Source organism: Dryas octopetala, chromosome 2 (genome assembly GCF_963921425.1).
Source record: "Dryas octopetala chromosome 2, drDryOcto1.1, whole genome shotgun sequence".
Classification (NCBI taxonomy): Eukaryota; Viridiplantae; Streptophyta; class Magnoliopsida; order Rosales; family Rosaceae; genus Dryas; species Dryas octopetala.
The window spans coordinates 12,913,367-12,985,455 of record NC_141367.1 but is presented as its reverse complement, the minus strand read 5'-3'; the positions used below and the strand labels follow the sequence as shown (position 1 = coordinate 12,985,455).

Sequence of the window (72,089 nt, the reverse complement as noted above, 5' to 3'; positions counted from 1 at the left end):
TTTGAAACCCCAGGAGGTGTATGTGAAAAGACAATAAACCTCATGAGGTGTAAGTATAAATAACTCTTTTTTTCATGCATAAAAGGTGTTGAGCACTCGGCTGCCATTTCATATCGAGTATTTAACAGTGCATTTTTTCTTCTTCTTCAAGCCCTTGGTACTAGTTCGTCGATGAACCCCATTATAACCTTTGTAGGGTATGGGGTGACCCTTACCCTATAACCTAAAATACAAGTAGAGGAAACAGCGGCAAGTGATTCTTGCAGCACTCGACTATTATAAAGAAAAACATTGTCAAATGCTCAGCACTTGTCCGTTATAAAAACAAAAGTGCTCAACGCTAGGGATATCCAATAAAAAAAAGAGCAAACACATCCGTGAAAAGCTGCTTTCTTAATGTGTTAAAAAATTAAAAAATAATGACATATTTCTTATTGTTTAACCTAACAGTGGTCAAAGGGCTTTATTTATAAAAAAACAAACCCATAAAGTTTCAGTCAAAAAAAAGATACGTAATAAGGATTAAACTCTAATTTTGTAGTTTTTTGTTGGTCTGAAATAATTCAGTCAAACACTCAAGATTATTATACTGGAAGAATGATATATATATATATATATATATAACTGCATTCATTTATGGCAATGAGAAAGCATTTTGGGTTTTTTAATGTTTTTTAATCCACTAATCTCCTAACAAATCTAAGCTTTGAACTACAAAGTGACAAGTGTCCTATATTGATATCTAAGGCCTACACTAATTTTGTGTTTTTAAATGTTAAATGGAAATAGAAAAGGCTAGGGATAAGTAATAAGAGCATTTGCAAGTTTTATTCTGTCATATTTGCTAGTACGACACCTATCGTGGTCATCGACTAGACCTAGCTTTCTACAACTAAAGTTGTTTCACTCTTCCTAGAAATATGGTGGGATTCAAATAACCCATTTAATTCCTTGTCACTGACTTTGTAGCATATGCATCTTATAGCTAGATTTAATACTTGGTTTCTAGGTTTTAACTGAGTTTTGGCTTCTTTATATTTTTAAGATTATTCGTTCTTTTCATTGTACTTCAGTTTTCCCCATCAATAAAGTTGCCTTTGAATTTTATGCAAAGACAGGAAAATCTTTGTCTACCAACAAAACATGAAATTAAAGATCTAGAGTGTATGATAGCTATACCTGAATGTGACATTAATCATATCCAAATTCTCATAATTAACATGAGTTGAGCCAGAAAATTAGGATTAATTAATTTCATCACAACTAAACTTTTATATAGTTTGAAACAAAACCACGTACTTTGGAAAAGAAAATTTGACAGTATCTGTATTGATATATATAAAGAAAAGCTATTCACAGGGAAATAGTTCAACAAGATCATCCATCCATATATTAAAATAAAATGTGTTAAAGAGATCTATATACCAATACATTTTCGGATTTTCCAGATCTACCAAATTACAAGGCACATATATATATATATATATATATATATATACATGAATTGAGAAAACAAAGCCCATTTCGAAGATGCCAGCCTCCGCTCTTGTGGCAATATTTTAACTGATTAATTTGCTTTCAGGACTTGCTGTATGAAACTAAGGAACAAGAAACTCTAATTGGCATATTCTCCATCATATCACAACTAGAGGTACCCAAAAAGTCACGTATTGGCCAAAGGATACAAACTAATATCTACATCATATGATTCATATCACAAAGAATTAACTGATTAATTAAGCCATTTTTGAGGCTTAATTTGGAATGCTGCAGGTAGTGGTGGCTGTGGTGTTAGGTCTTTTAGAAACTAATTTTGTTGAACTGAATGATTAATTGCAGGAACAAGAAACTCTAATGGGCATATTATTCAAGACAATAAAGGGAGCAATTTCAGAAAGAAGCTCTAATTTCCATTCATGAATTTTTTGAAGTACAAACAAAGAGCTTGTAAGTGAGGAAATGCTGCTAGGAAGTAACTCGCTAATTAAGTCTGCCCCAACGTACAGCATGGTAGAGTCCAGAAGCCGCACCGATAGTGCCCGTTGATTCATATCCACATCCAGATCTCTGATGGGCTTCAAGTGTGTATGCAAGCCCTGGTCCTCTCTCCCTTGTGACCCTTTCTTCTAACACTTCCCTATCAGCCCCATTCACTTGGCCACACTACAAACCACCCTTGAGCCTATTTGCCACAATGCCAATGACATCTATCTACACCGTCCTAAACCTAACCATGATCATCCTAATTCTAACCATGATCACCACTCATCCGTTCGTATATTTAACCCCTGCACTCGAGAGTCTATTACTTTTTTATTTAACCCCTGCACTCGAGAGTCTATTACTTTTTCCATTCCAAATTCACACAATGTTACTGCCTGGAGGCACATAGACGTTGACTTCCCTTTTGATCCTCGAAACTTCCAGTTCCATAACGAAAGCGCACGTGTGTCTCCATGGGGCCATACATTGGGTGTGTAGGAGTCAGAATATGATAGTAGCTTTTGACGTTGGAGAGGACATCGAGATTCAAAACAACAGTACATAATGCGGCTATGGAAGATCACCTCTCTGCAGTCACCCGACACCCACCTTCTATCACTTCCGGATCTGCCCCATTGAGACTTGGCTACACGATATCAGAACATAAAAATGTGGTCAGTTAAATAAACAAGTTCAAAATAATAAATTAAAATAAATTATAGATTGTAAAACATGAGAAAATTGCTTTGCAAGCAGAAATACACCAGATCTGATTTTCCAAAACAAAAAAAGAAAACAGGACATACTGATTTTCCAGATCTGAATCAAACAGGATGCAGTGGGTGAATTTAATTAAACAAAAAAAAAAACAATAAATTAAATATGTGTGTGTGAAAAGAAAAAGAATGCCAGTGGGATTGGATCTCATGAGTATTCACCCACAGTTTTATAAAATAAAGAAGATTTAAAGAGTTAATGTAATAGATATATACCTCTGGTAAATCATTGAACCGATTGGTTAGAACCCGTTGTCAGGCTCTCTGGTAGAATCATCTTCCTCTTCATCATCTTGATATTGAGATGCTTTAAGAGAAACATTCACCATTCTCACGCTTCTCTCTACATATCTAGATCTATGAAAGCCAAAACTTTATTCTGATTGACAAGGGAAGATGGCTGCCAGATTTTGGAACATGATACAACCAGTTTTCAGCGTTTAGACCATATTTAAAGATCACGTGAAGGGTTCTAGAAGGGTGGTTTTCTAAAAACCAATGGGCTACCTTCCCATATATGGCCTGGAAGGGTGGTTTTTTATAAAACTAATGGGCTATCTTTTCATATCTAGTCTATAAGGTTGGTTTTTAAAAACAATGGGCAATATTTACATTTATTGTCTAGAAGGGTGATTTTTTGTGATTATTAAAAACCAAAGAAACAAAAGAAACAAATATGGGATTTCAACCAATTAATAAGGACATGACAATTTATTCTAGAGAGCAAATTTCCTCACTACCTAACCATAGTAAGAATAATAAGAATAATATGTTTAAATATCATTATGATGACAAAGAAAATTAATGTAGGAATAAAATAATATTTTCTTCCAATTTAACTCAGATGAATAGTTTTTTCATTTGTTGTTCTTAATCAACAATTATTTTACCCATAAATAACACTAAGGAAATTATTTTACCAATAAGGACATTACAATTTATTCTAGAGAGCAAATTTCCTCACCACCTAACCATAGTAAGAGCTTGTCATGTGTCATGTGTAGTAATTATAATTAACCAGTATAAGTGTTTAAAATAATATGTTTTAATATCCTTATGATGAGAGAGCTTCGAGAAATTTAATGTAGAAATAAAATAATATATATGGGTGCCGCTATTTAGCCCTAACTAATTCATTTATAGCCCCACCAATTTAATAAACATGTAATTCCTTATTTTACCCTAATGAAAATTGACCGAAAAAGACATACCAGTTATTACAAAAAAAAAAAAAAAAAAAAAAAAAATTCACCCAACATCATTTCTATACCCAACCATGCAGTACCATTTTTTTCTAATTAATACCCAACCATGCTCAGTCGTAGCGCTTTGCAAGCAGAAAATACACTAGATCTGGTTTTCCAAAAAAAAAAAAAAAAGAAAACATGACATATTGATTTTCCATATCTAAATCAAACAGGATGCAGTCAGTAAATTTAATTAAAAAAAAAACAATAAATTAAATATGTGTGAAAAGAAAAAAAAAACTCCAATGGGATGGGATCTCGATCATGAGTATTTCACCCACAGTTTTATAAAATGAAGAATATTTAAAGGGTTAATGAAATAGATATATACGTCTGGTAAATCATTAAATTAACCGATTAGTTTGAACTCGTTGTCAAGCTCTCCAATAGCATCATCTTCCTCTTCATCATCTTGACATTGAGATGCTTTCAAAGAAACATTCACCATTCTCTCTACAGATCTAGATCTATGAAAGTCAAAACCTAATTTTGATTGACAAGGGAAGATGGCCGCCAGATTTCGGCACATGATACCAATTCTCAGCATTTAGATCATATTTAAAAATGACGTGAAGGGTTCTAGAAGGGTGGTTTTCTAAAAACTAATGGGCTACCTTCCCAATATGGTCTGGTGGTTTTCTATAAAACAATGGGCTATCTTTCCATATATAGTTTGTAAGGGTGGTTTTTAAAAAATAATGGGCTATTTTTTCATATCTAGTCTATAAGCTGGTTTTTAAAGAGTGCTGCTATTTGCACACTCCTTTTTTTTCTTTTTGCACACCCCTATTACTTAATTAGTGAATTTATAAAATTATCATAATGTGAAAAGACCTAAAGGACAATTCACACACCACATCTCTCTCTCTTTCCCTCTCTCTCCTTGCCTCTCTCCTCTCTCCCTTTCTTTGTCTGTTTGGCCCGATCACAACCCAGCCATGCACCTCCAACAGAAGCTCCTAGCCTCCCACCCCCAACAGAAGCTCCCTTTCTCCTCTATCTCTATTTTTCATTTTTCAAACTTCTCTCTGCTCACTCTCTTTCTCTCTCCTGAACCGATTCTCTCTCGCGACTCCACCTTGTCGCAGCCAGCCTTGGCCAAGCCAGCCATCGTCGGCTACCTCTTGCTCAATAGCCATGCATCTCTCTCTCTCTCTCTCTCTCTCTCTCTCCTTCCATCTCGCCGGCTACCCCAGCCCCGCCCCGTCAAGAATTGTAGCTAGTTTGGCGGATACTAGCCCAACTTCATCCCCGTCGTGCTCCACCCTTCTCACCGGCCTCAGCCCCGTTGCACCCAGCCCCGAACTCGGTAGAGAGAAAGAGAGGAGAGGCAGAGAGAAATAAGAGAGAAAAAGATGAGAGATAAAGAGATGAGAGGCAGAGAGAAATGAGAAAAAGAGGCAGAGAGGAAAGGGCCAGCGCTAGGTTGATGGGGGAAGAGGGAGGGCCAGGGCTGGGTGGTGGGGGGAGAAGGGAGGCCGGGGCAGGGGGTCGGCATGGTGCAGGGATTGTTTAAAAAAAAAATTCAATTTATTTAGTTTTATTTTTTTATAATTTTGTTAGGAGAAAAGACGTTTTTGCCTTTGCAAACAGGTCATGTGCAAGTTACATGATCAGTTTTTAACAAAAATGCTAACGGAAGTGACAAAATATCCTTGATTGAAATACTTGGTTAATACTAGTCCTTAATTGAATCAAAGTAAAATATAAGTTCTCAACTGAAAAATGGGGTATAGTATTAGTCCTTTAGATATAATTTTTCCCTTTTAAAAACAATGGAAAATCTTTACATATATATATATATTTTCTAGAAGGGTGATTTTGGTGATTATTAAAAAAGAAATAGAGGGTCTTCGATAAAAAATAAAAAATAGAGGATTCCATAAGGCCATTTTTGAAAAACAAGGGGCGTATGGGATAAGATTTTGACATGAAATCATATGTACTTTAGGTTTTTTCCAATTTTGCAAGGATGTCCTTAATTGGTGTTACCAAGATTAGCTCTATCCTTATCTGAATACGTTGGAGTTAGTCGAAGGAATCCAACTAAAATGTCTTAGGCGAGTTGTTTGACAGACTCAATAATTAATGATGTTGCCTTATTATTATTATTATTCTTATTTATATTGCTCCATTATAATATTATCAATTATGGCTTAAGTGCAACCATATCACATACTGCTGAGCGTACTGGTTAGCTCGGCCTAGTGATTATGTGCTCACTCAAAAATCCTGGATATTTAATTTCCTTGGGAAAAGATTTTGTGCCCTATTAGAGCACGGAATCCATGTGTCCTAATCCTTTGTGGCAAATTTATATAATACACATTATTATTATTTTTTTTTTGCGATTATACACATCACCCTCTATTTTTAATAAAAAATTAATATCATTTTTAATTATGAAAGACCATCTTACGCAACCCAAATGGTCTTAATTTTTACTTAATTTGTTACCTTCTCCATATTCAATATCTGCAACCTACATTCAGATCACACAAAAATACCTCAACACTCGATCGTTGTTTTCCCACATCAATCTCCTACTCATAGTGTCGGTGCTATAATGCAAACAATGACTAAGCATCTTTTAAAATTAAAATTTCATAAATTCGAAGTCACACTCACAAGGATAACAATATAAAGGAAACATAACAATTAGCATTATTGTAAACGAAAATGCATGAAATATAATAAAGATAAACCTAATATACGTTAATACAGACAACATTGATCATTCATGCTTCCCGGACTCAACCATGTGGTGCATTTCCTTCTCCAGATGTGCTCAATCAAATTCTCTTTAAGGGATGCATTCGCATTTCTTGACATAATCAAATGACGACGAGCATTCCTTCGGGTAATGATAATGGAGGTTGGCCTCGGGTACATGGTTTGTACACTATATCATATTCTTCTTTTGCCGAATAAAGGTGCATATTCAATTATTTGATAAAAATCCAATGCTGGGTGGGATATGCTAATTTTAATTGCCTCAAAATGTGACTTAATATAATATTTATGAAATAAAAAAAGATTAACATATATACATTGCATATTGAAATACAAACTTAGTTCAATTAAAAAACATAACTTAAAATGCAAACATAATTTAAATCTATTAACTTAATATTAGAGTGCAAACATAATTCAAACAGAATTCTAATTGTTAGGCAGGTACCCCATGTATGATTGATTGAGGTTGGAAAGATCATGGTACATATATTATCTAGATAGAGTGTACTCGGAGCTTGAATTAGAACACATATGCCTCCGGTGCATTACTTCAGCTTGTTTATCATCCCAATAACTCGTTGCATGCATTTTACTCTTCTTGGAGACGTCTTTGCCCATAATCTCCATTTCTTCCCATTCTAGATGCTGCCTCTCAATCCTCACCCTATCGCTTGTTGTCTTTGTTGCATCTCATTCTTTCCTTGCCCGCTCTCTTTCAAGTGTCCTTTCTTCGAAAATTCTTGATCTTTCATTAAATTCATCAACTGCCCAAACCATATGAATTTGGTGGGTTTCAACTGCCTTGGCCCGTTTTAAATTGTTTCTCCTGGTGGCCTTAACCATGCAAGACCTATTGGTTGAAATGTTGGTGGGTTGTTGTTTGCATCAAGTGTTATGCTTGGACCGACATTGTCACTCTCATGAATGTCGAAATCATCAGTGGGGGGTCTCTGTGTCACTCAACTGGATCAGTGTAATTGTTGTAGCATACTTAGAACTTTTCTGAAAATCGTCCCAAACATGGGTCAATTGAAACATTTTTCTAGTCTTGCCCTAAAAAATTATAAGTGCTTGCACAAACTACAAATATAATATTATATAAATTTTCTTGATCAATAAACAACGTACCGTATAAACATAGCTCCTCACAATTAAATATCAACCACGTACCAATAAAATGAAACTTACCACATTGGTGTCATTGGTGCTGCTAAGCTGCATTTGTTCGGCCTCTAACAACAAACTATAAAATTTGTTGCAAGCCCGCACTATCTCCCTCCACAAAGATTTCAAGCCACCAAACTCACGCACGGTTGGAGTCCCCAAGTTACACTTGAAAATTTCGTAAAGTTCAGTCCAAACAATTCTTTTCTTAGATTGGCACCAAGTGCCGCATTGGGACACTTCTCTAGCCAAGCCTTCACGTACTAGGGCGTCATCAAATTTGATGTAAAATTAAGATAGAAGTTTGTGAAGAAAAACTATGAATGGATGAGGTAATATAGAAATTTGGGGTTTATAGTCGATGGAAATTTAGTGGATTTAAAAAAAATTAAATTAAATTTGTTTTGGAATTTTCTAGTATTTTTTTGAATTTTAAATAAATTTTTATGATTTAAAGAAAAAAACAAAGTGATCAAATTAAAAAATAAAGTGATCGTTTGCTTCCCATCTAGGTCATTGATCTACCAACGGTCCAATAATCTTGGACGTCAAAGTGATACACGTGCGCCATCAAAGGGTTTCAGAACCAGTAGTAACCGATATGTGGGGCCCACGAAGCAGGTGTGTTGGTGCATCTGATTCCCTTTCTCTCCCTTCCGTTTGCTTCTCACGTGGGTGGGCCTGAGTTTTATAGGTTTGGGTTTGGTGATGACCCAATTATCAGTTCCAGTTTGGGTTTCACACCAAAATGGGTCATCATTTCCGGCCCATTTGTGTTGTGTGTGACCCACAAATGATACCCAAAATGAGTTTTGGGTCACCAAAACCGACACCATAGTAGTAGGCCTTACAATGGATGTACACTGTATTGTTCTCACAATAACTGGTAACGTGAGAAGGTGAATGTAAAAGAGGCATTGTATACACTAGTATGCAAAAAAATTTCATATAGAAGACTACCTAACATTCATGGTAGCAATGGATGAATCATGATTTTGGGACATGAGTTTGTGTAATGATTGAAATGAGGCTGTGTTGTAGTTTTTTTTTGGTCGTGTGTTGTAGTTTTCACAATTATCATGATTTTGGGACATGAGTTTGTGTAATGAGTGAAATGAGGCTGTGTTGTAGTTTTCACAACATTTGACCAGGGATCTTAGTGGGAACCATACTCTGCATATCTTCACGAGGAGTGTAGATCCCTTAGCTTATCATTACTGTTTGTTGGTTGTATGCTGCGCAGATTTAGCTTCTGATTTTGATGGAATTCTCTAGGGAATTTGCAAGGTACGTCTAACATTTCTCATTATAATTTGCTGGAATTACTTTTGCTCCTATAAGAAACTAGTTGCAATGAACTCTGCTAATTTGTATTATATAGACAAAGATAAAGAGTAATACTTCGACCTTTAAGATTATAATCAATCATCTTAACTCAGGATCCCAGTTGCTAATCTGCTTAATTGTCAGTGTTGCAGCAGAGAAGCAGCTGCGTCAAAAACTTGGTATAGTACCCAAGCTTCAAGAGCCCACCTTAAAATTTTCAAATTAATTAAACATGCATTAAAGTATCTAAGCCTACATTGTTAACACTTATCTTACTGTACTGTACCTTGAAAATGTATAATGGTGATTAGTTATAAGTTGGGTAAGGAAATTTGTAATTCAACTTGCAAAGGTTTATTGTTTGCTTCAATATCTGTTTATTGGTATATTACAAGATGCACACAAATGCTCTGTACTTACTCATCCTTGAACTTCTGAATCTTTTCCGAATCTGTCTCATGCATATGTTTTTTGAACTGCTGCCGCACCATAACAACAACAAGTTCTGTATTGTTTTGCTGCATCATTAACAAAACAAATCCTACAATTAAATTCTTACATATTTTTCAATAAGTATGGACAAATTTAATAGACTTGTTGGAATGTGCACTAATACTGCATTTGTTTCATTGCAAAAACCATGGAAAATAATAAATTTCAGGAAAGCCCAATTTTCCAGGTGTTTAATCAATTTTCCCGGTACATTAAATCATTAAAACACAAAAAAAAAGTCAAGAAAAATGATTATTTGTTTGACATAAATGCAAAGGAATAGAAGAAATTCCCGGTACTAACTCTAATCGCATTGTTCGCGAGTTCAGGAGGCAGAGCGGTTTGCAGAGACAGCACCTTCTTCTTTTCCTAAACAAAAATCCCAATTTCAATCCACACACTCAAATGAAGTAATTCAGGGAGGCAATTTGCCAAACAGCATACAGCAAATAATCGTTCAAATGGAAGGTATAAATAAAATAAAACGGAAGAACTAAATAATTATGTAACAGAATCAGTTGGCGGTAGCTGCAGAGTTTTTGTTACTTCTGAATGTGTGACTAATTTAAAGGGCTGCCCATCGGTCAGTTGAGTTTGGTAAATGGGCTTACTGATCCGAAAACTGAAAATTTCGGTAATCAACTTTCAATGCCGATTACCGAATCGATGTATTAGGTAAATTTCAGTTGTTTTGGTTATTCGGTATTTTCCATCCTTTGGGTTTTCTGTAAATTTTCGGTCATTTTCAGTTTTTTGGTAAAAATTGTTGATTAAAGCAGTAAACAAAATAAAGTTATTAAAAAAAAAAAAAAAACCTAAGCCTTTTCCCAGGACATATATATATATATATATATATATATATATATGATAATATGGCATTAGAGTTGCTGGCATATACCATATGAATTGTAAAATGAACCCAAACATACTAAAACATATATAAGTCCAAAATCCAAAAGTTCACATCCAGGAAATAACTAGAAGAACTGCGGAAACATATATAAGTACAATGAACCCAAATTAACTAGAACAAAAAATTATAAAATCCAGAAAATAAGCTAGTACATAACATAATGAAGATCACTCTTTTTCATGCAAGTCTTCAAGAACTGTAGCTTATCTCGAATTCCATATGAGCTTCCACAATGTAAAAAGAATAGAAAATGTATAAAATGAAAGTAAATTAATGAACCTATAGACTAAACATGTGGGCTTTATTTCACAAAATCACCTTCCATGCAGAGAATCAATTTCCTGCTGTTTTTTTTTCAATGATACATGCATAGCTAATTTAGCTACAACCAGCATATAGACATACAGTATGCCTTGTGCATATACACAATCAATCCCCTGCTGTCGTTAGCTAATTTAGCTAAAACCAGCAGATACACAATCAAGATCCTGCTGTCTTTTTCATGTTTACAGCATATACACATGCATCAGCTAATTCTGCAGGAATTACATGCAAGACCAGTTTCGTTCAACAAGAAAAGTGAGCTACACATACAAGAAAAGTCTAGCTATATAAACCAAGATTGAATATTCCCCCTTTCTCTTATAATGAAGTTGGGCTTGAGGTCAGGCGTAATATGTGGCGAGACTAATCAAAACGATACCACATTAAATAAGTAACAAAAAAAATCCAAACAATCAACTTAAGTCGTTACTCGTTAGGTGGAGTGGTCTATATAGTATTTGTTCTCATATTTTGGATTGCTTGTAAACAATTGGGATTTTGATTCTACAGTATTTGGATAGTCAAGAAGAGTATGGTTTACGGGTGTGAGAACTGCTTTATAAGCTTAAATTACTTTCCATTCAGAGTTGTTTTCTGGGGAGTTTATCATTTTCTTACTTCTAATTTGCCAAATACATGGGGTTGAGGTGCTTAGTGTTCCAACATTCTGAAATGTCGACCGAAATATCAGTTTCTGGACTAGGCGATATCGATAGGGGGTGAAGCAAAATCTTCACCTGATATTTTCTACAAATTTCGGATATCCCGACATTCTACAGATGATGATGCCCATCTACTATGATGATGCCCATATCGTGGAGTCTGTGAATACACAGTCTACAGACAACCCAAAGCAATCCCATCAATCATTCTACCCAAAACTTAATCCATGAATTTCTTCAATTTATGAGAGTCGGCACCCAAACTTTGAGCAGCAACGGCAACCCCTTCAATCACCGAAACCTCTCTCTCGCGCGCGCGGGCTTGTGGTCTTTGTGCGAAATAGCAGAGACGATGCCCTCTGTTTGTTATGGGCAAAACGTCTATTTTGGGAGGCAGGGCATTGGGTTTGGATTTCTGTTGCGCCTTTTTAATTGATTATTGGGGGCTAGGCTAGGTTTTTGATTAGTGGGTTTGGGCTCATATTTAAAGGAATTATTTGGGTTTACACAATATTAATCATCTATTAATAGTAATAAATGTGTATTGAAATGGTTTTTTTTATGTGATAATAATTTTATTTATCTAGTTTACTTTTCATGCTTGTCACTAACGTGTATTATATTCTTTACATATCATATACTTATCATATAAATCCTAATTTATGACACTAATTTGTTTACTACATGTATTGATTAATAATTGTTTTAACATTTTCTAAAATTTCATTCAAAAAGTATGTGTTTAGAAGCCAATATCTATTATATTTGTGGATGGTGGCCGATATTGATATTTCTGTTGATAATTCCTTATTTTGGAGTCTCGATAATCTCCCCAGCACGGTCGATATTTTGAGTCCTTGAGTCCTGGATACTTGCTATGGGCCGTATTTTCTAAAATTTGGACGGATCAGATCAAAAATAGGATGTTCCAATTCCAATCCAAAAAATTTCGGAATGAAATTTCTATTCCAATTTTCATTTCAAAAAATTGGAATTTCAACATCTCATTCCAATTCGGAATTTTCGAATTTCTCGAAATTTTAAGATTTTTTCGAAATATGACATTTTCGAAACTTTCAAATAAAAATTCAAAATTTTTAGATAAAAAATCGGAATCTTCATGTTACTTTTTGTTATTATTAAAAATAACCAAAAAAAAAATTAGTTATTACACGTACAAAAAATGTAGGTGTTTTTGTTAACATTTATGTTATTATGATACACATATATTTATAATATACATATGTTTATATTAATAGTATTAGTTATTTTTTTTTTTAATATATATGTATGTGTATGTTTGAAACAAATAACAAATTAATGAAACATATAGTAAAAGACTAAATAAATGATATAATATTAATATAAATACGGAATAAATTGGCATAATTTCGGAGATATCAAATTGGAATGCCATTGGAAAATTTGGAATTTTTTGGATCGGAATTTGGATTGGATGGGAATTTACAGATACATTCAAATTCCAATCAAATTTTTTTCGCAATTCGGCATTTTCAGATTTCGGATTTGATTCGGACGTTTCAAAGTTAGAAATTTTTTTATTGGAATCGGTCGGATTCGGATTTTTCAATTCAAATCACACCCTTTATTACTACCACATGAGTTTATAAACTAAATTTTATAACAGTTTGAGTATACAAAATAACAGAACGGTGAGGTAGTATGATATAATTTGGGGTAGGGCTCACCAAATAGCCCAAGGCCCGAAGCCCACCCGAAGCCCGATGTGGCCTGACATTTGGGCCGGGGCGGCCCGGCCCGAAAATTTTTTGGGTTGGGCTTGGGCCATCCCCTTGAAGCCCATGGCCCGCCCAAAGCCCGGCCCGCTTAGGCCCGCTCAAAGCCCGCCCAAAGCCCGGCCCGAAGCCCAAAGCCCAAAGCCCAAAGCCCGAAGCCCATAGCCCAAAGCCCGTTTAATATCTTCAATAAAAAAAAATATAGGATTTTGGCTATGTTCTAAATCCAACTTGAGACCTCATAGAATAAATTTCAACTCTCAACCAACTGAGCTAACTAGTTTATTTGTCTAATTGGTGAATCATAACATATTTAATAGGTTTTTCGTTTGTTTATTCTAATAAATTATTAATATGTTTATTAAGTTATTATATAATTCTATAATGTTAGTAAATACTAAATAGTAATAGTGTAAACTATACTATGTAAGTATGTAATACCATAAATAATAAACTTTTAAAATTATATACAACATTACAAATTTACAATTATAATAAAACATAAATGTATATGTGCATATACAATTTTTATAATACAACTATAATTGAAGTTATTAAACCATGATGGCATGATTGTTCATTAATTTAACAATTTGAACCGTTCATTTTATATGTTGATAGTCAAATATCATCCTTACAAAAAATCGGTCGAATCGGAATTCATTTACTCATTCGATTATCATTAAAAAAACCATGATCGTTAATTAATTCGACCATCATTACGTCATTTTTACATCACTGATTGAGCTAATTTTTTGCAAGGATTCTCTTTGAGTGGGGAACTAAAACTTGAACGGTTCGGATCGTTGAAAACACGATCGATATATGAGCTTCTACATATAAATACACTTGAAGAGTATAATTCTAATAACTTTCTCGTTGAAACCTTATTGTTTTCATAATTGTGAAGACCACAACGTGATTTCAACAATCTGAACCGTTCATTTTCTATATTCATAGTCAAAGATCATCCTTACAAAAAATCAGCAACATCGGAATTCATCTACCCATTCGATTATCATTAGAAAAACAACGATCGTTCATTAATTCGACCACCGTTACGTCATTTTTACATCTCTGATTGAGCTAATTTTTTGCAAGGATTTTCTTTGAGTGGGGAACTAAAACTTGAACGGTTCGGATCGTTGAAAACACGATCGATATATGAGCTTCTACATATAAATACACTTGAAGAGTTGAAGAGTATAATTCTAATAACTTTCTCGTTGAAACCTTATTGTTTTCATAATTGTGAAGACCACAACGTGATTTCAACAATCTGAACCGTTCATTTTATATATTCATAGTCAAAGATCATCCTTACAAAAAATCAGCAAAATCGGAATTCATCTACCCATTCGATTATCATTAGAAAAACAACGATCGTTCATTAATTCGACCACCGTTACGTCATTTTTACATCTCCGATCGAGCTAATTTTTTGCATGAATTATTTTTGAGTGAGAAATTAAAATTTGAACGGTTCAGATCGTTAAAAACACAATTGCATCATTTGTTTATAAAACATATGTAATAAAATATATAATAAAGCATATATTACACATGTAATAAAATTAAAAAATCCAAACCCCATCCAAACCCCATCCAAACCCTGAAACCCCATCCAAACGGACCAAACCCCATCCAAACCCCTAAGCCCAAACCCCAAAATACCCTAAACTAATAAAATATTAAAGTATCAAACCCTAAAGATAAGTCATAAGTATATAAAGCTAAGTCTCACACTCTCACACTTTCACTGTAACCCTAACTCTCAACATTCGCCGCCTCCTTCAACAGTTCAACATCAGTGATCTCGCCAAACTTCACACTCTCAAACTTCTCACTTCTCAAACCCTCTCGGCCTCTCCATCATCACCATCATCACTCTCTCAGACTCTCAGACCCTCTCCATCATCACCATCATCACCGATTCACCATCTCACCACCTCAGACCCCATCGCATTCGCCGCCTCGTGACTCTCGAGGTGAGGTTTTTCTAGGGTTCACTCTCGGCCTCTCAGACACCCTAACCCCTAACCTCATCTCGCCATCTCGCCATCTCGCCACCCTAACCCCGATTCACCATCTCGCCACCCTAACCCCTTCAACATCAGACTCTCAGACCCTCTCGGCCTCTCCTAGGGTTCACTCAGTCTCAGCCTCTCTCCATCATCACCATCATCACCGATTCACCATCTCGCCACCCCCAACTCCGATCGAACCCAGGCTACCCAGCAACCCAGCCTCTCTCCAGAAAGCAAGCCCAACCCACCAAACTCCGATCGATCGGACTCGATCCGATCAATTAATGATCAGATCGAGATCTGAACTGCGATCGGATAGTTGATAGCACTATCACTCAGACAGTCCGAGCACCACCGCAACGCCACCTTCGCACCAGCGACTCCGCCGCAAGCTCCCTGCCAGTTTGCCTCCCTTTGCGTGTAACTGTGTAAGTGTAAGTCATTTTCCCTTTGTGATTTCAGTTAAGTCATTTTCCTGCCAGTTTGCCTCCCTTTGTCATTTTTGTGATTTCAGCAAAAAATTCATCACTGTTTCACTAATTGTGTTTTTTTTTTTTTGTGTGTGTAGCTGTGGTGAAGATTAATAGCTTGTGGTGAAGCTGTCCTGTGTAGGAGTTGGCCTCTTGTGTTGGTGCTGGTGCTGCTGCTGTGTGAGTGGCAAATGGCAATTTGCTGAATTTCAGTTTATTTGCAGTTTGCTGGTATTTTTTTTATGATAAGATCTGGTGTTTATGATAAGATCTGGTGTTTATTTGCAGTTTGCTGGTATTTTTTTTGGCTGGTAGTGTTATTTGCAGTTTGCTGGTATTTTTTTGCTGGTAGTGTTATTTGCTGGTTATTTGTTGGTAGTTTTTTTAGGATGTCTACTCACCCAGAGTCTAGTGTAATTGGAATCCATGAATCCATTGGTTCCCCCCCATCCACACCCCAATCTAATTCTATTCCTAAATCCAGTAGAAGTGAAGTGTGGAACTGGTTTGAAAAAGTTGTTGAAATTGAAAATGGTAAATCTGTTACAAAAGCAAAATGTGCAATATGTGGAAAAAAATTAGATGGCAGTTCTTCAAATGGTACTACTCATTTAGCTCGTCATTATAGGAAACATCTTGAAAGCCAAAATGTTAATATTGGTAATCAAATGCTTTTACAATCAAATGCTGCTGGTAATTTGTCAAATTTTGTTTATAAAGAGGAAAATGCTCGAAAAGAAGTTGTTGATTTTATAGTTAGGGCAGAATTACCTTTTAGTGCAGGTGGTAGAGTGGTATCGGAGAAGAGGGCTAGCTTGAGTCCGAACACTATAGAAGCTCTAATCTGCGTCAAAGATTGGCGCTTAGCTGAGGCAAGAATGCAAGAGGCTGCTCAAGAGGAGGATTGGGCAGAGGATCTAATGAATATCAAGCTATCAAGACCTGAATTTGTTGAAGAAGAGACCATTTCCCCTGCTGAATCAGCCACCTGATTAACTGATTTTATTTTTTCAGTTTCACTATTGGTTTGTAATTTGTAAACTCCATAAGGAGTTAAGCACCATAACTCATAACTGCATATTGTTACTTTTAGTATAATTAAATCAATAAATTTCAGTTTTGAGGGTTGTGTATGTGCTAACCTAGTTGGGATGTACATGTGAAATGCAAATGATAGATAGGTTGTGTAGGTGCCAACCTAGTTGGGATGTACACATTCTATAGTGATGCATTTCCCCCTCTATTTATAATTAAATTATATGTTGTTAACTTGTTAAATTGTGACTTTGGGAGCTGACATTGCAAAATTTTGGCAAGTTAAAACCAATGAATTAGTCATCTGCTAAGTTTTATAGTTATAATTGACATAAATTAGGCAATAAATTAAGCAATTTGAGAAGCCAAAAAAGCCTAATTTGGGCTGCCCGTTCGGGCCTAGTCCGGCCCGGCTCTAAAGCCCGTTAGTCTCAAGCCCGATGGGTGGGCTTCGGATTTGTGTATTCAGGCCCAAGCCCAGCCCGGCCCGGCCCGAAAGTTCTGTTGGGCTCTTGTAATTCAAGCCCGAGCCCGAAAGATTGGGCCTGGGCCAGCCCGGCCCGGCCCATTGCCGACCCCTAATTTGGGGTTTGGCTGTTGCTTAGTTGTCTTATGGACTGCTTGTCCACTGATAGCTTACTTGGTCGGGGTTTGGCTATTGTTTAGATGTCTTATGGACTGCTCGTCCATTTTCCTTGTATGGAGTGAAGTATGTTTTCCTTATAAAATTTGTGTTTCTTATCAAAAAGAAAAGAAAAGTGAGGTAGAATGATACATGTGACATATGCCTGAGTTTGTGACCTAAATTTTTACAGTACATTTAGCATGTTTCTTCAATTATCATTATGTGTTTTCTTTTGGTTTTATTAAAAATTTTGGATTCTTGATCTTTCTTTGAACTTTCTCTTGCATACTTTTGATGTAGTCAGTTTGCCACTTGTTTTATTGGTATAATTTTCATTGTTTATTAAGTTAAATAGGTAGTGTAATGGTTTCATTCCCATTGTTTGGGACGGTTCAGTTGACAGCGCTGTCTAATTAGCAATATAAGATATGAGGATTCAGTCAGGTTGGTAAAAATGTGCTGCCTAATTAGTTTCTTTCAAAGTCTTATCTTTATTGATTTTGTTTACTCTCAATTTATTTCTACTTCAGATGAATTGTGCTAAGGGTTACAAATTGGGCTAAGACTCAATAGTTTGGACTAACTAATTATTATTTGATTGGGCTATACATATAATTGTGCTAAGGGTTACCATCTTGAATCTTGATCCAGAGACAATAATTTTAAGGACTAATTAAGCTGTTTATAATTAATAATTAGTAAGGACTACTATTACTATATATATATATATATATATATATATATATATACAAAAATGCTCTAAAGCTAACTAGTTAGTAAGATAATACAATACTAACCATCATTTTGGGCCCACTACACAATGTAATCTTATAATCCAAACCATTCATATTTTAGGTCTCTATTCAAAGATTAACCTTGCAAAAAATCAACCAAATCAGAAATCATTTAGCCATTCGATTATCATTACAATCATTTCATGTTTTATTGAAAAACTTGTGTTCGTTCATTTACATGAGCACAATTAGCTTACTAATAGTTGGCTAAATGATTTCCGATTTTGTTACTTTTTTTTAAGGATGATCTTTAAATGAGAACCTACAAAATAAACGGTTCAGATCATGAAATTACATTGTCTAGTGGGCTCAAAATGATAGTTAGCGTTATATTATCTTACTAACTGGTTAGCTCTAGAGCACTCCTCATATATATATATATATATATAAGGATCGAGCAGGCGAGGGGAGGTTAAAGCTACTACTACAGTAAGTAAAAGTTGCAGGTGCAGGATATGCTTCTCCTGGCCAACTCTTCCTCTTATATATAGCAAGTAGAAGAAGGCAGGCACGTGCGGACGTCTATGTATGCACGTGTGCGTACATACATGCAGTGTATACACACATGTGAAAAGTGGTTGTGGTTCCTTTTCCAAAGTCTGTGCATGTCATGAATCATGATCAATGTTAATTCATTATTGAAGTAGCTGGTAGATATAATATATACATTAATTAAACTAAAATTGTACATACTAATCACATAGCTGGCCTACCAATGGGTAAAAATATATGCTCTAACTAGAGCACCACATATGAATTTCCCTATATATGCATGCAATGGAAAGCTTAACCTCAATTAATTTTTTTTCCAAAATAACCTTGATTAATTAGCTGCTGACAGATGAAAATGAAAATTTTTCTAGCTTTTAACTAACGTACATGTGGAATTAATTAATTAACATCTTCCCCATGAATCATAATTAATACTATGTCATTAAAAAATAGGAGCCACAAGGGATATCTTGAAAGTGGAGGGCTCTATCTTCCTCTCTTCTTTCTTCACTACAAGAAAAACTTTAATATATATCAGTGAAAAACCAATATTTATTTAAGTTTCCTACCGATATATTGAGTGATGATATCTATTCCCCCATATTAGATATCGGTTATCCACTGATGTTTATAATATATTAGATATCCTATTTGTTTATAATCTGATATCATATACAACCAACGTTATCGGATATTAACTATTTCTGATATCTTAAAAACTGCATTCCGATATGTAAAATACTTATGATATCGTTAATTTTTTTTCAAACTGATATAAACAATGTATTCAATATCGTCTTGGTAATGAAAATCTGATATAAAAAAATATATAACATATCTGTTTTGTACTATATAACATATCGTTTTTGTACGTAAAATCGGATATAAAAATATGATTTAGATATCGGTATTTTGTTTTTAAATGATGTGGAAACTTCATTCCTTATCATTGCATTTTTTCATAATCTGATATGTAATAGGCTTCTGATATGGATAGTAATTGATTGACATATATGCATCCACGCAACAATTAGTAAGCTTCTAAAGTAATCCAACTCCAATTCTTACATTCATATAAATTAATCCAACATCCAAACACATAAATCAAGTTAACAAAAATAGATTACAATCCATCTAAATATATGGATAGCCCTCATCAATGTATACCCCAAAATCACTATTCTATTTCCATAACTTTCACAAAATCCATCTCTAGCTAGATCCTAAACACTGCCAACATGTACAAAATAATTAAGGCATGGCAGTGCGATTCAGCTAGGCCTAAATTCTGCCTATACAAAATATTGGAATGTCAACTAGCTAGTATATATCTTCATATCCACAGAAAAATGCTCCAAAAGGTACCAAATTAACATGCATGTCAGTCTAAATAAAATTCATGGAAACAAAATCTCCCCATTCAATCCGGACTTCATCTATTTGTTCATGTGTGTAACTACTCCGCTTATTCTTCAGGTGACTCCACTAAAAACAAGAAAGAAAAGTGCATTAATAAGATTGCAGCAAGGGCAACAAGGATCCCAAAGGGCATTAAGTGCATTAATAACATGAAACATATACTGAAACCAAATTTGTATCAGTTGGCAGCAAGGGCTTTAGTTTGTTTTAATCGAGATTCCATTTCTAGAGTCCCAAAAGGCAACGAAATGTAGGCCATGCCAGCAAGGGCTTTAGTTTGAATTTAATTGAGATTGCATTTCTAGAATCCCAAAAGGCAACGAAATGTTGGCCATGCCAGCAAGGGCTTTCAGATGGCAGCACATATATATGATTGAGAAAATGGATCATGCAAGTATCATCCACAGTCAAGGGCATAACAATGAGTACATACTCAGGTTTAAAAAATTATACAAATATAACTCTATTAATAGGCTTCAATGACTATCTAGGTAAAATTTAGAAAGTTACCATCTAAACTACACGCATGAGTCAAGCAATTTGAGCAAGCAAAACTGAAAAATATACTAGTTTGAAGAAGTATAATATGGCTTATTCTGTACTTCTTATCCATGGTGCCTCCTACAAAATGGGACCTTGAAGTAGACCAATTTAACATTCCAGTCTCCAAAATCAATGATAGAGGGATCCTTTCCCAGTAAAATTTATGCAGATACAGTCATATGTATATATATATGTATATATATATATATATACTCATGAATGGTTCAAAAATAACTATATTGATATGAAAGAGCAAGATACTGTGTGTGACATTAAAGAGCAAGATACCTTTATCTAGTTTATCCCACAAATAACAATATAGGAAACGAGTAATTTGTGCCACTTACACTTTTTTAAACCCATAAGGGCTTTAATTTCCAGCAAAAAAGAACTCATAAATGCACCAATGTTCCACATATACTCCTCTGTAAAGCTTACCTGAAAAGAAAGAATAGTGATGAGAATAGATAGGACTCTATTTGTAATATTGTCTAACATTTGTCTCTCTACACGCCCAATATAGGTATATACATGCACGTGGTCCAATGGTTGTGTAGCACAATATGGATGAAAAATTTGGTTTACTACTTCCAAATGAGGTATAAGTTCACTAGAGGTGGTGCATGCATGATTGGTACTTTTCTCTTCATTCATATCCGACATACCAATACAGTTGAAGTGGTTAGTTTCATTGGAGAGCTATTAATTAGTCCAAAGGTTCTGTTGTAACATCAATCTAATCTAATATAACATATAATGCGTGACTTTAGAAAAATCTCACTCACCAATGTATGGATAACAACAATTTTTGAGTATCTTATTTACTAAAAGAAATAAGTAAAAAATAGGGTCCATAGAAAAGGTAAATAAGATTTACTTATTGTTCATATATCTCTGAACTCTTGCAGTTTTGATATTTCAAATCCTACGTACCAAGTCATTAATTTCAAACATCAAATTCAATATTTTTTAAAGATTTCAATTCCAACCTTATGAGAAACAATTGTTAATTAGCTAGCAAGATGATATATATTTTTGTATATATATATATACACAATGTCACTTTCATTTTCTGATAGTTCTAATATTAATTTTAAGCATGCAAAATGGTATTTTTCTTTTCTTTTTGCTTAGTAACCAATCCAACAATTTCAGTAAAACCCAAATGGTTGTATCATATTAGAATTGGAGAATCACAACCTATTGAAAAGGCTAGGAATCAAAAGTTTATAGTTATCCTAAATATTAAGCCTACACTAAGATTTAAAAGTAAATGAGTAATGAAAAAGATAATTCTGCACCCAATAACAAACAAATAAACCAAATTATTGACCACAACATAGTCCTCACAGTACAACATATTCACCAAACAAAACAAATTAAAAGAAAACACACAGACAGAGATAGGCACAGAGTCTAATGCAAGATTCCTGTGTTGAAGTTTCGCAATTAGCACAATTTCATTTCTAAATTGGGACTTTACCTTACAAACCAAGCCAAAACCACCTTCTCCAAGTTTGTTAGCTAGAGAGAAGTTGTCTGTTGCAGCTATTATTGCACTCAGATGGAAAAATTGCAAATCTGGGTATCCACTAGTGTCCTCTAGCTCATCTGCCACAATAGACTAAATGCAATCAATTAAATGAAAGTATTGTCTGCACCATTTTCTTCTCACTCACTTAAGAAAATTGACAATATAATGATAAAAATTAATTACAAACACTAATGGACCAAATAAATTGTCTCTCCTTCATGGAATTTATTTTCACTAGCAATGAAACTCTCATACCTTTTGTCTTTCTCTGTTTCATAAGCCACCAATAGGCAAACATGATGATCAAAAATAGTGCTAGCAAACCAGACAGAAGTAGAATAGCAAGCATTCCCCTCCTTCTGAAGAAGCCTCTTGATTTTTTGTTATTCTCAGCTGCAAGTGAGAGTGAAAAAAGGAAAAAGGAACACCATGACAAGGAGAACTTACATGTAAACCAGAACCAGTAAATTTCACCAATTCTACAAATGTTGTGAGTGAGCCTCTGAAATTTGAAGGGGAATTAAAAGGAAACCAAGTGTGTCTCCATCAATCTCTTGGTGTCCAAACAAATCTGCAATCAACCACGATCATCAACACCAAAAAAATTTCTCAAAAAAAAAATATAAAAATAAAACATAAAGCATTGAAAAGCGTAAGAAAAATAAAACATAATGTTTGAAAAAGCTTTGACACTCTTATCTTAATTTCCTCATGTTAATTAACTCACGCATATTGAAGAAATTACTTACACAACTCCCATGTCTTTAATTACAATCTCATTATTGAGGCAACAAGTACTAAGGCATCCAAAGTGAGTTTCATACACAATTACACATGCATTTATAAGAAATTATTAATAGAGTACATTCTCATGCTAATAGCTTGTGTGATTATTTTTTCCTTAAAAGTAAAATTGCTGATAGACCATAGACCCATTCAACCATTAGGTATTATTAGTTGCCTATATGCTTGCTTATATCGGCATATATTAACCTCCTATCACAAGAGTAAATTCCCAAAATTCATATATATATATATATATATATATACAAGAATGCTCTAAAACTAACTAGTTAGTAAGTTAATACAAAACTAACCATCATATTGGGCTCACCGCACAATGTAATCTCAAAATTCGAACCGTCTATTTTTTAGGCCATACTTCAAAGATTATCCCTGTAAAAAATCTCCAAATTCGAAAATCATTTAGTCATTTGATTATAACAACAACTATTTATAAGCTTTTACCGAAAACACTGATCGTCTATTTATTTGATCTCAATTAGATAACTAAATGATTTCCGATTTAGTTGATTTTTTGTAATGATGATCTTTGAAGTACAACATAAATAATTGACGGTTCGGATTATGAGATTAGTTATGTGGTGGTTTCAAAAGCAAGTTTAACTTCGTATTAACTTGCTAATTAGTTAGTTTTAGAGCACTACTCTATATATATATACATATTCAATTAAATCATCGTTCTTTTGTATTCCGTCTTCAAGTTAACTTTGGTCTCATATTGAAGTAGGTGCTACAATGCTAGCTATAGGATTACTTCTCCACAGCCACCTCTGCTCTATCACCCATATATAATGTGTAATTTCTACATAATGTCAAACTATAGTAATCAGAATATTCTCTTCATTACAATGTAACATTATTAATTAATCTAGCTAGTTAATTACCATCTATATACCAAACACAAAGGAATTACCTTAATTCTTTTGGATTTATATTTTCTCTATTTAATTTCCCCCTCAAGAAAAAGAATACAATTACCTTAACATTCGAACGCTAGCTAGCTAAAGCCACACCGACAAAACTATGCATTAAACTTTTTTTTTTTTGGCCATGAACTATGCATTAAACTTTAATCATTCAGTTACATCGATCATGATGTAAGGAAAAATTGAAAAATAAAGCCAGACATGAACCTCTATATAATTAAACCATAGTTACAACCTGATCGATGTCCTTCAATTCATATTTTTGTAATGTCAAAGTAAATCATAGTTTCACCCATTTTAATTGCTTTAAAGAAATTGGTTTATTAGGTTGTACGATAAGCCTTTGGTTTTAATTGTGTTTTTGTTGTTGGAATATGTACCAGACATATATAATTCTCACTTTTCTCTTCCAAGAGAAAATATCTGTACTATTGTGATTTGATAAAGGTGTAAATATTTGTTGAGTGATGTTATTTAACTTTTAATTAAATTTTCACTTTAAGATCTTTCAAGTATGTTGATTCTCTCTCTCTCTCTCTCTCTCTCTCTCTCTCTCTCTCTCTTTTCCTTCCTATTTGATTTTCCTTTGTTAATATGGGAAGTGAGGGGGATGAAATAAGACGGTTGTCTCAATCTCAGATATTTATGTGGAAAGTGAGATCGATAATGAACCAATGTCTACAACCACCATGTATTAGGTTAATTAATTGATTATTGACTTCACCCGTTTAAATGAACCATGACTAGCTAGCTATGGGTCTTCCTATATGGTAGTATATGTTTCCATCTCTTAATAAGGAGGAGGTGTTGAGTTTAACTCATAATGGTAATATTCCTTTTAGACTTTCTCTTAATGAGGAGGTACTGGATTTAATTGGGATAAATAATTTGAACTCCAAAGTGTAAATACGTTATTAGTCCTATTGTGTATGATTTTTTCATATATATATATATATATATAAGAATGCCCACAAAACTGATACCAATAAACACCAAATTTAATAAATACTTTTGCAACCAATAGTGGAGAATGAAGAGATTATAGATGGAGCCTAAAGGGGGACAAATGATAAGTACGTGGTAACACATTGAGGTGTGGAGTGTGCATGGATCCCTGCTTCCATGATTAATTCATTAGATTCATGTGATTTGGATGGGTAACATATTGAGCTGCATGATGTGGGCTGCCATGAATCTTCCTTTTAAATGTGCATGATATATGTGTATGTGTGTAACATACAGGAAGTTAATTAAGGGTGAGAATAGAAAGCATTGAGTATATATAGGGAGAATAGTGATAGGTTCAACTAGGAGATGAAAATGATAGACTTAATTATAAAAAACAATAGTTAGTGAATAAAGGTTACGAAGCCTACTGTGTACTGGTGTTGCTAGACTTAGGATTATATGGAAGGTTGCAATCAATTAATGATCACAAGTGAAGAATGGACATGATAGAGGAACAAATAGGGCATTAATTTTTAATAGATGGAAAGGAAGAACGTAATTAGCAAGGAAAAGTATATGAAAGACATAGAGGTCTATAAATAGAAGAATTAAAGAAAAGGAAGAAGCTGCCAATCTCGAAAAAAGAAGAGAAAGAGTTGATGAAACTACCAAAGCACAAAATAACCTTGCAACTACTTAAAAGGAGAAAACGTACATATAGAAAAGAAGGGGTGAGCAACCTCCGAAAAGTTGTTGAGCAGGGTTGGCAGTACATGGTTTTTGAACCAGAAAGAACAAATGCTGGATCTTGGGACCCAATTTAATTCTACTCTAAAAAACAAAGAGTTCATATTCATATGGAACAAAAATGACTGGATTTATGGATTTGCTTGTAATTTGCTCTGTCACTAAACTAGTGTATTTATGTAATGAGAATTGAATTGGCAAATTAAAGTTAGTGTGCTAATTCCTAGCTGTACCCAGAAAAATTGTGGAGGAGTTTCATACGTACATATATCCCATTAGGCAAAACATTTTGTGATTTTTGTCTTTCACAGTTGGCACACAAATGTCAAAAACTATGGGTTTGTAAATTAAAATCTAAAATCTGAAATCTAAATATTAATAGCACATGCACGTACATTCAACTTCAAATTAACCTTATCTGTCAAAATTTAAAAAAATATATATACATATATATATATATAGGTAAGTAATTTGAAACTAATTAATGATTTAATGATGAAAATATTTACTGCAGGGTAACTAAGTAATATATAATTAATTTTATTGGAGAGTCCACTGAGTACGTAACATACATATGAGTGATGAGTCTCATACAAATACCACCTACACAGTAACACAGGCAGTAATAACTAAGTACTAAATTAACAGAATGCAACAAGGTTTCAAGGACCCATGACCCATCAATTGACTGTGCTACAGAGCTTCCTGATCTCCCCATCCGCACCAGTCTTGACCCCAACTTGGCCCATTTTGACGATGGCCTTCACAAAGTCCTGATCAAAGGACTCTTCACGACCCGCATCCAGGTAGCCTTCGACGACCCGCTTTGTTGCCGGGTCATCCATCAGGCGGGCGTCCGAGTTGAGCACCGCGAACCCGTCTCGGAGGTTGGAGAAGGGCTGGTCGTCGAAGGTGTTGTTGGTGATCGGATCCAGTGGGATCCGAACGCCGGCATCACCTCCAAAAGGGCACTGTTTTTGCAGTTTGTGGAGGAACTCGGGGTTGATTGCTGGATCGGAAGGGGAGCTTTGACTAAAATTGAAGAGACGGTTTTCCATGAAAAAGCACGCAGTGGTTCCCATTGTGTGGGCACCTGCATATAATTAATTAATATTAACATTATATATAAATTACTAATTAATTACATATATATAAATATATGAGGATATATAATATTATAATATACCGGCAGTGAGAAGGACGAGATCGTGGTCGGACAGCCCCTTGTCGGCAAACTTGGACTTGAGAATGTTAATCGGATCCTCCACATCAGGCATGTTGGCTGCAAGCTCAATGTTGGACAGCCGACCATCCCGCCGGCCAGTCGGAACTTCATACGCAGGCCCGTTACTCTGCACGCATGCATCGATCACATATCAAAATTAATAATTAATTAATTAATTAATTATTACTTTAATCAATAATTACCAAAGCTATGGCGTCTCTTGCAGCCAGCGCCACAATGTCTGCGCAGGACACCACCCCCTGGCAGACACTTTCCAGCTTCGACTTGATACTGTCAATCACCTCAAACCCATCCACCCCAAGGTGGCCAAATGCGTTGCTCTCGGAGTTTTCGCCATTGTCCAGTAGAATCGAGCCATCGCAGCCCTGTAAAGTACGTATAACATATCAATAATTTCCATCTTAATTTCCAATTATATATTAATAAATTAATTAATTAATTAATTAACCATTACCTCCACAAAGCAATCATGAAAATGCAGCCTCAACAGGATGGGAGCATTGCGGGGGTTTTTCGCCACTGCATCAGAAATCATGGATCGAATGGTGGTTTCAGCTTCTGGACATGAGGCATTGTAAAAGCCAACCCGAAGGTCAGCTTTCACAAACCCAAAGGTAAGTAGTAGGGGAATTATGATGCTGATGATGGGCATTATATATTAAGATCGATCAATTATAGTAAAGGAAAGGGGAGGTTAAAGATCGAAACCAAGCAAGCTGCTAGTACACTAGTACTTCAAGACTTCAAGTGCATGTGTAATTGTGGAGTTATGCTTAGTCTTCGATCCTCATATATATAGTAGAATACACACGTTTTCCAGCTTCCTCACCAATTAACATCCATTTACAATACACACGTTTTCCAGCTTCGAGTCTAGCTAATTAAGTACGTGGGTGCATTTTGGCCAAAAAAAAGAAACAAAAAGTACGTGGGTGCATTTCATACTCATCATGACCAAATTTTAATTAACTATCCTTAAAATGGTATTTATGATTGTGTCAATGATATTTATGTATATTCCTAGCTAGCAAAAAAAGAAAACCGCGTTTGATCGACCTAATTTGCTCAATCCTCATATTGAATTTACGTGCACTCATCATGCTATAAGACTAATATATAGAAACCCGCGTATATAGACTTTCTAATTTTATTATGGTTTTATTTGTAGTTTCATGAGTATTTGTAAAAATGTTGTAATGATATGATATATCCCAATCTCAAAATGTACTAGAAGTTCACTACCTCACCAGCAGCATCATGCTTCCAAGTTGTCCAGCTAACTCAGTAGACATATATTGTGCAGACAACAAACTAGAACGAATAATGAGGCTACATTAATTAAATGTATGCATGGACAAAGTCAATTTAGTTTGCATTAATGTTATGAAGGAATTGCAATGTTACAGCACCAAAGGATTACTCCTTTGATTTATCGAAAGCTGATCAAATTTTTGACTGTCTGTATGCAGTAGGGAAGATACAAGAGTGCCTACAAAACTGATACCAATAAACACCAAATTTGCAGTTGTTGGGTAGCCTAGTTAGAAGAGCTTTAGAATTACCTACAATGCACCCAAGTTTGATCGATCCCCCCTCCCCCAACTCAAAAATAAATAAATAAACACCAAATTTAATAAACACTTTTGCAACCAATAGTGGAGAATGAAGAGATTATAGATGGAGCCTAAATGAGCACAAATGATAAGTACCTGATAACACATTGAGGTGTGGAGTGTGGATCCCTGCTTCCATGATTGATTAGATTCATGTGATTTGGATGGGTAACATATTGAGCTGCATGATGTGGGCTGCCATTAATCTCCCTTTTAAATGTGCATGATATGTGTATGTGTGTAACATACAGGAAGTTAAGGGTGAGAATAGAAAGCATTGAGTATAGGGAGAATAGTGATAGGTTCAACTAGGAGATGAAAATGATAGACTTAATTATAAAAAACAATAGTTAGTGAATAAAGGTTACGAAGCCTACTGTGTACTGATGTTGCTAGACTTAGGATTATATGGAAGGTTGCAATTAATGATCACAAGTGAAGAATGGACATGATAGAGGAACAAATAGGGCATTAATTTAAACTAATATAATATATACATAAATTAAACTAAAATTGTACATACTAATCACATAGCTGGCCAACCAATGGGTGAAAATATATGCTCTAAATGAGCACCACATATGAATTTGCCTATATATGCTCTAACTAGAGCATCACATATGAATTTGACTATATATGCATGCAATGGAAAGCTTAACCTCAATTAAATTTTTTTCCAAAATAACCTTGATTAATTAGCTGCTGACAGATGAGAATGAAAATTTTACTAGCTTTTAACTAACGTACATGTAGAATTAATTAATTAATATCTCGCGCATGAATCATAATTAATACTATGTCATTAAAAAATAGGAGCCACAAGGGATATCTTGAAGTTGGAGGAATCTATCTTCCTCTCTTCTTTCTTTGACACTCTTATCTTAATTTTCTCATGTTAATTAACTCACTCATATTGAAGAAATTACTTACACAACTCCCATGTCTTTAATTACAATCTCATTATTGAGGCAACAAGTACTCAGGCATCCAAAGTGAGTTTCATACACAATTACACATGCATTTATAAGAAATTATTAATAGAGTACATTCTCATGCTGATAGCTTGGGTGGTTATTTTTTCCTTAAAAGTAAAATTGCTGATAGGCCATAGACCTATTCAACCATTAGGTATTATTAGTTGCCTATATGCTTGCTTATATCGGCATATATTAACCCCCTATCACAAGAGTAAATTCCCAAAATTCCTATATATATATATATTCAATTAAATCATCGTTCCTTTGTATTCCGTCTTCAAGTTAATTTTGGTCTCATATTGAAGTAGGTGCTACAATGCTAGCTATAGGATTACTTCTCCACAGCCACCTCTGCTCTATCACCCATATATAATGTGTAATTTCTACATAATGTCAAACTATAGTAATCAGAATATTCTCTTCATTACAATGTAACATTAGTAATCTAGCTAGTTAATTACCATCTATATACCAAACACAAAGGAATTACCTTAATTCTTTTGGATTTATATTTTCTCTATTTTCCCCCTCAAGAAAAAGAATACAATTACCTTAACATTAGAACGCTAGCTAGCTAAAGCCACACCGACAAAACTATGCATTAAACTTTTTCTTTTTTTTTGGCCATGAACTATGCATTAAACTTTAATCATTCAGTTACATTATGATGTAAGGAAAAATTGAAATATAAAGCCAGACATGAACCTCTATATAATTAAACCATAGTTACAACCTGATCGATGTCCTTCAATTCATATTTTTGTACTGTCAAAGTAAATCATAGTTTCACCCATTTTAATTGCTTTAAAGAAATTGGTTTATTAGGTTGTACGATAAGCCTTTGATTTTAATTGTGTTTTTGTTGTTGGAATATGTACCAGACATATATAATTCTCACTTCTCTTCCAAGAGAAAATATCTGTACTATTGTGATTTGATAAAGGTGTAAATATTTGTTGAGTGATGTTATTTAACTTTTAATTAAATTTTCACTTTAAGATCTTTCAAGTATGTTGATTCTCTCTCTCTCTCTCTCTCTCTCTCTCTCTCTCTCTCTCTCTCTCTCTCTCTCTCTCTCTTCCTTTCTATTTGATTTTCCTTTGTTAATATGGGAAGTGAGGTGGATGAAATAAGACGGTTGTCTCAATCTCAGATATTTATGTGGAAAGTGAGATCGATAAAGAACCAATGTCTACAACCACCATGTATTAGGTTAATTAATTGATTATTGACTTCACCCGTTTAAATGAACCATGACTAGCTAGCTATGGGTCTTCCTATATGGTAGTATATGTTTCCATCTCTTAATAAGGAGGAGGTGTTGAGTTTAACTCATAATGGTAATATTCCTTTTAGACTTTCTCTTAATGAGGAGGTACTGGATTTAATTGGGATAAATAATTTGAACTCCAAAGTGTAAATACGTTATTAGTCCTATTGTGTATGATTTTTTCATATATATATATATATATATATATAAGAATGCCCACAAAACTGATACCAATAAACACCAAATTTAATAAATACTTTTGCAACCAATAGTGGAGAATGAAGAGATTATAGATGGAGCCTAAAGGGGGACAAATGATAAGTACGTGGTAACACATTGAGGTGTGGAGTGTGCATGGATCCCTGCTTCCATGATTAATTCATTAGATTCATGTGATTTGGATGGGTAACATATTGAGCTGCATGATGTGGGCTGCCATGAATCTTCCTTTTAAATGTGCATGATATATGTGTATGTGTGTAACATACAAGAAGTTAATTAAGGGTGAGAATAGAAAGCATTGAGTATATATAGGGAGAATAGTGATAGGTTCAACTAGGAGATGAAAATGATAGACTTAATTATAAAAAACAATAGTTAGTGAATAAAGGTTACGAAGCCTACTGTGTACTGGTGTTGCTAGACTTAGGATTATATGGAAGGTTGCAATTAATGATCACAAGTGAAGAACGGACATGATAGAGGAACAAATAGGGCATTAATTTTTAAGAGATGGAAAGGAAGAACGTAATTAACAAGGAAAAGTATATGCAAGACATAGAGGTCTATAAATAGAAGAAAGAAAAGGAAGCTGCCAATCTCGAAAAAAGAAGAGAAAGAGTTGATGAAACTACCAAAGCACAAAATAACCTTGCAACTACTTAAAAGGAGAAAACGTACATATAGAAAAAAGGGTGAGCAACCTCCGAAGTTGTTGAGCAGGGTTGGCCGTACATGGTTTTTGAACCAGAAAGAACAAATGCGAATTAGAATTGGCTGGATCTTGGGACCCAATTTAATTCTACTCTAAAAAACAAAGAGTTCATATTCATATGGAACGAAAATGACTGGATTTATGGATTTGCTTGTAATTTGCTCTGTCACTAAACTAGTGTATTTATGTAATGAGAATTGAATTGGCAAATTAAAGTTAGCGTGCTAATTCCCAGCTGTACCCAGCAAAATTGTGGACTAGTTTCATACATACACATATCCCATTAGGAAAAGCATTTTGTGATTTTTGTCTTTCACATTGGCACGTTCACAAATGTCAAAAACTATGGGTTGGTGCCACTGTAAATCAAAATCTAAAATCTGAAATCTAAATATTAATAGCACATGCAGGTCCATTCAACTTCAAATTAACCTTGTCTGTCAAAAGTAAAAAAAAAAATACATATATATATATATATATATATATATGTATAGGTAAGTAATTTGAAACTAATTAATGATTTAATGATGAAAAATTTTACTGCAGGGTAACTAAGTAATATATAATTAATTTTATTGGAGAGTCCAGTAACGTACATGCATATGAGTCACATACATATACCACCTACACAGTAACACAAGCTTCTAATAACTAAGTACTTAACATAATGCAACAAGGACCCATGACCCATCAATTGTCTGAGCTACAGAGCTTCCTGATCTCCCCATCCGCACCAGTCTTGACCCCAACTTGACCCATTTTGACAATGGCCTTGACAAAGTCCTGATCAAAGGATATTGGAATATTGGAATGCCTTCACTATTCAATTCATTGCTTCGGCTAGCAAGAAGCCGAAGGCAATAAATTGGGGGCAATGTTTGGACTTAATTTCTTAAATTGGGCCAGGACGGATTCTTAGATTTACAAGCAGAAGAATCAAAGATGTATCAAAGAAGGCCTAAATGGGCCCAGAGTCGAAGAAGCCTTCGGTTAGTAATCAACTGAAGAGGAACAAGAGTGAATAACGTTGGTTGATGATCAAGTAAAGGAATATGGTATAGATTGTCATGACAAGGACAAAAGGGTGGCTGGCAACAAATTGGCAAGAATGACGTAATAGGGCTGATGTCATGACAGACACAGGGTCAGAATAGTAAAGTCATGCCTTACCTGTTGGCCTATATAAAGCAAACTTCCAGCAGAAAGAAAGCTCTCCAGAATTATACCAGACAAAATAAACACTGAAATCACAAATCATAGTTCTTTTTGCAACTATCATTGCAGAATTCATGCCCAGTTTTTTCGAGATATTCCTTTCTTTTCTTGTTTTTAGCTCTACCAAGAGGTCAAAATTATTCTCTTGGTATCGATTTGGGAATTTGTGTATCTCTTTTTGTTTATTTTGAGCCACAATATTTATGAGATGAATTATTACTAAAGTTATTTTTAGATCTATCCCTAAATGATTGTTCAAGTTGAGATATGTGTTCTCATTAACATGATGAAACTTTTATTGCCATGCTTTGTATGATTGTTATTCCCATTTATACCCATTTAGCTAACAGAAGTCCTAGAGAATCTAGGCAGAAAAAAATTTTGGTTGAGTTAAAGTTCTTACTTAGTCAACACAGTCATTTCAAAGAAGTCATTGTTAGGCCACCAAGTATTATTCAAAATTCCGGTGTTGGCCCATTAGTGGCCCAAACCGGTGGCACGCTCGCAAAAACCCAGACTAAAAAGGTCCAAAATTATAGCATAAAATTAGCCCATAGTGTGTCGAAGGTTTTGTGCTATAACAGTGGGTGCATGTCATACTCATCATGATCAATCCTAATTAATTAATGTATTTAAAAGGTTATTTATAATTCACATAATCATTATTAGTATTCTTGATTCTTACTAAGTCTATATATATATATATATATGTGTGTGAGTGTGTGAATGATATTTATGTAAATTTTTAGCAAGAAAAGAAACCCTCGTATGAACTAATAGAAATCCGCGTATACCATACTCATCATGATCAATATACGTGCATGTCATACTCATTATGACCAATGCTAAATGCTAATTATGTAGATTCCTAGCAAAAAAAGAAAAAAAAAAATCATACTAATAGAAACCCGCGTAAGAACTAATTTGGTCAGTATATAATATCCTAAGGTTAATTACATATATATACCTCAACTATACATTACTTATCAACTTGGTACCTCAGGTTCAAAAACTTTCATTCGGGAACATTAACTTCAATATCTCGTCAACTTAGTCCCTCTGTTACTTTGACCGTTAGAAAGACCATTAACTGCCTACATGGCGTTGACGTGGCACACGCGGACCCACCACTAAATGTTGACTTGTATTTTAGAAACAGCCACATGTACAAAAATTAATAAAAAAATCAACAAAACCATTAAAATTATATAAAATAGAAAGGAATTGAAAAAAAAAAAGACAAAAAAAGAAACCAGCCCCCTCCCTCCCCCTTCCTCCCCCACCCATCCCCACCACTCCCCCCCAACCCACCCAGCCATGTCGCTCCTCCCACCCACCTAGTCCAGTTGCACCTCCCACCCACCCAGCCCCGTCTCGATCTCGTCCCACCCACCCAGCCTAGTCCCTTCTCCTTCACCCATCCCCGCCACTTCCCCCACCCTGACAGAACCACCCCCAGATTCCAAGCTGGAACCCGAAGTGATCTTGTGAGGTCCAACACCAATCGGGTGTTAGGCCCGCTAATCTCCATTGTAATCCAAAATTTATATCTGAATTTAAATAGAGCATAACTAAATAGAATTTTTTGCAACATCAAATACATAAAATCAAATAGGACAAGAATATTATGCCAACATTGTTGATGGACAAAAGGTGGGAAAAACTGATGCATCGACGTGGTGCGGTTCGACCTCAACGATCTCTAAAACCTGGGGAAAACGTAAAAAAAAATAAAAAATGAGAATAATCTCTGTGAGTGGACAAAAATAGACTTTAAAACAAAAACCCTTGAAAACCATTTGTAAAACTGCTTGTTTACTTAGAACTCATTTCTTAAAGATTCCCCAGTTTTAAAACCATTTTTCAACTCCATTTTTAAATCATCTCAAAACTGTAATTCGAACTCTGAAAAACGAATAGTACTCTCAAGCTGTAAAACTATCAAAAATATCTTTATTCAAACGCAATGCTCTACTGAAACTGTCATTTAAAATATATTTGAAGTAAATTCATTTTTCAAAATACTCCACAAACTGAAACCTCACGCTACTCTAGTACCTGGAGAACTGTTGGTCATACACTGCCGAGTCATCTCTAGGCAAGTACAGAGCAATATGTGATGTTGGTCATACACCGCCGACTAAGCAAGTGCAGAGCAATATGTCATACTGGTCATACACCGCCAACTAGGCAAGTGCAGAGTAAATGCTGGTCATACACCACCAAGTTATCTTAAGGTGAGTGCAGAGCAATATATAATGCTGGTCATACACCGCCAACTGGGCAAGTGCAGAGCAAATGCTGGTCATACACCGCCGAGTCATCTCTAGGCGAGTACAGAGCAATTATATACCTGCTGAGGAGGGGTACGAATATGGCAGTTTCAAATTGCTTTTGGATATCTCAATAAACCACATCTCAGGAATACTCATCCAGATAAAACTGAAAATATAATTCTTTCAATAAATTTGTTAAAATAAAATCATTCTCAAATCATGAAAGCTACTAGATCCAAATTATTTCCAAAGGACGGAAATTCAATATTAAAACTTCCCTAAAATAATGCCAAAAAACCACTTCTAGAAACTATCCATATGAAAACCATGTAATGCAACCCTGAACTCATCATTTACCCATATCAAAATATTTAATTTGATTTTCAAACTTATACAATCCAACGAATCTCAAAACATCTCATAAATCTTTGATCAAAAATATCAAGCTAGTTAATCATAAATTTAAGTTTTCAAACAATAATAGTAAATCATTTTTATTTTCCTCTTTTCAATATGGATAAACGTGCACTAGTTTGTTTAAATCCATCAGTTAATTTAGCATGCAATAACTAAATAACTTTCTTTAAATAAATAAATTATAAATTGTATAAAATATTTATTAAACGAAGTCCACTCACAGTTTACTCCGAGCTATGCCGAATCCTTTCCGAAATTGATTTATACTCACGACTCCTCACTTGTTTGTCACTAGAATACCCGAGAGATGAAGCTATATCGACCTAATATAAAATTACGTCTACTTTAATAATTTGGAAAATTAGATATACGAATTTCGAGTAAAAAGGTAAAATGATCGATATGCTCTCATAATCGAACGGGGTCTAAGTTTTTATTTTTCATAAAAATTTCTAATCCGGTCAACACTACTCACCAACATCAAGACTTAATATCTTCCTTAAATAACAATCTTAGTTTCCTAATCAATTTACACCAACATTTCTTGTTCTTTTCATAATCAATATAAATCATAATAATACCAAGATATAAATAATAATCCTCAAATCATACTAATACTTCCTCAAAAATTAATTAGATCCTTCTGGCCAAACGATTGCCTAATCATCAATCAATAACCTCGATAATAGACATTTCTCATCTAATCTGTAATTAATCTCAGGACATCTCTATAATTCCCAATTAATCCCTTAGCCTCAATATCATCATCAATCCATTCTCATGATCCAGTCCTACACTTAGCCTCCTCTAACCTACAACAACAAATCACATAAAATAGACATTTTTCCCACGATACTCTACAATATAACCAAATAAGTTTCACTCACCGTGCAATTTGTGAAAAGACCGAAATGCCTTTTATGGTGCCTTTACTCGGATATCAAATCCGGCAGCATAACGGGGTTGGGAAAAGAATTCCCGAGCTAGGTACCAATACTCACCAAAAGGAACTAGAAGGGTTCCTCGGACTTCAATTAGGCGGAATTGAGTCAAATAACCATTAACCCGCTGCCAAAAGTGGTGGTTCTGATGGTGGTAGTGGCGGTACAACTTTCGAGATCAATTCTCGTAACGGGGTCGACGGTCAAAAGTCACCGAAAACGGCCAAAAATGGCGGCGGAAGTCGGCAGCTGCATTGGGCTTTTCTGAGTTGTTTCTGCGCGCAGGGGGTACCGGTCGGCGATGGGGAAGGCTAAGGAGGATGGCCGGTGCGAGGGGGCACGTCGGTGGCCTTGCGCCGCCAGGAAGGTGGCCGGAGAGCTGCCTCAGTGGTGAGGCCGCGCGCACACAGAGGAGAGGGAAGAGAGAAATGTCAGGGAGAGAGAAAGAGAGACCGGGGGAGGAGAGAGGGAGGAGGGGGTTGAGGTGGTGGTGGCATCGTTGCCTCCTGGCCGGAAGACGAAGGAGGGAGGCTGGAGAGATAGAGTGTCACCGGAGAAAGAGAGAGAGAGAGAGAGAGAGAGAGAGAGAGAGAGAGAGAGAGAGAGAGAGAGAAATCCCCTTAAAAAAAATCTGATTTTGGATTTTTAAAACCCAATTTGTCAATTTTACAAAATTGCCCCTCGCTTCAAACGCTCATATCTCTCAAACCGTAACTCGGATCGACGTGTGTGCTACGTGTCTATGAAATCGTGGGCTTGAAACATATCCAACGGACCCAAAGTCAAAATCAAAAGCCCATTTATTTTAAAAGTCAACTTTGGGTCAAGCCCAAATTAAAACAAAAACAAAAAAAAAAATTTAAAAAAAAAATTTAACCAAAACCTTTTATTTCTCAAGTAAATTCCCAAAATAATCAAATAAATCTTTGAAAAAAATACGGGGTCTCACAATTTTAAAACATAACACTGTTAACCGATAAGTTTTAAATAACGTTAAATAAAAATTTTAAATTTCCAAAGAAATTTGGGTCGGGTCGTTACACACCCACCCAGCCTAGTCGCACACTCGCTCCTCCCACCCACCCAGCCCTGTCCCTCCTCCCACCCACCCATCCCTGCCACTCCCCCCACCAACTCATCATCTTCTTCTCATCAAATTCGTAAGCTTTTACTCTGTGTTTTGTTTTTTGTGATTTGTTTTTTCTTGTTAATTTTTGCTATGGTTGAGCTTTTTTGTGGAGCTATCATTCTTCAATTTCCAGGTGAGAAAAATGAAAAAGAGTTCAGTGGTTCTTAGCTATTGATGGAAAATCAGAAATGGATCTCTTTCTTTATTTGTCTCTGTTAAATAATGGTTCTTTGTATTTGGATTTGCTGCTGCATTAACATTTTCATTATTGTCTGGGATTGTGGATAATCAGTTTTCAATTGCTTATCTTTTCCTTTTATGTTTTCTGAATTTTTCTATGTTGGTCTGAACCCTGAGATTTGACTTAGGTAATTTTCATTTCCTCCCACCCACCCAACTCAGTCCCTCCTCCCACCCAGTCCCTCCTCCCACCCAACCCTGAGATTTGACTTAGGAAAGAAAAAAAAAAGTTTTAGGGACGATTGAGATTTGGAGTCTTTAATTAGGCAATTGGAAAGCAAAAAAAAAAAAAGGTTTGGGATTTTATTTGGGGTTCGATTTGGCCATTTTGGTGTTTCGTTTATTTGTTTTTAAACCCTAATATATTTCTACAAAAAAAATAATTAAAAATACCCTAAAGGGTCTAAACCTCAATATCCTATATTTACCGAAATTTTATCACACATCCATCAATTTTTCGTGAGAATTTCACTTACTTATACACAAATCCAACCATTCTCTCTCACCAGATTTCTCTTTCTTCGATTTGCGCTCTACGGTGGTCGTTTGAGAAATCCAAACCCACCATCATACTCAGCACGAAGAGAGGAAGAAGATGATGGCAGTAGGAGGCTACGACGTCGCCGGAAAAGCCCAGTCACCGGCGATCCCCAATCAAGTCTTTCTCTCCTAAATCTAGGTTTTTGCTAATTTCTGGGTTAATCCAAGGCCATAGGAAGGTAGAGGAAGAGGAATCGAAGAAAATAGGCTAAAACCCATCGGCATCCGTCACCGGACGACGAAGAATTGCCAGAAAAGAGAGTGCAGGGAGAGAGAGAGAGAGAGAGAGAGAGAGAGAGAGAGAAAGAGGGGAAAGAGAAGACAGAGGTGTTGGGGTGAGGAGAGAGAATGAGATTGTACTGTGTGTACGTGAAGTTGAAATTGATTAGCCTGATTTTGGGTTTTTAACTTTTTAAAACTCAAAATAGAAATTACCTAAAAGCCTTTCACAATCAAATGCCCGTAACTTTTAAACCGTAACTTCGATTCACGAACGGTTTGCGTGTATGCGTTCGTGAGCTCGAGACATTTCCAACGGCACAAAAATTAAGATTAAAAACCCATTATTGAAAATAGTCAACTTTGGAGTCAAACTAAATTATAAAAAATTTAATTAAAATAAACATTTTTAAAAACAATCACTATCCAACTTTTTAAAAAAGCAAATTTCGTTGCCCAAAGTAGTTTTGGGCGACGAATATGTTCCTCGCCTAAGGTGACTTTGGGCGACAAAATTTTTTAGTTCCTCGCCTAAGGTGACTTTGAACCGTTCATCTTTTAATTCCCCACTCAAAAATCATTCGTGCAAAAAATTAGCTTAATCGGAGATGTAGAAGTTAGGTAACAGTACTGGAACTTATGAACGATCGTGAATTTTCTAATACTAATCGAACGAGTAGATGAATTCCGATTTGGCCAATTTTTTGCAAGGATGATCTTGGAGTATAAACAAATAAAATGAACAGCTCCGATCGTTGAAATCACATTGTAGTCTTCACAATTGTTGAATTGACAAAGTTTCAACGAAAAAGTTAATAGAATTATACTCTTCAAGTGTATTTATATGTAGAAATTCACATTTCTATCATGTTTTTAACGATCCGAACCAATCATTTCTTAGTCCCCCACTCAAAAATCATCTATACAAAAAATTATCTCAATTGGAGATGTAGAAATTAGGTTTAGCATTTAGGGTGTATGAGCGATCGCTGTTTTTATAATGATAATTGAACGGGTAAATGAACTCCGATTGAGCCGATTTTTTGAAGGGATGATCTTTGGGTATGAACATACACTACAAGAAAAAACGGTTTGGGAGAGGAACGAAATTCGTCGCCCAAAGTAGATTTTCGTCGCCCAAACGTTTGGGCGACGAAATGCGTTCGTCTAGCGTTTGGACGCCCAAAAGGTGACGCCCATGAGTTTGGGCGACGAACCCATAAAATTCGTCGCCCAAAGACACCTAGGGCAACGGATATTTTCGTCTCCTAAAACATAAAATTCGTCGCCCAAAGCATGTTTTGGGCGACGAATAAGGGCGTTCGTCGCCCAAAGAATGTTTGGGTGACGAAATTGTTAGTCGCCTAAACACGATTTGGGAGAGGAATAATTAATTTCCTCGTTGGAACGTGCTTTGAATTCGTCGCCCAAACCTTCTTTGGGCGACGAACATCCTTATTCCTCGCCCAAAGAATGTTTAAGCGACGGAAAATTTCGTCGCCCAAACACGTTTTGGGCGAGGAATAAATAGGTTCGTCGCCCAAAGCATATGTAGGCGACGAAATTGGCCGTCGCCCAAACATATTTTGGGCGAGGAATAAGGAGGTTCGTCGCCCAAAGAATGTTTGGGCGACGAACTAAATATATTTTATTTTTTTTTAAAAAAATTTTTATTTAAATTATATATTTGAATTTAATATTTAAAAGAAAAATCTTTATTCAAAAACGATATAAAACAAAATTAATAAATTTATATATCCAAAATATCCATACAAAGTAGAAACAATTTAATTAATACTGTATGCAAATATAATTAATACATACATACAAATCACTAATGGCCCTCTAGGTGAGTAGCATCATCGACACCGGTGGAGAAGTCTGGCATGCACTGGTCAATGTTGGGCGGCAGCACAAACCCAGGTACAATCCTGGCCAACTGGCCAAACATCTGTTGCATCTGCTGCACCTTACTCGTCTGCTCCGCATATGCCGCTCTCGATTCTTCTAGCTGACCCTTCAACAGCTGCACTTCAGTGGACAGGTTGACTAATTCTGCAGATGGCTGAGATGAAGACCCGGCGCTGAGATCACGAACCCGACCCGCTCCCATTCCGCGTATCTCCCTACCACGCCTAACACCCAGTGTCTCCGTCATAATACGAAGACCTGCATCGCGATCGGGGACTGAGATCGACTCCAACGGAGTGTCCGGAGAGTACTGGCTGGCCACCTCGTCCAATAACTCGCCTTCTTGGCGAGCATCTCAGGCTTCAAAATATTATACACAAGTTAGGAATTAGGAAATCAAATACAAATATTAAAAATTGTGAAATAAAACTAAAATATAAAAAACTAATGTGCTTCGCCTTTCCCTTGTCGTTGCCGAGTCGGGCATAAACATCCCCGTAGTTGTCGAGCTCCGAAAATTGTGAACCAGCCTGAAAAAGAATGTAATGTTGACAAAAACTCAAACAATAATAAGGAATATATATATTAAATTAAATAATAGCGCACCTGACGATACGACTCCACCCGGTATGAGAAGGGCATGGAACCACCATGATGATCAATCCTTGCGGGCGCTTTCCGGTTCTTAAGATTAGCATTCGACTTCCTCTGTTAAATATTAAGCAAATTGTAAATGCACATATTAGTGCATACACAATAAAGGAATAACATAAAAAAAAAAAAAGAATTTTGAAGTCTTAAAATGATATAACATACCAAAAATTTCGGACTCTGAAAATGAGTGCACAACCACTGCCACTGATCAAGCTGAGATGCCATCTCCGGAGGAGGGCTGGCCAATGCCTCAGCTGCCGATCCAAACATGTTATATTCCCTGTGCAGCTCGTGCTTCCATTGTGTGTAAACTTTTCTCAATAACTTCTCCATATACCTAGCTACATCCGGATTCTCCATCCGAATGTCATAGTTTACTTGAAAAAAATGCAATTATTAAATTGTTAGAAATAATCAAATTAATCATTTTGTATTAATCGAAATATACTCACAGAAATGGAGCCCATAATGCTCCTCTTGATGGCGTCATCAACCTTTTCCCAACTGGGGAAAAGCATGGGCCAGTCCTGACGGATAATCGACCAGACAAAGGAAGTGAAAGTACTATGCACCTCCTTGCTCGGTCGTAGGTGATCTTGCTGAACAACGATGCGAATCCTCTCGTTCGTCGTGCGCGTGAGTCGGGACGCCTTCAACCCTCTACTTATCCCCCTCGTGGTTTTGGTACCTAGAAAAACAAATATAACATATTAATTTCACAGTAATCTTATAACATCTAAATAAAATTAAACATAAACACAAGTGATGTGAAAACATTTTTTTTACTCTCTGATGATGAGGCAGTACGAGTGGATGATGCAACATTATCATATGCACCATAACGGTGACCACGTCGGGCCCTCCGTGCCGACTGAATCGCAGACCCAGTACCAGATGAGAGATCTGGGGCTATCGCCGGAGTCGATTCGCCCTGGGCTATGAGGTCGGGCTGTACTGCAGGGGCGGGCTGTGCTGTAGGGGCGGGCTGAGCTGCAGGGGCGGACATGGATGCTGAACTGGACCTCTGAGATCCACCCCTGTTCGAGATCAAACTCATCTGCACAATTCAATAAATATTTATGTTAGTAAAAAAGAAAACTAAAGTAATAACTTACTAATCTGAATTATCATTATCACTTACTAATATGAATCACCATTATCAATTACTAATCTGAATCACCACTAGAAATACTCATTTCATCATCATCATCATCGATACCATCAACATCAACATCATCATCTTCATCTTCATCTTCATCTTCATCATCATCATCATCATCATCGATGAAATCATTAACATCTTCGGGGAAGTGGCACAAGATCAATTGATAAGGCATCGATCTCAATTGGAGGAACGTCATGTATCTCGACTTGTTGTATGATAACATCATTGTTGTATGGATTGGGTATGGTCGAAGATGAATCCTCTTGATAGGCCACGTCATCCTGATTTTCTTTTTTCGGAATATCCCATATATTTCGATTCTGAATCATCTGAGCTACTTTCCAACCCACACCCGCCTTAGGATCATCCAGATAACATACTGGTTTTGCCATTGTGGCAAGAATAAATGGATCATTCTCATACCATCGAGTGTTTGTGTTCACAGATATTAAGTCGTAATCGAGTTTAATATTGTTGTTTCTATTAGGGTCTGTATTAAACCAATGACACTTAAATAACACAACTTGAAAGCGATGCGAGTACAAGACTTGATGTACACTCGTCAGCTTGCCGTAGAAATCAACCGTGCCAGTCTCCAAGTTCTCTACACAAACCCCGCTATTTTGAGTGCTCAAGATGGCATCTTGTTCTATAGTTAAAAACTTAACTCCATTCACATTACATCCGGAAAACGTTTCAACCCATTGAATGTCACTCGCCAAACTCATTAACTCATTGTATAACGGCGAATTATCACCAATCAGCTTTTCCATCTGTTAAAAAACAATGGAATTAATATATTACAAAAAACTTACAAACACATGAACAAACTGATCATTATTGTCAGTAATCACTTACATGTTCCTTAAACCATTTAGGAAACAATTCCCGATGCTTTTTCTGTACACGTTCCATGTCCCATCTTGGATAGTCGCGCTTCATTAGTTCCTCATGCTCAATGCGTAAAGAGTCAACTTCTTCGCAATTGTTGAGTATGAACCAATGAGCCACCTCCATATCGTGTTTCGAGAATTCAACAGCTGATTTAGGAGCTTCGCCAAATGGTCGTGTAATTTGAGAAAAGACAGAAAGTGTCTCATTTTTTTCACCACCGTCGTCGTTGCGTTGGGGGCGATTGAATGACGTCTCAACACTGCTGAGATACATTGCACAGTACGTGATGGATTCATTTGCAATGTATGCCTCTGCTATGGAGCCTTCGGGGCGTGCCCGGTTTCAGATGTACCTTTTGTAATTACCCAACATTCTGTAAATGTAAGTACATAATGAGAAAACTTTTATGAGTAACATAGAGCTGAACTTGGAGAATAGTAATGAAAAAGTTTAGGAATTGTTACCTTTCTATTGGGTACATCCACCGATAACTGACCGGCCCAGCAAGAATTGCTTCTTGCGGTAAATGTATCATCAAATGAATCATTATATCAAAAAAAGGCCGGTGGAAATATTTGTTCAAATTTGCATAGGATGTACACAATCTCATCTTTCAATTTTGACATGTCCGAGACATGCAACGTCTTAGCGCAGATATGCTGAAAGAACCTCGACAACCCAACAATCGGTTCAACCACATCTTCGGGCAAAAATTTTCGAATGCCCACCGGAAGCAGACGTTGCAATAAAACATGACAATCATGACTTTTCAAGCCCAAAATTTTTCCAGAGTTGATTTTCACATTTCGAGAGATATTGGCCGCGTATCCATCTGGAAATTTGACCGATGCAAGAAACTTTAAGAATTCTTTCTTATCCCCAGGCTTCATGGTATAAAATGGATGTTTCTTTATCATTTTATCACCCTTCTTCGTTAACCACAAATGTTTCCTTATGCCAATTTCTTGCAAATCTTGTCGAGCCTTAATTGTGTCCTTTGATTTTCCCTCAATGCCCAAAATTGTCCCCACCAAACTTTCGCACACGTTCTTATCAATATGCATTACATCGAGATTGTGCCTGATTTTCAACTTGGACCAATACTCCAACTCGAAGAATATCGACTTGTTCGTCCAATTTAGATGTGCAGGTGACCTTGGCATATTTCGTTCTTTGTTAGAGGGATGTTTACCAATCCGGCCAAATTCTAAGTTATTCAACTGCCTCAAGATGTCATCACCAGATAATTCTTTAGGTTTCACGCCCATTTCCTTTTTTCCGTCAAAGGCCTCCTTACTGTGACGCCATTTATGATCCCCCGGCAACCATCTTCGGTGGCCCATATAACATACTTTACCACTGTGCCAAGCGGAAGTTATATCTTTATTACAAGTAGGACATGCCATATAACCCTTGGTGCTCCAGCCCGATAGATTCTCATAAGCTGGGAAATCATTTATTGTCCACATGACTGCCGCACGCAAGGAAAACATTGTTTCGGTGGACTTATCATATGTCGGCACACCATTTTGCCACAATTCTTTCAGCTCATCAATCAACGGCCGCAAATATACATCGATCTCCTTGTCAGGGGATTGCGGTCCTAGAATTAATAGCGTCATAATTGTGAATTATTTTTTCATGCATTTCCAGGGAGGCAAATTATAAGGAACCACGACCACTGGCCAAGTGCTGTGAGATGTGCTCATATTTCCGAATGGATTAAATCCATCAGTAGCAAGTCCTAATCTGACTTTCGTGGATCTGCTGCAAAATCCAGATATATCTTGTCAAATTCTTTCCATGCGCTTCTGTCTGCAGGATGTCTCATCACATCATCCTCAACCCGCTTATCTTTGTGCCACCTCATGTCACTTGCAGTATGTGTCGACATGTACAATCGTTGCAATCTTGGCTTAAGTGGGAAATAACGCAACACCTTTTGCGGAATCTGTTTCTTTCTCTCTACAGACTTGTTCTTATATCTCGGTTCATTGCACACAGGGCATTTATCCTTCCCTTGGTGTTCTTTGTAAAACAATACACAATCATTCTTGTATGCATGAATCTTTTCATATCCCAAACCAAGATCTTTCAACACCTTATTCGCAAGATAATGGGTTTCAGGTATATGATTGTTCTTTGGAAGCATTCGTTTCAAAATTCCCATCAACTGATCAAAACTTCGATTTGAATGTTGATTAAGTACTTTCCAATGCATTAACTCCACAACAGCAGTTAGCACTGAGAACTCTTCACAACCAGAGTACAATTCCCACTGAGCTTGTTTCAACAATCTCTCGTACTTATCAAACTCTTCTCTTTGGACTTCGGGCAACCCATCATCTTCATCCATATTATCATTCTCTGTATCATCCTGACTGACTTCGTGATCAAGCGATGCATATGGATAAGCATCGTTTATTATGCCCATCACTTGGTCATTATCATCACCAACAGATTCAGTAGGCTGCAGAATTGTTCGAGGATCCGAGGAAATCGAAGCATAAACTCTCGGTTCACCATGATAAGACCATGTCGTATAGTTGTGTGACATCCCATATTTCACCAAATGAATTCTGACTTCACACACTGTCTTCCATAAACAGTTGTTACAATTCCGGCACGGACACCTTATATTATTCTGAGCATTGACATGTTCCTGTGCAACTTGGATAAATGACTCGATCTCATACAAATATTCATCACTAACACGATTCGTATTACGTATCCACTGTCGGTCCATGATGCCTGTTTCCATATTACACGACAATTAGAAAACGATGCGTCACCCTTCTTCGTCTCCTTATGCCTCCAGTAAGGGCCCTATCCCATTCGAGAATGCACATATGTGTCGTGGTTGTTGGCTCACACGACGTAGTTTAGATCAGGGAAAATTTCGGCAGCATCTCCCTATGGTTCTCCAAGTGCACGACGTAGATATTTTACCACAAATATCTAGTATGCACTCGAAGAACACATAAGGAGATATTGCCGAAATTTTCTCAGATCAAAACCACATCACATGAACCGCTAACCACAACACATAATTGTGCACTCCCAAACTGTCCATGGGTAATTTGGACAATTCAAGAATCATATTGGAGCGCAGTCACGCCCAGCGCTCATGCGCGCGTCCAATAGACTCTCGAACGGGTCTAAGGTGAATTTAAGTTTAGTGTACAAAGTTATCCACTGATAACTTCGCACGACTAGTTGAATGTACAAAGTTATCGACTGATAATTTCGCACAAGCGCTTCGTGCCACATGACCTAACCCAGTACTCGAGGAGTGCTGGACTACGTCATCGGGAATTTTGCAATTACAATTAAACTAAATGTAACATACAAACTAAACTATAATTAATCTAACAATATACATATAAGCATACAAACAAACTATTAAATTTTAGCATATAAAAACATACAAACTAATTAATCAATTTTATAATTAATTTTAACATACAAACTAATTCACTCAAAAATTTAATACAATTATATATGAAACATTAAATACCAAATCATACAAAAACTTAACTAAAAGATAGATTAAACACATACCTCACCAAAAATGCAATTATCCTTCACAACAAATGCAACACTATCCTTCCTTCACCAAAAAAATAAATCATTGTCAAATATGAGCCCAACATCAATCTAAATTCAGATTTCACAACCAAACCACTAAATTAAAAAAACCCACAACATTAACTAATTACCACTAAAATCAGAAATTTCACAACCAATTTATGCAAAATCCACAACAAGTACAAAAGCCACAATATTAGAAAACATAAAAAATGGAAAATAACATAAATTGAAAAAAAAAATTAAAATTACCTGTGTGGGGGGGGGGGTGTTTTCGGTGAGCTGGTTTCGGCTTTGGGGGGGTTTTGGGTGAGCTGGTTTCTTGGGGGGAGGGTGTCGGTGAGCTGCTTTTGGCTGGGGGGGGGGGGATGGGTTTCGGTGGGGGTGGGTTTTCGGGGGAGGGTGGGTTTCGGGTGGGGGGTGGGTTTTCGGGGGGGGTGGGTTTCGGCGTGGGTGGGTTTCGGCGGGGGTGGATTTTCGGAGGAGGGGGGTGGATCTCCGATGGGTGGGTGGGTTTCGGACATTAATTCGTCGCCCAAAGTTACTTTGGACGAGGAATTAATGATTTCGTCGCCCAAAGATACTTTGTGCGACAGAATCATGTTCGTCGCCTAAAGTCGTTGACTTTAGGGCGCCGTTTTATCCCACCACAATTTCAGAATTTGGGCGACGCACAGTTCGTCGCCCAAAGTTGATTTTTGGTATGAACCATGATCGTTCATACGTTCGAGCTTCAATACCAAACTTCTAGATCTCCAATTGACCTAATATTTTAGAGAAATGATCTTTGAGTGACAAACTAATAAATGAACGGTTCGGATCGTTAAAAACACAATCGACATATAAGGTTCTACATATAAATCAGTGGATTTTACACTTAAATAATAAAATTATATTAACTATTTCGTTCAAACCGTGTCGATTCAATAATTGTGAAGACAATAACGTCATTACAACAATCATAGTCGTTCATCATCTATGTTCATACGCAAAGATCATCCCTGCAAAAAATCCGCTTAATCGGAGTTCATCTAGCCGTTCGATTATGATTATAAAAACCATGATCTTTCATACACACTAAATGCTAAACCTAACTTCTACTTCTCCGATTAAGATAATTTTTTGTATGAATGATCTTTGAGTGGGGGACTAGCCAATGATCGGTTCGGATCGTTAAAAACATAATAGAAATCTGAGCTTCTACATATAAATACACTTGAAGAGTATAATTCTATTAACTTTTTCGTAGAAATTTTGGCGATTCAACAGTTTGTAAAGACTACAATGTGATTTCAACGATCGGAACCGTTCATTCTATTCGTTTATACTGGAAGATCATCCCTGCAAAAAATCGGCTAAATCGGAATTCATCTCATACTTCGATTCGTATTAGAAAATTCACAATCGTTCATAAGTTCAACCATCGTTACCTAACTTCTACATCTCCGATTGAGCTAATTTTTTGCATGGATGATCCTTGAGTGGGGAATTAAAAAATGAATGGTTATGATCTTTGGAAATACAATCGTATCGTATGCTATTACATATATAAAATTGTAAACTAAAAGTATTCTTACTTTGGGCGAGGAACTACAAATTTCGTCGCCCAAAGTGATCTTGGGCGAGGAAATTATAAATTCGTCGCCCAAAACCCCTTTGGGCGACGAAATGTGAAGTTCCTCGCCCAAACCATTATTACAAAACGATCATTCCTACATTCGAGCTCCGATACCAAATGTTTACATCTCCAATTGACCTATTTTCTGCAAGATTAATATTTGAGTGAGAAATTAATAAATGAACGGTTCGGATCATTGAAAACACGTTCGACATATGAGGTTGTACATATACATGAACGGTTTTTGCACTTGAAGAATAAAATTCTATTAACTCTTTCGTTAAAACCTTGTAGCTTCAATAATTGTGAAGACCACAACGTGCTTATCACGATCAGAGCCATTCATCATATATGTTCATATTCAAAGATCAATCCTGCAAAAAATCGGCTCAATCGGAGTTCATCTACCCGTTCGATTATTATTATAAGAATCAAGATCGTTCATACATCCTAAATGCCAAACCTAACTTCTACATCTCCAATTGAGATAATTTTTTGCATGGATGATGTTTGAGTGGGGCACTAAGGAATGATTGGTTCGGATCGTTAAAAACACAATACAAAAGTGATCTTCTACATACAAATACACTTGAAGAGTATAATTCTATAGTTTTTTTGTTGAAACTTTGTCGATTCAAGAATTGTGAAGACTATACTGTAATTTCAACGATCGGAGCCGTTCATTTTATTCGTTTATACTCAAACATCATTCCTGCAAAAAATTGCCCAAATCGGAATTCATCTACTCCATTGATTAGTATTAGCAATTTCTTGATCGTTCATACATTCGAGCACCGTTACATAACTTTTACATCTCCAATAATCCTAATTTTTTGCAATGCTGATCTTTCAATGAGGAATTAAAAATTGAACGATTCGGATCGTTGGAAACACGATCGCATTGTATCATTAACATACATATAATTGTACAAAAAAAAAGGAATGACCCTTTGGGCGACGAACCATATTTCGTCACCCAAAGTATGTTTGGGCGACAAATTTACGTTTTCCTCGCCCAAAGACACTTTGGGCGACGAACATATATATTCCTCGCCCAATGTATTTCTCAATTAATTTTTTGTTGCGTGCGTTTAGGCGACGAGATCAGTTCGTCGCCCAAAGTAACTTTAGGTGAGGAACGTGTTATTCGTCGTCCAAACATCCTTTGGACGATGGACATGTTCGTCGCCCAAACCTATATGACATTGAGTGACAAATGTTCTTGTTCGTCGCCCAAAATTACTTTGGGCGACGAATATATGTTCGTCGCCCAAAGTTTCGTCGCCCAAATATGTTTTTCTTGTAATGATAGATGATGAACGGCTCTGATCTTTATAATCACATTGTGGTCTTCACAATTATTGAAACGACAAGATTTCAACGAAAGAGTTAATAGAATTTTATTCTTCAAGTGTAGAAACCGTTCATTTATATGTAAAAGCTCATATCTCAATTGTGTTTTCAACGATCCGAACCGTTCATTTTTTAGTTTCCCACTCAAAGATCATTCCTGCAAAAAATTAGCTCAATCGGAGATGTAGAAGTTAGGTAACGGTGAAATTATTTTAATACATATTTTATATATATTTTATATTTCTATATATTTAAAATTATAAATATAATTTAGTAATTAAGTTCAAATTTAGAATCTTATTGTATATTATTAAGAATACAATCTTATTATAATGATTTATTATATATATATTTTTTAAATACTAAATATAAATTATAAATTTGCAAAAAATGGGTTAAGGTACGTATGTTTAGGCGAGAAAACAAGCCCTTTGTCGCCCAAAGTACGTATGTTTAGGCGACGGATTGTTCTTCGCCTAAACTTACATTGGACGAGGAAGCACACATTCGTCGCCCAAAGTATGTTTAGACGACGAATAATTTCGTCGCCTAAGCTTTGCTTTCAGCGACGAATCATGTGGTTCGTCGCCCAAAATTACCTCAGGAGACAAACCAAATTCGTCTCCCCAGGTAGCTTTGGGCAACTTTAATGATAAGTTCGTTGCCCAGAGTCTTGGGCGACCAAACACTTGACAAACACATTTCGTTGCCCAAAAGTTTGGGCGACGAAAATCAACTTTGGGAGAGAAACTGGGTTCGTTGCCCAAATTGTTTTTTCTTGTAGTGATATAAGTGAACAACTTAAAATTATTATTAAAAATAGTAATTTCTCTATAATATTATTTAGATGATGGTGAACAACTTAAAAATATAAATTATTAATTTTTATTAATTAATAATTAAAATAAAAAATTTTAAAATAAATAATCAGACCGGTCTAGCTCGACATGACTTGTTATGGGCCGAGCTTATGGTTTAAGATAATTGGGTTGGGCCGGCCCATCCTGATTATTAAATGGGTTAGCCCAAACATGACACGAAGCACAAAGGAGTCCATTTTAAACGAGCCAGCCCAGCCCATTGTACACTGTTGATGCTAAAAAATGGTAAAGCAGTCAACGTCAAGTCGAACCACGTAGGCCCGTTGACCCACCACTGAGTGGATGTCACGTCGAAGTGGGGCAGGAACGGGTAGCTGGGTCCGACTGATGAGTAATGAGAGAGAATGATATCCAAAGCACCCTGCGCAAGTACACAAAAGTGAGCGGGAAGGGCACCGGTGTGGTGCCGGCCAAAGCTCCTCCGACGCTCAAGTCAGTGTTCAGAGAGATCTGAGAGCAGAGTGAGTGAATAGTATAATAATGATTTCAGTTGTCCTTTTGTGACAAGAAGGTACCTCTTTTATAGTACCTTTGGAAGAGTGTCAACCAATCCGGTGACGACACCTGTCCTTTGTGGTGACTTGCACTGTAGGAGCGCCACGTGGCACCGGTCTCGAGGATCCGAGTGAGTTGACACGGGTCGGGGGCCCGGGAGGCTTGAGCTTGGGAGGCCGGAGCCTAAGAGGCCAGGGCCCAGGGGGCCGGAGCCTATGAGGCTGGAGCCTAGTAGATCATGGGCTAGGAGCCCAGGAAGGGCTTAGTCTTTTGGGTCTAGGCCCAAACAGTATGGTGTTAGGCCTTGTGTGACTTGTCGTTATGCCGAGATGATTAGTCATACGAACATACACTTTTATTTATAGGTGTGTTGTTACAATAGAGCAACCACAAACAGAACAAAACAAACACAAAACCAAGGGGTTATATACAATAAGTTCATTCCAAATTAATGTACATAATAACTAGTTTTCCACTTAAGTATCTTGTAATTTCTGGACTTATATGTAATTCATTTTTATTTTTCACATTTAGAAACCAAATCAATTGGTTTGAATAAAAAGTTATGGCTCTTGTTATGGTGGACCAAATGCAAACGACCACAATGAAAATTAAAACCGAAATGGAGTTTCTTAATTTGTATTTTGATCGAAATTATGTGATTGATGTCTAACTATAAAGCTATCCTTAATTGTGCTTATTAAAAATAATAAATTGGTTTGGAACTATGAATAAAAACTGATGGGTACGTCAAAGGCAAACGGCCAAAATGAAAATTAAAATCAAAATGAATTTTTGACATTATACAATTAATATCTAATTATAAAAATCTGTCATTTTTAAATTAAATAAAGTTTATCCTTAATTGTGGTAAGTAATTGCCATTCATAGCTCTGACATAAAGAAAATACTAATAATAGCATCATTTCTTTTTTTAATAGAGAATTTATAACCTAGGGAAGTTGTTACCATTTCTTAATATATTGTATATATAGAAATTTAGAAATAGGAAAAATACACACACAAATTTTATATATATATTTTTAATAAAAATACACACATAAATATTCAATAAGTTTAATTTAATATAAATAATGATCATTTGGTTTAGTGGTGACATTTAATTTCTCCTTTATGGGAATAGGTCATGAGTTCAAATTTTATTGACCTTATTCTAAAATATATATATATATATATATTGACCTTAGGTATTGATAATATAAAAAAAAAAAAAAAAAACAGAAATTTATTGTCACATTTGGAAAATAGTTTGAGAAGTAGATTTGTTGCCATTTATAGTAAAAATTATAATCTGACTAAATTAATTAGTGAAATAGGAAATTAAATACAGTTTTTTTTTTTTTCATTCCCAAATTAAAATAAAGGCTTTTTTACACAAATACCGCCCGGACTATAAGGGGTGTACTCCCGTGTGCTCCCGGACTATAAAAATCTGTCATTTTTAAATTAAATAAATTTTATCCTTAATTGTGGAAAGTAATTGCCATTCATAGCTCTGACATAAAGAAAATACTAATAATAGCATCATTTCTTTTTTTAATAGAGAATTTATAACCGAATAAAGTAGTTACCATTTCTTAATATATGTATATATAGAAATTTATAAATAGGAAAAATACACACAGAAATTATATATATATTTGTAAGGCCAACCTAATATTAATCGTATAAAAATGACGACCTAATATAAATAGACATTCTGCTCATTTGAACATTCATCAATACAAAATACAAATAGCAAAAGGGAAGAATACGAAGCTTAGCAGTATGGCTATTGGAAACTTTGCTCGTCCAACAAGTACTTCTTTTGTGGCGCTTCTCTGCATTGCTTTGCTTCTTCACTCAGGTGAAAATCTTTCCCCAACACTTGTCATCTTCAGTACGCGGTGTGATTTGCACATGTTCAGTAAAATCAATATTGTTGATATGAACCTATTATTATTGGAATTCTATATGTACTTACTTATCTTTATAAATTACCAATGGTATAAAAAAACCTTGATGACCAAAAAATTCATTGCTCCAACAAGTCTTTCGAAAGTGAAGGAAAATAGAGAAAGAGTTTAGGTTTAGAGAATGGATTAAGGGTTTGTAGTAATAACCTTCTCGAAATATACTAAATTATAAGTAATATTTTTTATTGTCAATCCCGTTATTAAATAGTTAACATAATTTTGTATGATGATAGGAACACTCGTGCGTATGGTGAAGGGTGAAATATGCTTCGATTATGGTTTAGGTAAATGTGATGATTTATGCGATCGGAGGTGTAAAGATAAACATTCTGGGGGTAAGGGCTACTGCGATTTGCCCACCAAGACCAAATGTGAATGCGTCTATTCATATCAATGTCCACGTAAGCCCTTTCAAACTTGCAGAGATGTTTTCGAACGACCAAGTGGCTGCAAGGACCAGGAATGTGATTCATTTTGTGGCGCTAAATTTTCTGGGTTCCAACAAGGTCATGGAAATTGTACCAGCGATGAATCAGTAACTTTTTGCAGTTGTCTGTACAATTGTCTCGCAATGTAAGGATTGAGAGCAGTTAATGAATAATAAGAATATGATTATTAGTACCCTTTGTCATTATTGGATATATATATATAGGAGTGCTCTAAAACTAACTAGTTAACAAATTAATACGAAACTAACCATGCTTTTGGGACCACCACATAACTAATCTCATAATCCGAACCGTCAATTATTTAGGTTATACTTCAAAGATCATCATTACAAAAAATCAATTAAATCGGAAATCATTTAGTCATCTAATTGAGATCAAATAAATAGACGATCAGTGTTTTCGATAAAAGCATATAAATAGTTGTTGTTATAATCAAATGACTAAATGATTTCCGAATTTGGAGATTTTTTACAGGGATGATCTTTGAAATAGGACCTAAAAAATAGACGGTTCGGATTTTGAGATTACATTGTGCGGTGGGCCCAACATGATGGTAGTTTTGTATATATATATATATTAAGAAATGAAACAACTTTAATTTCGTAGGATATAAATTCTCTATTAAAAAGATGATGCTATTATTGGTAATTTTTTTTTTGGTCAGAGCTATGAATGGCAATTACTCACTACAATTATGGATATGTTTTTTTTCGAAATTAAAAATGATAGATATGCATAATTAGCTATTAATGCGAAAAATACAAATTATGAAAATTCATTCTGATTTTAATTATTTAATTTTTTTTTTTGTGGCTGTTTGTATTTGGCCTGTTAGTTTTTATAATAAATTACTGCCAAAGACAAAAAATCCAAGGTATGATCATATACAACTAAAAATTCACTAGTAGGATTTTTGTTCTGCAACTTATGTTTTGGGCTGGATGGATTTGGGCTTTTCTTTCTTTTTCATTTTAGACTTCTACTTAATTAAAGTCCCAGTTTTTATTCAAGGTTTCAAACCAATTTTTTTTTTTTAATAACCACAGTTAATTAAGGATAGCTTTAATTATAGTTAGACATTAACCATATAATGTCAAAATACAAATTAAGAAATTCCATTTCGGTTTTAAATTTCATTGTGGCCGTTTGCATTTGGCACATCAGTTTTTATTCAAAGCTTCAATCAAATTTATTTATTTTTAATAACCACAATTAAGGATAGCTTTATAGTTAGACAATAATCATATAATGTCAAAATACAAATTAAGAAACTCCATTTCGGTTTTAATTTTCATTGTGGTCGTTTGCATTTGGTCCATCATAACTAGAGCCATCACTTTTTATTCAAACCAATTGATTTTGTTTCAAAATGAAAAAAAAAAAAAAAAAATTACCTTTCCAGATATATTTACAAGCTAGATACTTAAGTGGAAACCAGTCATTATGTACATTAATTTGGAATTAACTTATTGTACATAACCCCTCTGTTTTGTATCCTAGCCAAAAAAAAAAAAAAAAAGAGGGCTTATATACACTTAAGTATATACCCCTCTGTTTTGTAGATTACCTAAATTATAAACTTAATTATTATAATTTTTACTATAAATGGCAACAAATCTTCTCAAACTATTTTCCAAATGTGACAATAAACTTTTTTTATTATTATTATCAACAAATAAGGTCTATAAAATTTGAACTCATGACTTACTCCCACAAAAGAGAAATTAAATGTCACCCAACTATTCATTATTCATATTAAATTAAAAAGTAAACTATTATAAAGCCTATTTTACAACTTTTAATGATAAATAAACTCATATAAAAAGTTATAATGACAAATAGATCCACGTTATAATCTATCTGTGTTTTTAGTGTCGAGCACTCGGCATTTTTTTTTAACTAGGCAAATTGCCATAGTCGAACAGTAACAATTAGTAATAGTCATTTTTATTTTATAACACGGTGGATATGACTCCATAATCTTGAATTTTGTTTTTTATGTTGGTTAATTTTATTAGTTTTAAACATGTTTATGTAAGAAAAGACATAAGCTATATCTATAAGTATTATTTTTATGCAATTCAAATAATTATTGTTGGACATGCAATAATTGCCACTATTAGATAGTGACAATTGACGAGCACTCGGTGAACAGTGTCGAAAAATATATAGATGGGTTATGTATTGTGCACATTTCATTAAAGTTTACCAAGTTGGGAGCACACGTACGTAGTACGTACTATAGAGCGTGAGCTGAGTTATCAGCCTTATACTTATTAAATATTTATGTGTGTATGTTTATCAAATATATATAATTTGTGTGTATTTTCACTATTTATAAATTTCTATATGGATAAATATATTAAAAAATGGTAACAACTTTCTTGGGTTATAAATTCTCTATTAAAAAAATGATGCTATTATTAGTATTTTCTTTTTGTCAAAGCTATGAATGGAAATATATTACTCACCACAATTAAGGATATATTTTTTTAAAATTAAAAATAAAGTTTTTTATAATTACATATTAATCGAATAATGTCAAAATATTATGAAAATTCATTTTGGTTTTCATTTTCATTTTGGCCGTTTGCATTTGACCCATCAGTTTTTATTCAAAGCTTTCCAAATTAAACCAATTTATTTATTTTTAATAGACATCAATAATATAATGTCCAAATACCAATCCACTTACATTATAACACGTGTACGATTTTAAGGGTATTTATTATGATTTAGAGTTTTAGAAATGTACACATGTTATAATTACTTTAAGTGCATTGGTAACACTACGTCATCATAACATGTGGTGCTATAGTCACATACAATAATTTTTCCATAACTAGAGCCATCACTTGTTATTCAACCCAATTAATTTGTTTTCTAAATGTGAAAAAAATAAATAAATTACCTATAAGCCCCAAAATAACAAGATTCTTGGAAAACTAGTCATTATGTACATTAATTTGGTGTGAACTTATTGTATATAACCCCTTGGTTTTGTGTTTGTTTTTATTTTTGTTTTATTTTGTTTGTGGTTGCTCTATTGTAACAACACGTCCATAGTTAGCTAGGGGTGTACAAAATGGCACTACAAGAAAAATATATTTGAGCGACGAAACTTTGGGAGGCGAACTAAAATTCGTTTCTTTGGGCGACGAACCAGAAAATTTGTCGCCTAATCCCATAAAGGTTTGGGCGACGAACACAATATTCCTCGCCTAAAGGTACTTTGGGCGACGACAATATTTCGTCGCCTCAAATCACGCGCCAAAACAGTAGTTGATCCATACATTGGGCGACGAATACGTAAGTTCCTTGCCCAAAGTGACTTTAGGCGACGAACAGCAAAATTCCTTGCCTAAAATGACTTGGAGCGACGAAATATTTCGTCGCCCGAAGTTATTTTAGGCGAGGAATTTTTCTTTTCGTCGCCCAAAGTGACTTTGGGCGAGGAACTTACGTATTCGTCGCCCAATGTATGGGCGAGGAACATGCATATTCCTCGCCCAAAGTCTCATTGCCTTTTTTTTTGTACAATTTTATATAGGTTATTCATATAATGCGATCGTGTTTCCATTGATCCAAATCGTTCAATTTTTAATTCCTTACTCAATGATCATCATTGCAAAAAATTAGCTCAATCGGAGATGTAAAAGTTATGTAACGGTGCTCGAATTTATGAACGATCGTGAATTTTCTAATACTAATCGATCGAGTAAATGAATTCCGATTTGGCCGCTTTTTTGCAAGGATGATCTTTTAGTATAAACAAATAAAATGAACGGCTCTGATTGTTGAAATCACATTGTAGTCTTCACAATCGTTGAATCGACAAAATTTCAACGAAAAATCTAATAGAATTATACTCTTCAAGTGTATTTGTATGTAGAAGCTCACTTTTCTATTGTGTTTTTAACGATCTGAACTGATCATTTCTTAGTGCCCCACTCAAAGATCATCCATGCAAAAAATTATCTCAATCGCAGATGTAGAAGTTAGGTTTGACGTTTAGAGTGTATGAACGATTGTGATTCTTATAATAATAATTGAACGGGTATATGAACTCTAATTTGACCGATTTTTTGCAAGGATGATCTTTGAGTATCAACATAGATGATGAACGGCTCTGATCGTTGTAATCTCGTTGTGCTCTTCATAATTATTGAAACAACAAGGTTTCAATGAAAGAGTTAATAGAATTTTATTCTTCAAATGTATAAACCGTTCTTTTATATATATAATCTCATATATTGATCGTGTTTTCAATGATCCGAACCGTTCATTTATTAGTTTTTCACTCAATGATCATCTATAAAAAAAATTAGCTTAATTAGAGATGTAAAAGTTAAGTATCGGAGTTCGAACGCATGAACGATCATTGCTTACTAGTTAAGGTTTGGGCAACGAACCATTTCCTCGCTCAAAGTTACTTTAGGGGAGGAATATAAAATTTCGTCACTCAAAGAGACTTTGGGTGACGAAGATGTTCGTCGCCTGAGAAAACTATGGGCGACGAAATTTAACATTCCTCGCCTAAAGTAACTTGGGCGAGGAAATGGTTCGTCGCCCTAAGTTACTTGAGGCGAGGAATATTAGTATGCGTCGCCCAAAGTGATCTTAGGCGACGAAATGTGCAGTTCATCGCCCAAAGTCTCATTGCCTTTTTTGTGTACTATTTTATGTATGTAATCGTATAAGATGCGATCGTATTTCCAACGATTCGAACAAATCATTTCTTAGTGTCCCACTCAAAGATCATCCATGCAAAAAATTATCTCAATCGGAGATGTAGAAGTTTGGTTTGGCGTTTTGGGTGTATGAACGATTGTGGTTCTTATAATAATAATCGAACGGGTAGATGAACTCCAATTGGACTGATTTTTTGCACGGATGATATTTGAATATGAACATAGATGATGAACGGCTCTGATCGTTGTAATCACGTTGTGGTCTTCACAATTATTGAAATGACAAGATTTCAATGAAAGAGTTAATGAAATTTTATTCTTCAAATATATAAACCGTTCATTTATATATAGAATCTCATATATTGATCGTATTTTCAACTATCCGAACCGTTCATTTATTAGTTTCTCACTCAAAGATCATTTATGCAAAAAATTAGCTCAATCAAAGTTTTAGAAGTTAAGTATCGGAGATCGAACTTATGAACGATCATGATTTTAATAATGATAATTGAACGACTAGATGAATTCTGATTTGACCAATTTTTTGTAGGGTTGATCTTTTAGTGAGGGACTCATAAATGAACGGTTCGGATCGTTAAAATTAATAAATTGATTATATAAAATTAACAACATAATTGATTATGTAAAATTAACAACATATTTAGTTATTTAAAATTAATTATTCGGACAACTTTTAGGCGACGAAGTGGGAAAGTCGTCGCCCAAGACCTTTTTGGGCGACGAAATTCCTTCTTCGTCGCCCAAAATCTGAAAAATTTGGCGGGGTTAAGCCCGCCATATATTTTAATGTTTGGGCGACGAACTTCAAGTTCGTCGCACAAGGTGTTTTGAGGCGACGAGATTATTTGTGTGTTGCCCAAGAACGTTTTGGGCGACGAAAATTCTTCGTCGCCTAAGGGTCTCGAGATTTTTAAACTGGTTTCTTTTCTTCTTCTTTTCTATTTTTTTTCCTTTATGTTTTCTCTCATCTCTCTCATCTCTCTGGTTTCCTCGCCCAGCCCCAGCCCCGCCCATCCCAGCCCACAGAAACCCCCATCCCCGCTGATCCCCGCCCAACCCCAGCCCCGCCGTCGCTTCGCCGCTGCATCTCTCACTTCCCCTCGTCGCCGATCGCCCAAAACTCTCTCTCCCGATCTCTCATGCTATTTCTCTCTCCCTGAAACCCATCCCTATCCCCACCCCCTCTTCTTTTTCTCTCCCTGGAACCCATCCCCACCCCCTCCTATTTCTCTCTCCTCGAAACCCATCCCCACCCCCATCAAAACCCTCTCCGGCGTCCTCTTTCTCTCTCCTTCCGCTCTCCCTGCCGCCTCCCTCGATTCCCATTCCTATCCCCACTAGAAACCCCTACCCCGACCAACAACCCCACCGGAACCCAACTGCAGCAAACCCACCCGATTGTGGGTTTTTGGTGGGTTTTATTTTTTATTTTTTGCATTTGGGGGTTTTTCTGTTTTTCTGTTTTCTGCTCATTAGTTTTAGCTTTTTTTTTCAGAGGGATCAAGTGTAGGTGGCTAGGGGAATAGTAATACCCAAGGAAATTTTTCAAGTCAGACTTAAGACTCAATCGCTCCTTTAATGTTCTTTGGCTGGTGTTTGCTGGTATTTGCTGGTGTTTTTAATTTTTTGTTCTTAAATTTGTTTATTAATGTTGAATAAATTAGCTTAATTCTCATCATTGTTCTTAGAGAATTAGTTTGCTGATATTTTCTTATGCTAGATAACAAATTAGTTTTTATATAAAATTAGTTAGTTTTATATGTTTTTTAATTATAAAATTTATTAGGTAGTTTGTAAGTAGATTAGTTAGTTTGTTAGTTTTTAAATATAAAATTTAGTTTTATTACAAAATGTAGATTAATTAGGTTGAGAAATATCATTTAGTTATAAGGTGGAAGGCGATGGAGTCAGCTCCCGATGATGTAGTTCAGCCATCCTCGAGTACTGGGAGCCCCTCTATGCCACGGAGGGCCCGTCGATCTCACCGCTCTAGTCAGGTCACCGCTTCCGCTTCCGCTTCATCTACTATGACGAGGGGACCATGTAGTGGGTTGGAGTCCTTTCGGATCGTGCGCAGTACTGGGGCGCGGATTCCAGTCATGTGTGTGCAAAACGGCCGACGACCGTTAGATTCTAACGTTGACAGTTTGTTCTCGCACGATGTGGGGGCTATTATCCGTGTCGAGTGCGCCATGGTTGCAACCACTTGGAAAAAATTGCCGACAGAGATTCAACACAAAGTGATCCGCTCCATCTCAGTGAGTATATAGCTCAATAATTAATTCAAAACGATAAATTTGATCATTCATAACAATTTAATATTTTTTTCAGGTTAACTTTGACATTTAGATGGATGATCCTCTCACCGTCACGTACATGACAGATTTACTCATCAAGTCCTACAGACAGTGGAAGTACGAACTACACGTGCATTTCAAGGGATTTTCGTTGGCAGTTAAGGCACTGGTGAACCCCCCTATGGAGTTGGTAGAGCGGTCTGACCAGTGGCGTTTTTTGTGCGATCATTTCATGAGCCCGTCGTTTTTGGTACGTTTTATCATTTTAAGACTTTAAAAAATCGATTATTGTTTTGTTATTCTGTTATTGTATACATACACTAACACATTTATAATTTAGTTAATATTTAACAGAATAAGTTGGTCGCCAACGCCAGAAACTGAAAAGGGAAGCCGTTTAACCATCATAGTGGTCCGATGCCCATCTCATATCGGGTGGAGTCGCGACGTCGGGTACGTCATTATTTAATTTAATACATATATATTCTTTAATATTGTTTGGGTCTTTGACAAAATTATTTTCTTTTTCAGCGTGGATCGTAATATATTCCCGGAGATAGACACTTTCGGGGATATCTATGTTCATCCCGGTTGTGATGCGGCCAAGGCAAAACATGTTAGTTTTTTATATTTTAATTTTTTTTTCACAATTTTTTATATTTATTTTTCTAATTGGTTACTTGTATATATAACATTTTGAAGGATGAGATGGTGGCCAACTCGAGAATATATTTGGAGAGCTTGGCCGAGCAGCACCCTCCGGGTACTCCGTTGGAGTCGATTCCAGTACCCGATCCCGATGTCGGACTTCGTATTATGATAGACTCATTGAGTGTTAGGCCCGGTAAGGAAATACGCGGCATGGGATATGGGCGGATTCGTGATGTTCGATCCTCGTCTTTGTCTTCCTCTTTTTCTCAGCCATCTGCAGTCGTCGCAGGGTTGTCCGCTTGAAGAAGTTGCAGGAGGACTTACGAGCTGAGAGAGCGAAGAATGAGGCGTTGTATGCTGCATTGACCAAGGCGATACCTGGGTTTGTCCGGCCACCATCTTCTCATCAACCTCCGTCATATATGAATGACGATGATGCTACTGGTTTAGAATAGATTGACCATTAGGGTTATTACTACTTTGTATGAAATTATAATTTTGCTAATTTGTGTTAATAAAAATTTATTAAATAAAAAAACTTATAATTGTGTTAATTTGTGTTCTATTATATAGGTTTTGGATAAAAAGAAAAAAAAAAGGTAAAAAAAAAATTAAAAAAATAATAATAATTAAGAAAATATTTGGGAGACGAATATTTTCGTCACCCAAAGTCGCATAAGCTGACAAAGGCATAAGTTCGTCGCCCAAAGCGACTTTGGGCGACGACCATGTGATTCGTCGTCCAAAGTTAACTCAGGAGACGAGTTTGGTTCATCTCCCCATATATCTTTGGGCGACAGAAATAATAGATTCGTCGCCCAAGACTTTGGGCATCATGGTTTGTGCGACAAAATTGTCGACGAAGCTGTTTCGTCGCCCAAAAGTTTGGGCGACGAAATTTTACTTTGGGCGACGAAACAGCTTCGTCGCCTAAAGTGTTTTTTCTTGTAGTGTGGGCTGACCCGGCCCATTTAAAATGGGCTCCTTCGTGCTTCATACCGTGTTTGAGTTGGCCCATTTAATAATTAGGCCGGGCCGGTCCAACCCAATTATCTTAAACCTTAAGCTTGGCCCAAAACTAGGTATATTAAAAAACTCATTGATTTTAAAGAATTTCACATAAAGTGGCGAATTTGATGAATTTTGTTCACAAAACAAAGGCCATGAGAATTCCAACATTTCTCCCTTAGATTTTGATATGGATTCTATGGAATTCAATAAAAATCCATAAGAATCCCTGAAATCTGCAAGAGTTTATAACTCCTTTAAAATCTTAATTGAATACACTTATACACCCCTTAAAATTATTTGAGAGATCCTTTAATAGAAGGGGTTTGCATATATATATATATATATATATATATATATATACAAGAATGTTCTAAAACTAACTAGTTAGTAAGTTAATACAAAGCTAACCACCATGTTGGGCCCACTGCACAATGTAATCTCAAAATCCGAACCGTCTATTTTTTAGGCCCTATTTCAAAGATCATCCCTGTAAAAAATCTCCAAATTCGGAAATCATTTAGTCATTTGATTATAACAACAACTATTTATATGCTTTTATCGAAAACACTGATCGTCTATTTATTTGATCTCAATTAGATGACTAAATGATTTCCGATTTAATTGATTTTTTGTAATGATGATCTTTGAAGTATAACCTAAATAATTGACGATTCGGATTATGAGATTAGTTATGTGGTGGTCCCAAAAGCATGGTTAGTTTCGTATTAACTTGCTAACTAGTTAGTTTTAGAGCACTCATCTATATATATATATATATATTGATAAACATACACACATAAAAATTTATTTTAATATAATGACTATTTGATTTAGTGGTAATTGACTTTTAATTTCCCCTTTATGAGAGTACGTCGATCATGAGTTGAAATTTTAATGACCTTAGTTGTACTTTAATAATATAAAAAAGAAGAAGCTTATTTTCATGACCTATATTTAAATTTAAAATCTAAAGCCCAATTGATCAAACGACATTTTGGCTGAATCAATTGGAGCGATTTAATTAAGTTCGAGTTATGTGAAGCCATTTTTGTTGAAAAGCCCAAGACGAAGTTGTGTTTATCCACGTGATTGAATGAAATGTAGGCGTGAGAAGTAAGTAACTCATCGTAGACATCGGGATGTAAGACGCGTGTAGAGAGTTACTTGCTCATCACGTCGTAAGCTTTATCCTCAAGAAGTTGTTAATTATAAATAGGAAGCACAATCATTTGAAAAATGGGGGCAATCTATTGATCTTGAACAGACTGTAACTGGAACGAACACTGACTTGAGCATCAAAGTATGTTTTACTGGTACCCCATCCGCTCCGCCATTCAAAAACAAATCGAGTTAAGACAACGAGCGCAAGCCTAACTAACCGATCGAGAGTTCAATTCCAAGTCCACAACACCTATAGGCCAAATAATTATTCTTTGAAGATTTTGGGTCCAACAGTTGGCGCCGTCTATGAGAACTCCTAGAACGAAAGCCGTTCATTAACATAATGACAAGGATCAGAATTGCTGGGAACAGCCCGAGGTCACCTATCGCACAACAGCAGATTTTGGGGAACTCTCAAGAAGCGGGGGATGCGCCTCTGTACATAAGGAAGGTGTTGGATGAACTCCACCAAACAAGATGAATAGTCGAGGACGCATTGGAAGAAGGTGGGAGAATATGAAAGACAGCAGGACGGAGGAAACAAGCGAAAAAAGAGGAAGGCACGGATGAAAGAACCTGACGATGGATCTTCAACTCAACCGACTTCGGATGAAATGGAGGATACCAAAGGCTACAGAGGCAACGGTTCGGCACCATCGGGCCCATCCAGGCACGGGCGCCGGAAGAGACCAAAGAATGAGGAGCTGAGAGACGTAATCCACAAAAATAGTAGGAGATCAAAACAAAGACCCCTGCCGAATTAGCCTCGGAAGCAGCTAGACTTTTCTTGTATGTGTGGCTAACTTTTCTGTTTTGCAGCCATAGCCACCACTAGCTCCGCCACTTGTGGCAGTGGGTTAATGGTTGTTTGTCCTCGTGTTGCCCAATTGAATCCCCAGGAGCCTATACGAGGTCGATTGGTGAGTTTTGGTTGTGTTTTGTGCATTGTTTGGGGCCGATTGAGCAGCCACCGTGTGTGGTGTTGCTGCCTATTTCAGCCATTTAATGATCAATTGTGTTTTCAAGTGTAATTTGTGCTAGTTGCTTGTCTTGAACAGGTTTTCTCGGGCACGAAGATGAGATTTCCGATGTCGTTCCAGTTAGTGAACACCAAATCTAAATCGAAAGGTATTTTTATCTTTTCACTTGGTTGCACTGTGAGTGAAATTAGATAGTTGGATTTTTGTATTGTTTGCTTGTATGCATTGTTTGCTAGGACTAGGTAAAGTCTAGCCTCGAATCCAGAGGATGGAAATGATGATGATTTCTCCTATTAAGGGAATAAATAGGGCTATAATTAGAATGCAATGAGGTTATTGATTAGGATGTGAATGGTTGATGTTGAAGTTAATAGTTGACGATTAGGCATTTGAATTGCCAGAATGATTTATTATTGTTGATGAAATATTATGTTAATTGAGAAATTATGATTATCTTGATGTCTGAGTTATTGGTGAATTGATATTAGGTTGAATTTGAGGAATATTTATTTATGTCAATTGATTAAGAATAGAGGTTTCTATTAAGTTATTTCACTCATACGAGCTCTAGTGAACTTACCGTAACAGAACCACCCCCGGATTTCCACCCTAAAAATCCGAAGTGGTCCTGTGGGATCCACAATCAAGGAAAATCCTACCGAAAATTCGACAAAACCTCTCCTGAAAAATGGACTAACCCAAAAATTTGAAAACCTGTAAAAGCACTTCTAAAATATCAACCATCTCTACTACAATCACTAAAATATCAACCACCTCTACCACAATCAAAAAGGGTCTCAGACCCAACAATTTCAAAGAAAAAATATCTTAAAATTTAAGTGTGGTTATCAGAGCCACTAATCTATTATAAGGAATTTTTACACAATCAAAATGACGCCTACAAGGTTTGAGTAAAGATATGGACGTATATGTCTCGACGTGATTGGCTCGACCTCCACCAAAGTTATTACCTGAGGGAAAACAATTTAAGACAAAACAAGAAGATTATGAGATAACTCAGTGAGTGGACGTGTTAAGAAAACGAAACATAAATTTTTTTTTTTATCCTTTTAGAAGTCTTAAAATAAAAATCTCTAAAACCTCACAATCGTTCTTTGCAATCCCCCAGTTTTTAAAAAACCATTTCGCAATCCATTTTCGAAAATCATCTCAAATAAACCTTGATACACTGAAAAAACAATAAAACTTTTCAAGCTGAGAAATATCAAATCTAAACTAAAATTATCTTTGTAACCTGATATCTCAAAACACTTATACTTAAAAGTCACACCATACTTGTACTCGTACTGTAGGCAATGTCCTGGCTACAATCCCACGCACGGGCAGGCTCAAATCCTGGCCACAATCTCGTACGGAGGGGTCACTCCACACGAGCAGGTTCGTATCCTGGCCACAATCTCGTACGGATGACCCTTCCGCACGAGCAGGCTCGTATCCTGGCCACAATCCCGTACGGAAGACCCTTCCGCACGAGCAGGCTCGTATCATGGCCACAATCTCGTATGAAGGGGTCACTCCGCACGAGCAGGCTCGTATCCTGGCCACAATCCCGTACGGAGGGGTCACTCCGCACGAGCAAGCTCGTCCGATCAGTACTTGCATTTTCAAATCCCAACAGTTCCACATCCCAAAATAAATAATCATTTCGATAATCATGCTAGATAAAATAAATCTTCTCATAAACGAATTAAATTTAAAACACGCCATTTCCACAAGAATGCACATAGCAAACACAAATTATTAAAATCAAGGTTCACCCACTGTTTACTCCGAACTAAGCCGAATCCTTTCCGAAGTTGATTCCTATTCACGACCCCTCACTTGTTTGTCACTCACATCATACTAACACTTCCTCAATAATTAAATTGATCGTTTTGTATAACAACTGCCTAATCATCAATCATTAATCCTCGAAATAAACATTCCTCATCAAATCAATAATTAATCCCATGGCAACTCTATAATTCTCAAATTAATTCCTTAGCCTCAAATCCTCGTCAATTTATTATCATGATCTAAATCCTATACTTAGTCTTCTCTAACATAAAGCAGCAAATCACACAAAACAGACAATTCATTAATGGTAGTCTACATTAAACTCCAATAATTATCACTCACTGTTTAACTACGTAAAAGACCGAAATGTCTTTCACGGCGCCATTGCTCGGATCTCCAATCCGGCAGCATAACGGCATCGGAAATGAGATTTCCCGAGCCCATGCACCTGTTAAGACTAGACAATCAACAATTTCACAAACCAGAAATACAAATGGGTCGTTAAACGACCAAAATGGGCGGTAACCACCACACACGGTGGCTGCCCGGCCTTAAACAACACAGAAATTTCCACATAACTCACCAAACAACCTCAGAGGGTCTCCTAGAAGTTCAATTTGGGCAAAATGAGATAACGACGGCTGACCCGCCACCACAAGTGGCAGAGACAGCGGTGGCAGCGGCGACAGATTAAAAGAAAATGATTTTTCAACTAAAAATCAATCCAAATTCAACCTAGGCACTTCAATTGGATGAAAAACAACTCAGAAATCACTCAAATAGGCTCGATTCAAGGTAAACCCGAAATGGGTCAAACCCCATAAATTCAATTTCCTAATTTCACAAAATTGAACAATCAAACCAAGGGGAAACAAAGCCCATACCTAGAGGATCGTTTTCCAAAATTGGACCGACGACCAAAAGTCGCCGGAAATGGCCGAAATCGGCGGTGAAAGCCGGCAGACTTCTCAGCCACGATCCGCCGTCGCGAGGGGTTGTCGGAGCAAGGGGGTGGCATGACAGGACTCGCCGTGGACTGGGGAAGAAGACCCAAGTGATCGCCGCCCTCGAAATCGCCAGAAAAGTCACGTCGCCGTCGGAGAGCTTCGTTCGAAAACCGCGCCGTTGCGCCGCCGTCGCGGCTTGGTTGGCTGATCGGACCTCACTGGGAGGTCGGCGGCGTGGAGACGAGTCCAACGCCGGTCGAATCGCTGAAGTCCGACACCGGACGACCGAGGATCGATGAGAGAGAGAGATCGCGGGGAGAGAGAGAACCGGGGAGAGAGAGAGAGAGATGCGTGAGAGAGGAGAGAGAGAATCTCCATAGAAATCTGATTTTTGGGTTTTAAAACCCATTTTCGTAAAAATTACAAGTTTGCCACTCACTTCACATCTCCGTATCTTTCAAACAGTAACTCGAATCGACGCATACTACGTGTCTATGAACTCGTGGACTCGAGACCTTCCCATCAAGCCCAAAGTCAAAATCAAAAGCCACTAATTTTAAAAGTCAATTTTGGGTCAAGCCCAATTTTAAAAACAAAAATTTAAATTCAAAACCTTTTATTTCTCAAATAAATTCCCAAAATATTTAAAATAATTCCTTGGAACAAAATGCGAAAGTCTCACAATTTAATCTCTCACTACGCCTTTAACTGACCATTACGAAATAAAATAAAAATTTTAATTTCTAATGAAATTTGGGTTGGGTCGTTACATACCGAGTTTGTTGTATAGCCCGGTACACCATGGATGTGGTGTAAGGTTTGTGTTTTGCAGAATAAGCAAGCCGATGAAGCAGTGAGGAGAAGTGAGACCCGAAGATTTTATTAACTGTTTTTACACAGTGGTTTTGTTTAAATGTCTTTTTTTTTTTTTAAAGAAATGTATTTATTTATGTTTATGTACATGGCTCGTTAAAAGAGAAAAATGTTTAAATGTTTGCAAAAGTTGAGACGTTACATAACAAGTGCAAAAGCATAGTATATATTAGCAAAATTGAAATATATTTGTTCGTATCTTCTTAATTTAACCTTTTCAAAGAAGCAGCATTACCGGAAAATCGCTCATAAACTTCTTTCAAAAATACTAATAACATCGTCTTTGTGTTTTCTTACGGATTAAATATATAGCAAAGTATAAGACTTAACATTTGGCATCATTTTTCTTCTCACCAATTCTATATATTAGAAAAGTATATTGCAACTGGTTCGGCGATACTAGCCGAACGAAACTTACATTTTCAGCGGATGACTGCCGAACGAAACTCACATATTCTGCGGGCCAGTGCCGAACGGGGACTGTGGCGGCATCGGCGGAGTGGTAGAGTGTTAGAGTTCGTTTGCATTTGGGGCTGGTCTTGGCGGGGTGGCTGGCCGGGTTGATAAGCCAGAGAGAGAAAAGGATGAGGAAGAGAGAAAGAAAGAGAGAGGTGGGGTTGGCGTGCTGCGCGTGGTGGTGCAGGGTGGCTGGGGTAGGGGGTACATTGATAAGACAAAGAGAGAAAGGGAGGGAGGAGAGAAAAGGAAAAAGAGAGAGGTGGGGTTGGGGGTGCTGCCGGGTGTTGCGCGAGGTGGTGCGGGGTTGCTGGGGTGTGAGGTGGGATCGAGGGTTAGGCTTGTTTGCTGGTTTTGGGTGGGAGGCCGGTGTGTATTGTTTGGATGTTGGGTGGGGTGTGTGATGTTTGATGGGTTATTTTAGTAATGGGAGGGGTGTGTTAAAGACAAATTTCAAATTTTAGAAGAGCAAAAGAGATGTGCAGAAAGGAAAAAAGGAAAAAACAAAATATGCAAATAACAGCTCTCTTTTTAAAAAAACAATGGGCTATTTTTTCATATCTAGTCTATAAGGGTGGTTTTTAAAAAGGGAAAATTATATCAAAAGAACTAATATTATAAGCATTTTTCAGTTGAGGACTTGCATTTCACTTTGACTCAATTAAGGACTTGTATTAACCAAGTGTTTCAATCAATGATATTCAATCACCTCCATTAGTATTTCCTTTAAAAAGTGATCATTTAACTTGCACATGACCTGTTTGCAAGGGCAACAAAGTATTTTCTCTAAACAAAATTAAAAAAAAAAAAAAAAAGACTTAATGAATTTTATAAGTTAAAAAAAAAAAAAAACCACCCCTGCACCATGCCTCCCCCTAGCCCCGGCCACCCTCTTGCCCCCACCACCCAGCCCCGACCCTCCCTCTTCCCCCATCCCCCCCAACCTTAACCCGGAAGAGAGAAAGAGAGGAGACGCAGAGAGAAATGAGAGAAAAAGAGGCAAAGAAAGGAAAGGGGCGGCGCTGGGTTCTGGGGGAAAAGGGAGGCTAGGGCTAGGTGGTGGGGGGAGAAGGAAGGCCAGGGCAGGGAGTCAGCAAAGGGTTGTTTTTTTTTTTTTTTTTGTACAAAAATTTTAAATTTGTTTAGTTTTTTTTTTTTTTTTTCATAATTTTGTTAGGAGAAAAGACTTTTTTGCCTTTGCAAATAAGTCATGTGCAAGTCACATGATCAGTTTTTAACGAAAATGTTAATGGAAGTGACAGAATATCCTTGATTGAAACACTTAGTTAACACTAGTCCTTAATTGAATCAAAGTAAAATGCAAGTTCTCAACTCAAAAATAGGGTATAGTATTAGTCCTTTTGATATAATTTTTCCTTTTAAAAACAATGGGAAGTCTTTACATATATATTTTCTAGAAAGGTGATTTTGGTGATTATTAAAAAAGAAATAGAGGGTTCCATAAGGCCATTTTTGAAAAACAAAGGGCGTATGAGATATTATTATTATTATGGTTTTTTCCAATTTTGCAAGGATGTCCTTGGTGTTACCAAGGTTAGCTCTATCCTTATCTCAATAATGATGTTGCCTTTTATCATTATTATTTTTTATATTGCTCCATTATAATATTGTCAATTATGGCTTAAGTGCAACCATATCACATACTATTGAGTGTACTGGTTAGCTCGGCCTGGTGATTATGTGCTCACTCAAAAATCATGGATATTTAATTTTCTTAGGAAAAAATTTTGTGCCCTATTAGAGCATGGAATCCATGTGCCCTAATCCTATGTGACAAATTTATATAATACACATCATTCTTTTATTTTATTTTTTATTTTTGTAATTATACACATCACCCTCTATTTTTAATATAAAATTAATATCATTTTTAATTATTGAAAGACCATCTTACGCAATCTAAATGGTCTTAATTTTTACTTAATTTGTTACCTTCTCCATATTCGATATCTGCAACCCACATTCAGATCACACAAAAAAAATTGCAGCACTCGTTGTTTTCCCACATGAATCTCCTACTCATAGTGTCGTTGCTATAATGCAAACAGTGACCAAGCATCTTTTAAAATTAAAATTTCATAAATTCGAAGTCACACTCTAAGCTAGGATAATAGTATAAAGGAAACATAATAAACGAAATTGCATGAAATATAATAAAGATAAACCTAATATACATTAAAATATAAAATATAAAATTATAAAATTTGTTCGGTCTCTAACAGCAAATTATAAAATTTGTTGCAAGCCCGCACTATCTCCCTCCACAAAGATTTCAAGCCACCAAACTCACGCACGGTCGGAGGCCCCAAGTTACGCTTGAAAATTTCGTAAAGTTCAGTCCAAAACAATTCTTTTCTTAGATTGGCACCAAGTGCCGCATTGGGACACTTCTCTAGCCAAGCCTTCACGTAATAGGGCGTCATCAAATTTGATGTAAAATTAAGATAGAAATTTGTGAAGAAAAACTATGAATGGATAAGGTATATATAGAAATTTGGGGTTTATAGTTGTTGGAAATTTAGTGGATTTACAAAAAAATTAAATTTGTTTTGGAATTTTCTAGTATTTTTTTGAATTTTAAATAAATTTTTATGATTTAAATAAAAAAACAAAGTGATCAAATTAAAAAAAAAAAGTGATCGTTTGCTTCCCATCTAGGTCATTGATCCACCAATGGTCCAATAATCTTGGACGTCGAGGTGATACACGTGCGCCATCAGAGGGTTTTAGAACCAGTAGTAGCTGATATGTGGGGCCCACGAAGCAGGTGTGTTGGCGCATTTGATTCCCTTTCTCTCTCTTTCGTTTGCTTCTCACGTGGGTGGGCTTGAGCTTTATAGGTTTGGGTTTGGTGATGACCCAATTATCAGTTCCAGTTTGGGTTTCACACCAAAATTGGTCATTATTTCCGGCCCATTTGTGTTGTGTGTGACCCAAATGATACCCAAAATGAGTTTTGGGTCACCAAAATCGGCACCATAGTAGTAGGCCTTACAATGGATGTACACTGTGTTGTTCTCACAATAACTGGAAAGGTGAGAAGGTGAATGTAAAAGAGGCATTGTATACACTAGCATGTAAAAAAAATTTCCTATAGAAGACTACCTAACATTCATGGTAGCAATGGATGAATCATGAGTTTGTGTAATGAGTGAAATGAGGCTGTGTTGTAGTTTTTTTTTTAATCGTGTGTTGCAGTTTTCACAACATTTGACCAGGGATCTTAGTGGGAAGCATACTATGCATATCTTCACGAGGAGTGTAGGTCCCTTAGCTTATCATTACTGTTTGTTGGTTGTATGCTGCGCAGATTTAGCTTCTGATTTTGATGGAATTCTCTAGGGAATTTGCAAGGTACTTCTAACATTTCTCATTATAATTTGCTGGAGTTACTTTTGCTCCTATAAGAAACTAGTTGCAATGAACTCTGCTAATTTG

General features: G+C 36.0%; 2 protein-coding genes across 2 annotated transcripts; both read right to left on the bottom strand.

Annotated features, from left to right (window-relative positions):
• Window positions 1–26,424: 26,424 nt before the first annotated feature.
• LOC147293206 (peroxidase 43-like) lies at window positions 26,425–27,642 on the bottom strand. Its single transcript, XM_086231032.1, has 4 exons — window positions 27,445–27,642; window positions 27,173–27,355; window positions 26,931–27,096; window positions 26,425–26,837 (listed from the first exon to the last, which is right to left on the bottom strand). The coding sequence occupies exons 1-4, from the start codon at window positions 27,640–27,642 to the stop codon at window positions 26,425–26,427; spliced, it is 960 nt and encodes a 319-aa protein (XP_086087158.1).
• A 17,487-nt stretch (window positions 27,643–45,129) lies between these two features.
• Window positions 45,130–46,146, bottom strand: LOC147293205 (uncharacterized). Its single transcript, XM_086231031.1, has 2 exons — window positions 45,772–46,146; window positions 45,130–45,663 (listed from the first exon to the last, which is right to left on the bottom strand). Exons 1-2 carry the CDS (start codon window positions 46,144–46,146, stop codon window positions 45,130–45,132), a joined length of 909 nt encoding a protein of 302 aa, XP_086087157.1.
• Between the last annotated feature and the right edge of the window lie 25,943 nt (window positions 46,147–72,089).

What these genes read in the sequence shown, in the direction of transcription:
- LOC147293205 (XM_086231031.1), bottom strand. Translation starts at nt 46,146, where the DNA reads ATGGAAACAGGCATCATGGACCGACAGTGGATACGTAATACGAATCGT. An exon ending in ATGCATCGCTTGATCACGAA is followed by an intron (nt 45,664 to 45,771) that starts GTCAGTCAGGAT and finishes AAACAAGCTCAG; the next exon opens with TGGGAATTGTACTCTGGTTG.
- LOC147293206 (XM_086231032.1), bottom strand. Translation starts at nt 27,642, where the DNA reads ATGCCCATCATCAGCATCATAATTCCCCTACTACTTACCTTTGGGTTT. An exon ending in TTCATGATTGCTTTGTGGAG is followed by an intron (nt 27,356 to 27,444) that starts GTAATGGTTAAT and finishes CGTACTTTACAG; the next exon opens with GGCTGCGATGGCTCGATTCT. An exon ending in CAAGAGACGCCATAGCTTTG is followed by an intron (nt 27,097 to 27,172) that starts GTAATTATTGAT and finishes GCATGCGTGCAG; the next exon opens with AGTAACGGGCCTGCGTATGA.